The 72,089-nt window shown below is 48.1% G+C and overlaps 1 long non-coding RNA gene across 1 annotated transcript; it reads right to left on the reverse strand.

Annotated features, from left to right (window-relative positions):
• Positions 1–16,680: 16,680 nt before the first annotated feature.
• Positions 16,681–49,697, reverse strand: LOC121827634 (uncharacterized). Its single transcript, XR_006069953.2, has 3 exons — positions 49,608–49,697; positions 41,662–41,714; positions 16,681–16,955 (listed from the first exon to the last, which is right to left on the reverse strand). It is a non-coding gene; the product is annotated as an uncharacterized LOC121827634 (long non-coding RNA).
• Between the last annotated feature and the right edge of the window lie 22,392 nt (positions 49,698–72,089).

Genomic DNA, 72,089 nt, shown 5'->3' on the forward strand with positions numbered 1-72,089 from the left:
GTCCCAGAAGCACTTGCTCTGAGCTCCAGGAGGAAGGTAAGAAGATTTCCTGTTGCCATTATCACTTTCTATGCTTCGCAGATACTCATTACAGAAGGAGGAGTGTGAAACTATTTCTTCTCTACTTCTTAGGTTTCCTTCCTCTTGAGAGGAACTCAAATACAGTAATATTCCTGACTTCTTCATCCATCCACCCAGGGGAAAATGGGTGAGGTTAGGAGCCTTCTTCCTGGGGAAGAACTGCTGTGGAGATGTCACGTTTCTTCTACACAACCCAGTCTTAAATCTCACAGGACCAGCTTCTGCCACCTCACCACATGGAGGTACTAACCTCTATTCCTATGTAGTCCGGGATTCCACTGACAAGTTGGCATTAGAAAATACTCTTGCTAGGTGGTCGTGGCACACGCCTTTAATCCCAGCACTTGGGAGGCAGAAGCAGGTGGATCTCTGTGAGTTCAAGGCCAGCCTGGGCTACAGAGTGAGTTCCGGGTAAGGTGCAAAGCTACACAGAGAAACCCTGTCTTGAAAAACCTTAAGAAAGGGGGAGGAGAAGAGGGGAAGAGGAGTGGAAAGGGGGGAGGGGAAGGGGAAGGGAGAGGAGAGGAGAGGAGAGGAGAGGAGAGGAGAGGAGAGGAGAGGAGAGGAGAGGAGAGGAGAGGAGAGGAGAGGAGAGGAGAGGAGAGGAGAGGAGAGAAAAGCTGGGCATGTTAGTACACAACTGTGACCCCAGCTCTTGAAGGCAGGGGGAAAAGGCGTTTCTAGGCCCTGGAGAGAGCTAGAGAGCAAGCGAGGGAGAAAGAGAGGGAGGGAGAATCAATACACATTCAATTAGAAGATATTGTATAATAGGGGAAACTTACAATACCAACAATAAAGATGAAATATCTAGGAATAATCTTAACTAGAAATGCTCAAGATCCATGTGAAGAAAACTTTAAGGCACTCCTGAGAGACATAAACACATGCTTGAACAAAGGGGAGGGCAAGCACATTTCTGACTGAGAAGACACAACATCATAAATATGTCAGTTCCCTCTAGGTCAATATCATGTGTCACATCATCCCAGTGGAAAGATCAACAGTATTTCTTTAAATGAATAAGTCAATTCTAAGGTTTATATTGCAAAAATATGTATGTAATAATGTTCCAGAAAAGCCTGAAAAGGAAGAGGAGTGAGGAATACTGACCCTGCGTTTGAGGCAATCCTCACAAAGCCACACTTAGTAAAACAACTTGCCCCTGGCACACAGATCAACAGAACACAATGGCAGGAGCAGAACAAGACCAAAAGACATATGGAATTGTGTATTGTGAAGCTGGCTTCGGAAACCGGTAGAGAAAAGATGAATTATTCACTAGTTGATATGGAACCAACTAGGTAGCCTTCTAAACTAAAGCTGAATTTAACTTCACACCTCACCCCAAATGGCTCAAAGATTTCAATCCAAAAGATCAAAGTTCCCAAAAGTGAGGGAGGACAGTTTTATAATTCCAGTGAGAATGACCTTTCTACAAATGATAAAGACAAGACATTTCAAGCGAAAAAAAGATAAATTTGACTGTTAAAAAAAAAACTATAAAGTTTCTTCAATGGTAAGAACACTCAATAAAAATATCAACAGTTTTTTCAACTTCGCCAACTCTTAAGTTCACATGGAAACGTTAACATGTAACAATTACTCCTAAGGAATTGCAGGCCAAATACTGGCCTAGGAAAATACTTTCTTCTCATATCACAGGTGAAAAACAATTTCCTTTAAAACCTGAGCTGTAAAGACCAATTGAATGCATGAACAGTGTACCTAGGCAAGGTGTACTGCTCTTAGTTAGAGAAAAACTCTTCTGAAGTGTAAGAAAGATGCTCATGATCACTGGCAGCAGAGACCTGCAAATAAAGGCTTAGTAAAATCTATTTTATACCCATCAGACTGGACATCGTCATAAAGCTTGATACGATTCTCCGTTGGCAAGGTGTGTGGAAGCCACCAGGCTCTCATTATAAAGGCATCTAACCAAGGTGGCTTGCCCCACTGACCGCAGTTTTGCAACATTGGCAAAATACATCATATATCCTGGGAGCCCTGCCACCAATCCAGGGACTTATCCTGCTAACACAGTTACATCCAGGCAAAGGGATGTTTGTACAAAAGTTGTTTTCTGAAGCATCTTCCATAATAGTGCATAATTAGAGACAAGCAACTTGTAGTCCTATAGGAAGGTTAAGTATGGTGAAGTATGTGTGTCAATGCTATTCTTCGTAACCATTCTTTGTGAAATTCTATAGGATGAGCTGCAAGATACATTAGAGAGTGAAAAAAAAGTGAGCCGCAGAATGTAACGTGTGGTGGACTGCCCTTAGTAACTTGAGAGAAGCGGGAGAAGACCATATATTTACATTCACTTGCAAGTAAGTGCATAACATAGCTCTGGGAAGTGTCACAAGAAACTCATGGCACTGGATCTTCTGGGGGACAGTGGTGGCAGGCAGCTTGAGCTGGCCAAAAGGTTTCCTGCACTCTGTGTCACTAGTAAAACAAAATCTATGTGTTAGTTCTGCCCTAGAGTTAGAATATCCATTTGTTTGTGGGAAAGTGAAAAACTGGCCATTAAGTAATACCTTATAAAGTTCCTTTGGAGGGGGAGTCTACACAGCGTGGGAAACTTTGGATGTATTAACTGTCGTGCATGGCTGTGGTGAATACTGAGTTTCTGTGGATTTGTATTGTCCTCTTTAAAACAGCAAAGGGATGGGAGGGCCCTTGTTGCTGTTGTCTTCTCTGTATGAGTTAGACTTCACTGTGCTAGGGAGTGTGTGTGGCCACACAAAGGCTCACCTTATAGAGACATTTTCTCAACTGAGATCCCCTCTTCTCAGATGACTTTGTCCAACTGACATAAAACTAGCCAGGACACATATCCTAGCAGATCCCCAGAGGTCTGAAGCACCATTATCTTTGTCCCAAGTGACATGATACAGATCAGAAGAGCTGTGGTTCCAGCACTAAGACTTCATTTGCTGCCATAGAGCCCAGAGTCCTAAGCTCTGATACTACTCTCTGCTACAAAGAACTGGGGCCTCTTAGAGAAGGGTGACTCCATGGCGCACAGAGAAACTAGAACATAAGAATAGCTATGGAGCCTCCTGCTCTTTCCAGAAACCAGGGCTGCCTTAGAGATCACTAAAGTATTTTTTTTTTAACAAGGAGCCAGCTTGCAGCACCTTCCAGTGGCAACATGGTGGTCATCTGAACATCACACAGAAAAGAGAAAGGCGGGAGAAGCATGGTTTACTACACTAAGGTAAGTTCACAAAAAGCCGTGGATTCTCCACGGCACCAGAGTTAGTGAAAGGCATACAGCAAGGTGGTTATGATGAAAAGGTAAACGATAAGAAAATCACTTTTATTATTTCTGCACGTTGGAGGATGTTTACATATGGGGATTTTACTTTTCTAGTAAATGTCTTTCTGTGTAAAGCATTGTTATCTGTGTGTTTCTAGCTATGGAAACAAGAGGGAGAAGTCACAGGGAACCATGAAGTCATGAAAGAGGAAAAGATCGTTAGATGGAAGATGAGCCTCCACTGAGCCGGCCAGCCAGCCAGCCAAGCAGGCAGCCTCTGCAGAGCCCCGTGTGCGCCAGCCCAGCGCCAGCGCACCAGCCCGGCCAGGTGTTCCTCTGTGATGAATTAACTGCGCTCTTAGGGAGGAGAAGAGACATGCAGACTCAATCCCTCATCTCCAAGGGAACCTCCAGATGACCCCACTAATTATAAGATAATAAAAGGATCTAGAAGCCCTAAATAATTCTCACAGACTAGATCCATCTGTCACAATGACAGGACAATGGGTTGTGTAACTCCGGCCAAGTGAGACTTGCAATGTTAAAGTTTTGGAAAGAGAAACCAGGTTGCAGTAAAACTGGAGATTGTGTGAAAGGCTCAGATTTATACATTTTACTGATGTAACAAGTGAAGATTAAGCAGGAGAAAAAGCTGCCCAGCCTGTATGCCAGGGGCTTCTTTTTCAGTCTCTTGGAAGATGAACAATGTTCCATGCTCAATCAAAGATGGAATTGGCTGCTACCATGTCCTGGCCTGGCTCAGTAGTACTTTTCAATCTGGAAGATAACTCACGCTGAGTAAATATAAAAATAAAATATCTAAAACATTAAGAGGGTATAACGATGAGTGTAGAAATAGTAAAGGAACAAGCTAACTCACAAAACTGCTGCTTTTAGGATAAATGTAAGTGGAAACATAGTCATAAATTTGGAGGATTGTTGGTTTGGTTTGCTTTGCTTTACTAATGAGACGGGAGTCTCATGTAACCCAGTCTTGCCTGCAACTCACTATATTGCCAAGGATGGTCTTGAACTTCTGATCCCCCTGCCTCCATCTTCTGTGTGCTGAAATGACATGTGCTCTCCCATGTCTAGTTTATGTAGTGCTAAGGGACTGAACCCAGGTTTTCCTGAATGCTAGGCTAGCACTCCAACAACTGGCTACAACCCCAGCCCTCTTAAGTTTGTAAAAATTATGTGTACATGTGTATGCAGGCATGGGTGCACATGTGAGTGCATGCCTGTAGAGGACAGAGGTCAGCCTCAGGTGCCATCCACCTTGTTTGGACTTTTTAGACAAGGTCTCTCACTGGCCTGAAGCTCACAGAATAGGTTCATCTGACTGGCCAGCAAGCCCCAAAGATCCACCTTTCTCTGCCTCCCTATATGCTGTGATTACAAGCGTAAACTACCACACTGGGCTTTTTTAAACAGTGGTTCCAAGGATCGAACTCAGGTCCTGTGTTTTCACAGCAAGCGCCTTACCAGCTGAGCTATGCCCTATCCCATAATAACTTACTAGAAGGTCATCTTACATAGCAACAGCATCGGGGCTTTCTCTGCAAGCCCAGACAACCCTTGCTCACTGTTTCAACTGTCTGCATCTATGTACAAGCAATCCTAAATTCACCAGCTTAGGACAGCAGTTTTAGTCTCTCTGTCCATCTCTCTCTCTCTCTGAGGCCAGGAGTCAGGCAGGCTGCCTAGGGAGGTCTGCTCTGTCAACTGTTCACTTAGACACTGGGCAGTTTTCAGATGGTGGTGGGGCGTGGGGCTTGGGACCGAGAAAGATCCACTCAGATTCCTAAGACTTGACAGAGTCGCTGGAAGGTGGAGTCTGGGACCCTGTGTCTCAGGGCCCCTCCTGGGTCACAGGAACCATCAGACTTCTTACCAGAGCCAGGGAGAAAAGCTCAGAACTGGCATCATGTCACTCTGCCATAGTTTAATGGCCAAAGTAGCCACAAGGCAAACCACATTCAAAGGAACAAGAGGGACTACACACAGATCTTGAAAGTGAGAGCAAATCGTGTTGAATCTTTCTTTCTCCCTGAAGACTGGGAAACAGGTTAAAGACTTTGGCTCAGGACTAGTTAGGAGCTGACAATGATGGCGGTAGTTAACCCTGAGGATTTTATTGAGTGTTTACTAGGTGCCTGGCAATGCTATAAATACTTTGTGTTGTGTTATTGAACCTATGCAGCACCCCTGTGAAGACTCTTTTACCATCCCGGTGTGTAGATTAACAAACAGGCTGACTCATCGGACCATGATCACTCTCCCCAGAACCACACCTCACAGAGAGGGAAGGCTGAAGCTACCCGCAGAGGCAGGTGAGGAAGCGCCTTTTATCCTGAACAAGGGGTCTGGACAATGTCCTGAGAGCTACTGGGGTCTTGGTGGAGCAGGGCCCACATTGTGGGTGGTGAGTAAGATGGAGGAGAGGCAAAGTGGGGAGGCTGATGAGGAGACTCACGCTGATGGAGAGGTGAGCATCAAGGCATGAGAGAAGAGGATGTGGAAGGAAACCTGAAGCAGATGAAGGCAGGAGCTGGAGGGAAGAAGGCGGGACTTGGGAGGTTAGGGACATAGTGGACCCAGGAAGAGCTGCAGAGGCCGAGTCCCCATAGCTATACCCCAAGCCTAATCTAGACACTGTGGAGACACGAGTCACCGAGCTCACTCCCTACTGTAGTCTGCTCTCTGAAGGAAGGACAAGGCCCCTCCCTGGACTCTCACATATTTGGATCTCAGAGAAATTGGGGTGTTGGCGGGCAAGATGGGAACCAGCAGGAAGAGCCCTCCAATGAGCAAGGTTAGAAAGGGCACATGCCCCTGAGCGGTGACTCCAAGGACCTTAAGTTGGCTAGGGAAGCTTGTCCTAGCCCCAGTCCTATACAGTCTAGACACAGAGCTAGATTCTGGGTCACTGACTGTAGGAGAAGACCTGGATTTTGCTCAACTTGGAGGCACATAGATTGAGCATGTGAGAGTGAACAGGTTGAGCATGCATGAGCCAGGTGCAGGCTTCAGACAGAGCCTATTTGCCTGTTACCCTCCAGCCCTGCAGACCCCCTGTGGCCTACATTTGTAAGCCACTCTAATAATCATTTAAGACCCACCCCAAAAACAGTGTGACACAAAACAATTGTTAAAGGCTTCTGCATCAAGTAAAATTCAGTCTGCATCACAGGTCTGGAATTGCTGACTGTGTGAACATGGGTGGACATCTAAACTCCCCAAGCTCCTGTTTGCACAGCAAAGGGCATGGCAGGAATGCTGTGCAATAATACATCACATACCCAGCACAGGGCTTAGGGCATAGTCATTGCTGAGTAATTAATAGCAATAATAATAACAATAACAATAATAATAGTAATACCAGTAAATCCTGCCCTCTTTGCTTCCTCTCTTTCTCAGCTCACATTGACTTCTTCCCTCTCCCCCACCCCACCGTGCAGCTGACCACGGATGACGATGATATTTCCGGATGTTTCTGTCTCTTGGATCTATTCTACATCTCGGCACTCCTTCCCAAAGGAGAGTTAAACAGCTTAGAAACTGGAGCTGGGGTTTCTGCTTCCCCTCCCTCTCCCAGGGCCCAGGTTGTCCTGGTCAGGTACCCATAGGAGCACAATAAAGACTGATTGGGCTAAATGGGCAATTTATGGCTTCTCTTTGAACAGGCCTTAGATGATTACCTTTTATGAGGCTTACACTTTAGACTTAAGATGTAAAACAGAAGCTGGGACTAGGAAGCAAATAATGGGATATTTTATGTGCTGTTCTGGAACAAAAGTCCACAGCTTTATGGCAATGGCTGTAAAAGAGCAGGATTGGTGAAGCTTTGATTGGGAAACCCACATGGAAAGATCTCCGGGTCAGGAGACCAGAGGCCCGAGTTTCCCACCCTGTAGCACCACCTAGCCAGACGTTATATTCTCTATCTCCATATGCAAAACTAGGGCCCACGCTCCACAGCACCCCAGCAACAAGATCTTCTCTATCCCAACTGCCCATGATTCCTGGGTCCTCACATTTAAAATACCTTCTTCTCGGGGTCCAGTGATTCCAAACGTTGATTGTCCAGACACAATCTAGAACACTGAACTTGAAGACAACGTCTGAACTGTCTCCTGATTCTAGAGTAGAGAGAGCATAACCATTGCAGGCTTAGACATAGAGTTGAGAGGCCTGGATTCAAGTTCCCACCTGCTGCTCATCACAGTGTGACTTAGGACAAGTTACCGTATATAATGGAGATAAAGCCCAACACCGTGGGATGAGGTGTCGGAGAGAATGAAAAGAAACATCTTGTAAAGTTGCTGCCTTTGTGTCTGGCACAGAGAAAGCGCTCCGAGCTTGGTGGGTAGTGTTAATGTCCCAACACTCAACGGCCATAACATCTGAAAAATCAAAAATGATCTGCCACACAGGAACCTGAGATTTTTAACCATGACACTTGTCGCCTTAGGTCTGTGAGCCCAGCAATCCAGAAGCAGGGCTGTCAGCATAGCCATGGCCACCAGAGGGCAGGCTCGGGTTGCTGGTTTTCCAACTCTGCAGGGCCAAGGAACTGCTCCGGAGCCAGCACCCCCTCCACCCTCCCTCCCTCCCACCCCCACCCCGACTTTTAGTTTTTTCCTCTTAGGTGAACAGAGAGACCTAGCATAGGAAGAGAGAATTGCAATTACTAAGCTTTTCTGAAAACTCGAAAGTAGCAGCACAAAATGAAAGGGGAGCCTACGAGGTGGATAGGTGTGTTATGAAATGAGCTCCATGTGTGCAGTTTTAACACCTGGCTCCTGGCTGAGGCCTGGAGAAGCCTAGCTTTGGCATCAGCATGTTGAAGCCTTCTCTAGGAGGTGGTTCATTGCCCAGCTGCTGAGTGTCTACCCTCACCTCCATGGGATGCTGAGCTTACAAGGATCACCCTTGTCCGTCGGTGCAGAGGCCAGGATCTAGGTGTGAACTGTCCCGCGACAGTGGTTTGTCCTGGATAAGCTGGGCCTAGCAGAGGCTAACTCCGAAGTGGCCTGAAGAAAACCAGGTAAGAAAAAGCGGGGATCTGTTTCAGACACCTGGCTATTATATCTCTAAGGCCACCCTTCAACAGTCTTCGGGAAGGGATTTTAAAATGACACCAGGGGGGGCCCTGCAGAGAAAGATCTGCTCCATTACAGAGCTGGAGCCTGAGGTAAAGCCAGGTGTACCCAAATCAGACCTAGGTATGGCACCAGGCAGGAAGGAGGTGGGAGACTGCTGCTCCTCAGTGACCTTGGCCAAGGCCTGTTGATGTCTGGCCTTCAGGTACCTCTTCAGGCCCAGGGTCAGTTGAGACGGCAGGAGGGGGCCCTGGCGGTCCTTACTCAGCCCTGGGCTGGGGCACCCAGCGGGCCTCCTGGATGCCTGGGCGGCGCTGTGGCCAATATTGACTTTGGTAAACACCATTTTGCACCGAGCGCCCGGCGAGGGCGGGGGCGCCCTGACCCGGGGGCGGAGGCAGCGGCGCCGCATTTAGACGAGGCCATTAGCAGCGATCGATGGCTGCTCCGCGCGCTCCGGCCGCTGGGCGCTCCCAAATGAAGGTTAAGTTTGCTCTGCGCCCCTGCGAGGCAGGCCATGCGCCCGCATAATGGCCCCAGGCCCAGCGGCCCGCGTGCCCAGGTTAAAGCTCAAGCGGCTTGGTTGGGAGGATGCGGAGAGAATGAAACTTGGCCTGCAGACACAGGCAGGGAGGGCTGGGCGGGTGTGCTCAGACCACAGGGTGAGCGCCTTGATCTGTCTTCCTGTAGGTCACTTGCTGGACTCCTGTGGTTTTTGTCTGGTTGTTTGGTGTATACTGAGCTTTCTGCCTTGACTTTCTGGGTAACCCCTGGAATGCACGGTCTGCATCTGCAGATGGTGTGAGTGTGTCTGGCCCTGCAGCCTGGTCCTGATCATCTGGAGGGGGCTGCCTGGCACTCTGGAACTAGCCAGTCTGGGAAGCAAGAGGCCTGGGTGCTATTCTTCTGACTGACACCCCTCTCTCTACCCAGACTAGGTCTCATTCCTTGGAACCTGGTTAGCTTGCTCTAGACAGGGACGTTGTATTTCACATGTGTACTTGTGGGTGCTTGGTGTGGTGATCGATTGTGTACCCTAACAAACTTGCCTATGGATCAGAGAAGCAGAGCAAGCCATAGCCAGCCTCACCTCGCTCACTCCTTAGCCGATCCTGTTTCCATGAATCTTAGGCTGAAAGCCTCTGAGTCCTTATCCCTGAGGGTCTCAGCTGAACTGCTTTAGTTCCTGTTTCCTCACGCCTTAGATACCTTTCTCTGCCCAGCCATGTCACTTCCTGGAATTAAAGGCCTGTGTGTTTCCCAGTACTGGGATTACAGGTGTGTGCCACCACTACATGGCTCTGTTTCCAGTGTGGCCTTGAACTCACGGAGACCCAGATGGATCTCTGCCTCCTGAGCGATAGGATTAAGGGTGTGTGCCACCATTGCCTGACCTCTATGTCAACTCTAGTGGCTGGCTCTGTCCTCTGATCCTCAGGCAAATTTATTAGGGTACACAATATGTCACCACAGTCCAGGTTGTAGGAGTACATTGGAGGCTGTGTGTGACCGAGGGTATGGCTGTGCCAAGGTGAGCCCTGGCTCTGCAGCAGCAGGTTGAGTAGCTCCAGGCTGGAAAGGACCTCCTAGGCCCTGTTGAATGTTCTCTCTGTAGCCCTAGTGGCTTTGTGCTTCAAAGTGACAGAGTGGGCCAAATCTCCTGGCTGTTTCACCTGTCGGCGCTACCTCAGATTGAGGATGGTTGCCACTTTGCATATCTAATGAATGTCCTCAGAGTGCCCAGGGCAGCAATGCTATGACAATAATTCTTGTACTTACTCTTCTCTCCACTTTGTGCAAATGGAGACTCAGAGAAGGGGAATAATTTGCCAAGGCAATGAAGGTCAACCAGTGGAGGAAGGGGGATTCAAACCATGTTTGGCCCCCTGCACCTTGCTGGGCTCTGGCTGCAAACTTGGGGACAGGTGATTTGAAATGCGAGGTCCTTGACAAGCAGGGGGATAAGGAAAAGTGCTGAATGCCACTGCCAGAGGTTTCTGGTCTCTTTTGCAACCCAGCCCATACCACTGTTAGAGCTGAGCAAAAGGCAAGGCTCAGAGATGGAAAGGGCGTTGCCTCTACTCACACAGCTCAAGTTAGTGCCACTGAGCTTGGCTTCTGTGCTGTGTGCTACCGGAGGAGGCCATGTTCTAGAAGACAGTCAGTCAGAGTGTGTGTGTGTAGAGGGGAGAGACCAGCCAGTCTCCCCACCAGGAGCCCAGTGCCTTGTTGGCTACTTAGAGACAGTCCTAATTCTCTTATGACTCAGACCCCCATCAGTAAGAGAAGTCTGGCAGAGCATTGAACTCTGGGCAAAAGAGGTGATGGGTCGAGTAGAAAGGGTTGTATGCTAACTCCTGGGGACACTAGAGAATATCTGTGGACACGCTGTCACAGCAGGTGGCCTCACAGTATGGATTTCCTCTGCAATGCTTTCCCTGGGAGTGGAGGAGAAAGGATGCCAGAGCGGGAGAGTTCTCTGGCTCAGTGTCTTTGGATAGGCCGCTGGCTAGATGCCCTGGAACTGGATTCTGTTTGGGGCCCACTGCCACATCAAGTGTCTCTAAGACACAGAGTTAAATAACACATCAGGGAACCAGTGGGATAGATGGACATTTCTCTACCTGTCCGCGGAAGCCAAAAGCATGGCGTAGAGAGAGAAGCCACAGGCTAGGAAAGAGTGGAAATAAAATGAGATGGAGCAGCAGAGGACGATGGTGCTGCCGAAGAGAACGCAGGGCAGGGCCCAGGACGAAGGGCTGGTGCTGAGCTCCCAGGTTCAGTACCAAGCCCTCTCGGGCCCATGCCTGCTCAGTGGTGCAGAAGGCCGTCCGCTCCAGGTCTCTGGCCACACCTCCTCCCCTCAGTGCTCCAGGCTTCTTGGAGCATCTCTCTCCCCGTTCTGGGGAAAGGGCAGATGGCAGAAAGGACAAGGCCTTGGAGCTGCCAGGCTGCCTTCTTGCAGGCAGGTGCCCTCTGAATGCCACGTGTCAAATGTCAAAGCTCTGTAGCTGCCAAATGCCACGTGTCACGCGTACTGTGACACTCAAGGGACACCAGGCATCTCAGCCTGTGGCTCGTAAGGAACACTAGATAAACACAAGCTCCCATTCTCCGAGCTTGGGTCCAGCTGGACCAACACGGCCTGCCCTGTCTCTTCACTTTCATCCGGTCAGTGAGCTCTTAGCCACCTCAGCTTCAACCGGAGCCTGACCTTCGGTAAGGCTCAGTGAGATGAGAGCCGGGCACTGTTCAAGGGACTTCTTGCATGAAGACGGGTGGAGCCAAGCCAAGTGAGACCCAGAAGAACCCCACCCCCACCCAAGAGTGCAAGGAGGAGCCGGGGGAGGGAACAGAAAGATAGGACCGACTCCAGGAGGGGCAACAGCTTGAACACATTTTTCCCAGTTGAGGGGGCTAGGGAATGACTTCTCTGCTGAACTTTGACCTCCAAGTCACATATCTTCTTTGAACTGTCAGGCAGCCTCCAGCCTCGTCACTCTCCATCTAAGCTGGGCCAAAAGTGAAACTCCAGCCCTGCCCTGGAGCAGTTCCCATGAGCTCTGTGGCTGGATTTCATCTGTGTGTGTGTGTGTGTGTGTGTGTGTGTGTGTGTGTGTGTGTGTGTGTGTGTACGTGTGTGTACGTGTGTGTGTATGTGTGTGTGTGTACGTGTGTGTGTGTGTGTGTGTGTGTGTGTGTGTGTGTGTGTGTGTGTACGTGCATGCCATATCTCCTAGCCAAGACCCACTGCACATCCCTGGCCCAGGCTCCTTGGCTATCTCTAACAGCCTAAGTTCCCTGGTGGCTTTTCTCAAGCCTGGAAAGGGAGAATCAAGTCACCATTCAGGACTGGGCAGGAATCCTGCTCCCCACCACACACATGGAAACCTGAGGGACTGAGGGAGCTTCCCTCACAGAACTCTGTGGGCCGCAGTTTGCCTGAAGAATGGGACCCTTGGCAGGAGATTCACTGTGAGGATGAAAATGATCTAGAATGAAAGCTCATAGCTTGACGTGTTAGCTTCCTTTTGCTCACTTCAGACAATGGCCAGAGGAAAGGCACGCACTCCTGTCTCCCCTGTACCACCAGCACCTCCTCTCACAGAAACTCAGGCACTGAATGAAGAGGCCAGGCATTCTACCCCCGTTTTACTTGTAAGGAAGCCAGGGCTTATAAAATTAGGGGAGCCTGTCCAAGAGCAAGTGACTTGGCTCCAAAGTGGCAGAGCCAGGATCATAACATAGGTTATGTGACCAAGGCTCAGCATGCCTGGCTGCAATGAGCACAGAGCAAAGACTAAGAATTGGATGGACACTCCAGTGTCCCAGCCTCCTACCCTCTGATCCACCAGCAAGCACAGATCCCCCAACACCTCTGAGCTTGTCTCCTTGCAAGAAGCTGGAAGCCCCATGATTCTGCACCAGCTCCTGGTGTATCTTGTCACTGCATCTGACCACAGCCCATCATCCAGAAGCGCTCGATAAATGTCTGTGGAGTAACTGAGTTCCCAACTCTTTCTAGAACATTCATAAAGCAATAATGGAAAAGCTATGGGAAAGTAAACATGGCAGGTGGAGGTAGAGTAATGTGAAAGATTCACTAGGTTGCCAATCTGACGGTTTTTTCTTTGTTGTTTTCTTAATCCATTATCCTCCCTTCCTTTTCTATGCATGGACACTCACGGTTTGAATGAGAACCATCTTGCATAGGCTTGTGTGTTTGAACACTTGGCCCCCAGCTGGTGGTGCTGTTTGGGAAGGTTATGGAACCTTTAAGAGGTGAGGCCTTGCTGGAGGAAAACATCACTGAGGGAGAGCTTTGAGAGTTTATATCAGGGGTTCTCAACCTGTGGGTAAGGACAACCTTTGGAGGGGGTCACAAATCAAATATCCTGCACATCAGATATTTACATTGTGATTCGTAACAGTAGCAATTATGAATCACAGTTATGATGTAGCAATGACATAATATTATGGTTGGGGGGGGGGTCACCACAACATGAGGAACTATATTAAAGGGTCACAGCATTAGGAAAGTTGAGAACCACTGGTTTATAGCCTTGCCCTACTTCCTACTCTCTTTGTTCCTTCCTGTATGTGGATGAGATGTGAACAGCCTGCTTCCTGCTTCTGTTAGCAAGAAGTAGGAGCTGCTATTATCCCAATTATCACATCTGGAAACAGAGACCAAGATATTAAGTAGCTTCTCCGAAGTTACTTATTGGTGGAGCTGGGCTGGCAATATGGTTAAGTGTGTAAAGAAGCTTGCTGCCAAACTTGAAGATTTGAGTTCAATCCCCAGGACTCACACGGTAGAAAGCAAGAGGTGACTCCCACAAGTTGTTCTCTAATCTCCACACATTTCCTGTAATTACACACACACACACACACACACACACACACACACACACACACACACACACTACATATGATAATTTAAAAGGAAAGTGGTGGGGCCCTGATTTACATGGGTAGTCAAACTTCAGAAGAAAAGGTGAAAACCTTTTTCAACCTCAAATAGCTCACAGATGACAAGCTAAGATGTGTGTGCAGTTGAAGTCAGACGGGAAACAGACGTGAGAAACACCCCAGGGCTCTCTCTAATGCGTCAGTTTGGACTATTTCCATTGTCATTTCCCTATTGCTATTGGTGTTTCCTCTCTGTCCCTTGGGATGTCATGAGCTATTTTTACAGGTCTATACAAGGTCAGGAATGGTGGTGCATACCTTTGATCCCAGTACTTGGGAAGCAGATGCAGGCAAATGTCTGTGAGTTCTAGGCTAGTGTGGTAGTCTGAATGAAAATGGTCCCCATAGGCTCATAGGGAGTGGCATGATTGGGAGGTGCCTTGTTGGAGGAAGTGTGTCACTGGGGGTGGGCTTTGAGGTTTCAAGTGCTCAAGCCAGGCCTAGTGTCACTTTCTCTTCCCATTGCCTGCAGATCAGGATGTAGAACTCTCAGCTGCTTCTCCAGCACCATGTCTGCCTGTAGGCTGCCATGCTTCCCATCATGATGATAATGGGCTAATCTGAACTGTAAGCCAGCCCAGTTAAATGTTTGTCTTTATAAGAGTTGCCATGGCAGCCGGGCAGTGGTGGTGCATGCCTTTAATTCCAGCACTCAGGAGGCAGAGGCAGGTAGATCTCTGTGAGTTCAAGGCCAGCCTGAGCTATAGAGTGAGTTCCAGGACAGGCTCCAAAGCTACACAGAGAAACCCTGTCTCAAAAAAAAAAAAAAAAAAAAGTTATCATGGCACAGGAGACCACTTCCTAAATATAACACCAGTAGCACAGACACTAGACACTGAGAGAAATAATAAATGGGACCTCCTGAAACTGAGAAGCTTCTGTAAGGCAAAGGATACATTAAATAAGACAAAACAACAGCCTACAGAATGGGAAAAGATCTTCACCAACCCCACATTTGATAGAGGACTGATCTCCAAAATACATACAGAACTCAAGAAACTAGACATCAAAATACTGAACAATCCAATTAAATGGGCTACAGAACTAAACAGAATTCTCAACAGAAGAATCTCAAATGGCCAAAAGACAAAGAATTGCTCAACATCCTTAGTCATCAGGAAAATGCAAATCAAAACGACTCTGAGATACCATCTTACACCTGTCAGAATGGCTAAGATCAAAAACACTGATGACAGCTTTTATTTGAGAGGATGTGGAGCAAGGGGAATACTCCTCCACTGTTGGTGATTGTGCAAACTTGTACAGCTACTTTGGAAATCAGTATGGCGGTTTTTCAGAAAATTGGGAATCAATCTACCTCAAGACCCAGTGATACCACTCTTAGGCACCCAAGGAATGCTCAACCATACCACAAGGACACTTGCTCAACTATGTTCATAGCAGCATTGTTCATAATAGCCAGAACCTGGAAACAACCTAGATGCCCCTCAACTGAAGAATAAGTAAAGAAAATGTGACATATATACACAATGGAGTACTACTCAGCAGTAAAAACAATGACATCATAAAACTTGCAAGCAAATGGATGGAATTAGAAAATATCTTGAGTGAAGTAACCCAGACTCAGAAGGACAAACATGGTATGTACTCATTCATAAGTGGATATTAGAAGTAAAACATAGGACAACCAGACTACAGCCCACAGCTCCAGAGAAGCTAGCTAACAAGGAGAACCCTAAGAGGGATGCATGGATCACCCTGGGAAGGGGAAATAGATGAGATCTCCATGAGTAAACTGGGGGTGAGGGGGCAATAAATGGTAGGGGTGGGGGATGAGAACATAAAGGAACAGGATGTTGAGCTGGAACAGGGACAGAGTAGGAGAGCAGTGAAAGAGATACCATGATAGAGGAGGACATCATGGGGATAGAGAGAAACCAGGTGCTAGGGAAGTTCCCTGGAATCCATAAATATGACCTCAGCTTAGACTACTAACAATAGTGTAGAGGGTGCCTGAACTGGCCTACCCTGATAATCAGATTGGTGAATACCTTAACTGTCATCAGAGAACCTTCATCCAGTAACTGATGGAAGCAGATGCAGAGATCCACAGCCAAGCACCAGGCCAAGCTCCAGAAGTCCAATTGAAGAGAGAGAAGAGGGATTCTATGAGCAAGGAGCATCAAGATCATGATGGGGAAATCTACAGAGACAACTGAACCAAGCAAGTAGGAACTCATGAACTTTAGACCAATAGCTGTGGAACCTCCATGGGACTGGACTAGGTCCTCTGCATAAGCAAGACAGTTGTGTAGCTTGATCTGCTTAAGGGGCCCCTGACAGTAGGATCAGGATCCATCCCTGGTATGTGAGCTGGCTTTTTGGAGTCCACTACCTATGGTGGGACACCTTGCACAGCCTTGATGTAGGGGGAGAGGTTTGGACCTGCCTCAACTGAATGTACCAGGCCCTGCTGACACACCATGAGAGGCCTTACCTTGTCAGAGGAAGGAATGGGGCAGGGGAAGGCTGGGGAGGGGTGGGAAGAGAGGAGAGAGGGGGATCTGTGGTTGGTATATAAAATGAATAAAAAAAATTTCTTAATAAAAAAATTTAAAAAAAAGACTTGCCATGGTCATGGTGTCTCGTCACAGCAATAGAAACCCTAACTAAGACAGCTAGCCTGGTCTACACACCAAGTTCTGGGCTAGCCAAAGCTACATGAACTATGGCATCGATAAAGGAGGCAAAAGTTGCTGTTATATGAAATTGAAACATCATCATACCTACCTGCTTCCACTTGATATGAGATGCTGGCGAGAAACCTCTTTTCTGGTCCTTTGGTCCTTTGGGCTGATCCCCATAGTCCTGTATGATCTCTATATTCAGCCTCAGCTCATTTTCACCACTTGCTCCTGACTAAGCAAATAACTAATTCAAGAGCTGGTCTCAGTGCCAAGCTGATAAGCGACCCCAACTGGAGGGCTGTGCAGCCTCCTTCTCAGCAGATCCCCTTCGTGCATCTAGAGCCTTTCCTCTGCATCCAGTCAGTGAGTGTGACTGTAGTTATCCTGGAGGCATAAGGGAGAGGAGGGATTACTAGAGCCTTGGAGGGCAGGCAAGGGAGAGAGGCTGGTCAGTGGGAACAGGGGCTGTTGGACAGGGGGAAGAGCTACCTGCTGGTGGCTACAGCACTGTGGGTGATGGTAGTGGACAACAGTTTCCTGGACATCAAAATAGTCAAAAGGATCTTGGTGTTCCCAGTGAAAAGAAATGATGTATGCCTAAGGTGATGAACATGCCAATTATCTTGAGTTGATCACTGCATATCCAATACATGTATTGAAATGTCATACTAATGTACAATATATACAAATATATACAATTACTGTGTGTCAATTAAAATGCATTAATAACAATTGTCTTGATATTACCATTGATGTAATAAAAAATAAAAGAGATATTCACATACTCGAATATCTTTGAGCTGATTCCCTGATATCAGTTAATTGCTATCACAAACAAATGAATACTTAATTCCTACTATGGGCCATGCATAGGATGTGTGGTGTATTTAATATTCCAACCAAACAGACCGGGGAAAGCATTGTCTCAATACTTTACTGATGAACAAAGTTCTGTTTAGTGAGATGATGTTGGAATCAAATGGCCAGTAGGTGACTGAACCAGGATCAGAGCCCAGGTGTCTGTGCCCAGTAGTCTCTTCTATAACTCATCTTCTGGGCTGATTTGGAGGGGAGGGGTCAAGATAATTCTGAGAGAGTAGACATAGGCCAGACATTTTAGCTTTCTATTGATGCATCATGAATTAACACACACTTAGCTATTTATAGGAAATGTATTGCCTCGTGATTCTGTGACTTAGAAATCCAGGCAAGCACACCTGACTCCTCTACCCAAATCCCCACAAGGCCAAAGTCAAGATGACAGCTGCCTGGGGTCTTTTAGAAGACCCAGGAAAGATTGTTTCCAAGATCAACAAGGTTGTTGGCAAAAGCCCATCTACCCCTCCCACTTCTGATGGAGGTCCCTGGTTCTTGCTGATTGTGAGCTCCTCGAGCCCACACATATCCCTCCTCTCATGGTCCCCTCCATTTCAAGCCAGCAAGAGTGTTTAGTGTCCCTAAGTTTTCCTCCAGCAGTCTCTGACATCTTCCTCTGCTGGCAGCTGGAGGGGGCCTGCTGCTTTCAGGGGCTCCTGTGATTGTGTGGGACCACCCAGATGATCCAACTACTGTCCCCTTCTTAGTTCAAGCATAACATACGATATAACTGTAAGTGGAGAAGCCTCCACACTCAGATCTCTGAGCATAGGCTTGGCGTGGTGGGTATACAGCCGCTGTTACTCCCTTCTCCTTAGGCCCTCACACAACGCTCTTTGGAACACAAGACAGAGAAGTCAATTCCATTTGGAAGCAAAGCCTGCTCTTCCAAGAGAAGATGGCAGTCAGTCCAGGAGAAGGACTGCTCTGTACTCACATCAGCTCTCAGACGTGTTTCACTATAAGCACAAGTTGTAACTACTGGGGCAAGATGTCCTCCCCAGTGAGTGTGTTTCAGGAATCCCTCCCCTCTGCTGTATAGAAGGAAGCTGTGTGGTAGAGAGGATGCTGGGAACCCCTCCAAGCAGGTGGCACTGAGTTGGAAGGAACATCCCCCTAGAAGTCTAGAACCTCCACCTGGGCACCATGGGGACACTGGATGCCCAGATGGAATGGGCATAGACAAAGAGGGTGTGTGGTGGGGGAGAAAAGGAAGAAATAAATGCTGACTAGAGAATTCAGCTGTGTATCTGCAGAGAAGTTCAAATTCACTCTGTGCCTTCTCAGGGGCTCCCGAACTATTCTCAAAAGAAATGGGCATGATGAAATGGACTGTTCTGCTCAGTTTCCAATGACACCGACCTGGTGGAGAGTCCCTGGGTGGGTTAGGATGAGATAGAGTCTGGGAAGTTGAATGCACACATTCGGTTAAAAATCAAAAAGCTTGTTTGGATGACAAGAGCTGGCCTGGTGTGGTATGTGAAGCTTGTGTATGAGGGAGGTGAGTTAGGAGCACACTGATTGGAGCTGGCGTGGCTGGGCATGGCTGAGCTGGCCTGATTTGACGCAGGCTGGCTGGAACACACACAGATGAGTTAGAATGTTTCAAGGGTGGGTTGGTTTGGGACAGTGTTAGATTGAATGGAGAACAGGCCAGGTTGGAGATTCCTTAGCTTCTAATTTCAGAGACAGAATTCATTCTGGGTAGTTCAAGCAGAAATAATGTAGTAACAGTATTGAATGGCTTACAGAAATATTTGGAAAGCTGAAGAAACAGACTCTGGGCTGCATCTTCGGGAGCAGCTCCCGAAGCTGGGCTGCAGAAGTGGACCACCAAGGCAGCCGCTCCTGGTGCAAGCATCAGGAAGCCATCTGCCAAGCCTGGAAGCCGCTGGCCCAGCTCTGCCTCTAGAAACAGGCTCCTCGGCATGTCCACACCAGCCAGATGCACATCTCACTGTGAAAGCCCCAACAGCTTTCACCTCCAGGAAGGGAAATGTGGCAAGGAAATTCTTTGGATAGATACCACAAAATTGTGGAGATGCTCCTAATTGCTAAAGCTGGGTGGCGAGGACACAGGAGCATGCATTTACATCTACAAATGTCTTTTGAATGGATACCTCCCTCCTGTGGCTCCACTCACTTAGTTCACATCTAAATTCCAGCCTGACATGAATATGTGATGTTTGGTGAAACTCACCTCACATTTATAACCCTAATGACAGAGCTGTGTGGGAAACACGGCTTTTGGGCTGTTCGGCGTGTGGGGAATCCAAAGCTCATCAGAAGGAGGAAGGTGTGAGTTGGACTGGGCAGGAGCAGTGGCAGGATGGTTCCAGATATGCATGGTTGGCTGGCTGAGCTAGGTTGGGTGTGGCAGCAGTGGGTTAGAGGTGTTCCATGTGGGAGCCACCGTGAGGCTGACACTTGGACTGTGGTGCCAAGCCCTTTGAGTCAAATAGAGCATCTTATTCAGCTGGAGCTAGGGAAGCAGGACTCAGAGGATGACCATACTGAAGATAGTAATACTCCTCCACCTGACTTTCTCTCTCCTCCCTAGTCCCAAACCCATGAGCCCTTCATTCAAGCCAGACCTGTCCCTAGACCTAGGACAGTTCCAATGTGAGGCTCACTCACCTCTGCCTTCCCCAAAATGAAATCTACGTTAACAAGAGGCTTGGTAAATAAGTTCCTGGCAGGGAAACTTATAGGATGTATTGTCTCAGAGAAAAAAAAAAAAACAAACCCAGTCAGGATATCAGAGCCAGATGCCCCTCTTTCCCCACCTCTGTGGGAGGGATTGTGGATTTGATGGAATTCAGGACCAGTTCCGGAGTCCCACAGGTGCCGTGTGCACTGAGCCAAGGAAAACGGGTGCTGGCAAGCATGCATGTTTATCCACACCCAAAATACTCCCTATACTGCCTGTAAGCTCAGGGCTTTCCAATCAGCCAGGGATCTCCAGCTGATGCATGTGTTTCAGAAGAGTACTGTATTCTGAATGCCTACTCTAACTACAAAAGTTCATTGAATTGTATAAGTAGTTGGGCCTGGATGATGCGAGTATGTCATAGTTTTTACTTGCAACATTTCTTAATAATAAAGTGGTTTGGGGTTTGTTTTTCATTTTTTGTTTTGTTTTGTTTTTTAATATTTTTTTTTAAGAAAAGTAAGGCAGGAGTCCCTATATAACATGTTCAGAGAAACTGGGTGCCTTGCTCATCAACACCAGCAGATCTAGGATTAGCATTTTGTTATTGTTGCTTACATAAACATACATGTCCTTGACTGAATCTAATCTACAAGATACGTAATTTTGCCCATTTTCTTTGTGGTGGTCACCTAAGCATGCCGAACATGACAGTGGGCACTTCAGATATTTACTCAAATAAATTTACTAAATTAATGAACAATAACATCCATACCTCAGAAACCTATAGCCATTCAATGTGGTCACACACAAGGATGTACATAAGCACACTTGCTCACTAGCACAACACATACACACACACACACACACACACACACACACACACACAAAGTCCCAAGATCTCTGCTCCCTGGAGTAGCCTAGACCAGATTGTAGGTTCATGCTTTTCCTTACTGCCTGTCTCAGGATCTAGGGAAGAGGCCTCTGGACTCAAATCTCTGAGCATGGCAGCCACAGGCCAGGTGTGGTGGGCCCACAATTGTCACTGCCCCACCCCACCCCCATCTGCCTTCATATATAAGACATTCTTTGGGAATAGAATGGAAAGGCCAATTCCAGTTGGAAACAGTTTCAAGAGAGGATGACAATTCAAGAGGACTGCCCTTTACTCCGAACATAGCCCGGAGATGGAAGAGTCATTATACCCATCTTGTTCCTAAGGAAACTTAGGCTCCTAAGGAAGTCACTGAATTGCCCAAGGTCACATGACTAGTCAACACAAAGCCTGGATCAGAAAGGATCCAGTCTGGATGATTCCAAGGTCCATGGGCATCAATGACTCACAGTCCCTGGAGGCCAAGGGACATCATCTCTTCTCCATACTTGGACTTTCTAAAGGACAGGGTTACATCCTTTCTTCCCTCCATCCTGCCTCTGTTCTCAGGCGGGGTCAGCACATGGTGGGGGTAGGAGGACATTGCTAGCTGTCTCCAACTGATATTGATGGATGGAGTGACTATTGTAAATGCTATGGTGTTGTATAATCAGTAGGAAAATGTGACTGTGTCCCCAGAGAAGCCAGTGGCATTTTGGAGCAAATCCTATTCTTGGTTTTCTGGGCCTGCTCAGTTGAAATGTCTAACTGACTGGGATGGGCTAAGGAGCTATGGTATACAGGACCTAGGACCTAGGCAGGTCACTCACTGTTCTAGCCTCTATCTAGAGCCTGGACATAGACAGAGGTGTGTGTGTGTGTGTGTGTGTGTGTGTGTGTGTGTGTGTGTGTGTGAGAGAGAGAGAGAGAGAGAGAGAGAGAGAGAGAGAGAAAGAGAGAGAGATACAGAGATACAGAGAGAGAGAGAGAGAGACAGAGAGAGAGAGAGAGAGAGAGAGAGAGAGAGAGAGAGAGAGAGAGAGAGAGAGAGAGAGAGAGAGCTGGGGCTAGGGACTGATCCTGTGTGAGAATGGGGTAGCATGATGGCCAGAGCAGGCAAGAGCTCCCAAGTCACAGAGTGGGCTCTGTGTTAACTGTGAGTCCCTTTCTGTCTTTGTTAGGATTAACACTGCTGTGTGCTGTGGTAAAACACTGATCAAAAGCAACCTGAGGAGGAAAGGGTTTATTTAGCTTACACATCCTGAGGCACAGTCCATTGAGGGAAGCCAAGGCAGGAACTCACACAGGCAGGAACCCAGAGGCAGGAGCTGAAGCAGAGGCCATGGAGGAGTGCTGCTTACTACTGGCTTGCTCACCATGATCTGCTCAGCCTGCCTTCTTATAGAGCCCACTTCTAGCTCAGTGATAGCACGACCCAAAATCGTCTGGGCTCGCCCGTGTCAGTGACTGATTAAGAAAATGTCCTACAGGCTTGCCAAAGCCAATCGTACAGAGGCATTTTCTCCATTAAGGTTCCTTTCTCTCAGCTGACTCTAGTTCATGTCATGTTGACATAAAACCAGCCAGCATGCTCCCCAGCTCCCCATTTCTTCTTCTGTAAGGAGGAAACAACTCATGAACGGGCTGTAGCACGTACCACAGAGTCTGGCCCTGGGCTATGCACACACACACACACACACACACACACACACACACACACACAAATGTGTTACGTGAATATATGAATGAACAAATGAATAAGAGTGTCAGTAGCATTCAGGAGACCCAAATTGGAGCTACTTCTGTCATCTACTGGCTGAGTGACCTTAGGCAAGTCACTTAACCTTGCTGAGCCTCAGTTAATAATAGCAATAATCCCTGCCTCTCAGGTCGGTGTGAGAATCAAAGGAAAGTGTCGGGTAGAACCACTTTGTGGGGGCAGGACACTGTGCAAATGTTAGTTCTAATTATTCTCTACAATTACGACGGCTCCACGGGAAGCGTGTGTGTGTGTGTGTGTGTGTGTGTGTGTGTGTGTGTGTGTGTGTGTGGTTCACAGGGAAGCTGGGTGTGAGGGTGGGTCTGTGACCAGACTGTGTGTGAGTGCACAGTGTGTGTGTGTGTGTGTGTGTGTGTGTGTGTGTGTGTGTGTGTGTGTTTGGAGAATCAGGGCCATTAGAAAAACCATCATCCCTCTAAGTTGTTCTTTCGTTGGCTAAACTCAACCTGCCAGGCTGACATCGGAAACAGGCATTAGTGGTGAGTCTGGGGGGACGGGATTAGCGGATGAACTTTCTATTCCTGGAGACCCTCTTTTCTCAGGAGGTCAAAGCAATTTCCATATATTATCCTGATGGCAGCTTGGGAAGGTCAGGGAAATGGCAAACACATGCCACAAATTCCTCGGATGGAGAAATCAAGGCAGGAAAGGCAGCCGCTGCTGAGACCACCCTGCTCTGCCTCTGTACCCTATGAAGAACTTTTCAACTGCCTGGGCCTAGCTGCATCAAGTCAGGCCAGGCCTTCTCCCGGCTGGTACCAATGCATTCCTTGGAGTGACTATTGGAGACACCCACCCCAGCCCTCAGCCCTAGGCTGTGTGTATCATGAGGAGGGGTGAGGTGGGACCCCAAGTCCCTGACAGGTATGTTTGCAACCCATTGAAGGGCCTACTTTGTCCAATCTCTACCTTTCAAGCTCTGGCAAGGCTGTAGGGACCTGTCACCTCCTCCAAGATGTCTGCCTAACTGCAGATGGAGAAATCATCCTCTGAGTCACTGGAGAGGAAGATGGAGTTTGAGGTCCTGCTCCAATCCTTCTCCACTGCACCTGCTGAAGTTGAGGGCAAGGGCACAGAGCATCCTCTGAAACAGGTCAGAATGAGAGTCAGCACAACTGATCCATGTATTCAAGTGAGCCAAGCTGCCTCAGAGGGAGTCTTGGAAGAGTTAAAGTGGTGATTCCCAAAGTGGGGTACCCTGGCCATCGGAAACAGCAGCAACAGCATGTAGAACACGAGAGAGATGCCAGCTCCCTAGCCTACCTCCCATCTGCCATATCGGACTGCAGGAAGTATTGGCAAGGCTTGCAGGGGATTCTACTGCTCTAAATAAGGGAGCCACAGGATACCCCAGTGCTTCTCAAATTCCTAATGCTGTGACCCTTTAACCGTTCCTCATGTTGTGGTGATGCCCAACCTAAAACTATTCCATTGCTACTTCAGAACTGTAAGTTTGCTACTGTTATGAACTGTAATGTAAATATCTGATATGTGGATATGCAGGATATATAATATGTGACACCCCCCCGGGGGTCGTGACCCACAGGTTGAGAACCACTGCCCGAGCATTACAGTTACAGATCCTTGCGAGCTGCTCAACAGGGTCCTGGGAACCAAGCTCTGTTCTCTACAAGAGCAAATGTTCTTCACCACTGAGCCATCTCACCAGCCCCAACCCCTTTGTGTCTCCTGCCCTCTGACTCCCCACTGGGTCACCACTAAAGGCCCTTGTGCCCTCCAAGTCTGTTGGTCTTACCCCCATAGAGCAAGAACCAGCCACATTCTTTGCTGTTCATGGCCCGTCCAGACTTGACCCTCATTTCCAGAGTATCCTTGCTCTCTGCGTCTGTGAAAACCCAAGTGTGTGTGTGTGTGTGTGTGTGTGTGTGTGTGTGTGTGTCCCAGTGGCTACTGCCTCAGTGCCCATGGGTCCCCATCTTTAAGGATGAGGTCTCACGGGATTTGCTCAAGTCCCTCCTCATCCAGCCCCCTAACTGAAGGTTCATTGAGAAACCAATCAGTTCTGCTCACAGCGCTGTAGCTGTGAAGTACCTGGTCTACAGAGAGCCACGGGAGGAATGTAATCCTCCATCCCTCAGCCCCAAGTCCCCCAGCAGCTGCCCTCCTTCCTGGTAAAAAGCAGTTTGCTTCCAGGAAGGGACCAGGACTTCAGTGGGTTTCAGGAAGTCCTGCTTCATTAAACCAGCTCCTCCCTCCAGCAATCCTCAGGTGTCATCGCCCATTTTGGCAGACTCAGAACTGAGACCCAGAGAGCTTCTATGGTTTGCCTCTGATCTCACCACCAGTACCTGACGGGACTCACCCCAATCTTTGAGGTCTGAATCCTGGGAAACTGCAGCGTTAGAAGGGGGCAGCAAATCAGAATGGGCCAAGGCTCCGCTTCTCACCAATGGCTTGCCCAGCCCAGCCTCTGTTGCCCCGTCTATGTTCATCCCTGCACTATCAGCCTCCCTGGACACCTGTAAAAACCGAAGTGTATGCCCTGACCCAGTGTGCTTCCAGGTATAAGTGTATCTTCCTGCCATTCTTTCCTAGTTAAGCTGTCCTTCACACATGGGGCAAACTGAGGCAGCTATATTTCCATGGCTCATCCAAGACAGACTAGACCTGGAGCGCCCAGCCTTGAGCATGGTGCGCCTCTCGCCACGAACGCAAGAGGGAGCCATGGCCCCGCAGCGAGACGGCCCGGGCCGACCGGCGGGCTGGCCATTCCCCTCTAGTTCCCGGAGCTGTGCCCCAGAAGGCAGTTTTCAGGCTTCGCCAACCTCAGAGAGGTGCCTGGAAACCTGGCGAATCCCGGAGGAATGGCAGAGAGATAGGCAGAATCTGAGCTGGAAATATGAAGTCCAAACAACGCGCTGCTTCTCCCGTTGTGTGATCCCTGGTGACTTTCATCTGTAATGGTGGAACTAAAATCTCCCTCCTGCCTCCCGGCCAACACAGCTGCCAAAGGCTCCCCAGCACACAAACGGAGATCTCAGCGCAGGCTTGCCATCAAACTGTAAAAAGTGAGGAGTTAGCAGGAAGCCCTTTCTGGACCCATCCCACCCCCTTTAACTCTATCCGAAGCCCCTTGCGTACCCATTTTATGGGCATGCAGACTAAAGTTCAGGAAGTTGCTCGTTCAGTGGTTCATACACTATGGTTGTACTGGTCTCCGGACTACGACTGTGCCTTCCAGGTCCCCACGGCCTCATCTTGGGTGGTGCTCAAGAAGCTACCAAAGGACAGGAATGCTCAGCCAAACCCCGTCAGGCTTGCTAAGGGATCAAGCAGGGGTGTTCGGACCTCAAGTCTGCCTCTAGTCTCTGGCCAAACTACAGGCCGCCACTCCAGGATTTCTGGGCCTCCTGGCATTGTCTGTGGTCGGGAGGGCACGGGTACCCGGAGTCCGGTGGGGTCTCCCGCGCCTTCCTCCAGTCCTTACTGCTGCAGCTGGGCCGCTGCGGTGGGATGGCCGGGTCAGGCCGGCCCCAGCCCGCGCCCTAGACTAAGGCTGTTTGCACACATGTAATTAGCGCTAATTACCCAGGGTTTTCAAAGCTCGAGGACTCCCAGCGTGAGAGCCAGGCAGCCCGGAGCCGCTGCCCTGCGGGTCAGTCCTCTCCACCCGGCTACAACCGGCCTTGATCCCGACGCCCAGGACTTCGTGTCGCCTGGTTGTGTGTGCCCCAAGGTCTATGCGACTGCCACGTGCTGGCCGACGAGCGTCTTTGTGTGTCCCCCGCGGTGCGTCCGGAGAGGTCGCTGGGGCAGGTTTGGGAAGCTGTGTGGATGGGCAGGGAGAGGGGGGTGGAGGCTACACGGTGCTCTGCTACAAAGGAAGACAGACAGCAGCAGCACCTGGCTCCCACAGCCACCGGGGAGTCCTGCAAGATCCCTGAGGTTACAGCCGGAGCTGCCAAGTGCAGCCGAGGTGTCGCCCACCCAATCAGAGGGCTGGTCTGTCCAGCAGGAAGCGTCCACCAGTGCTTCTCTCCTACAGGTGTCATAACCCGGGCGCAGAGAGGTTAAGCAAAGGGGCCACTCAACAGCTTGGCGCGGGATTCAGGCTCTGCTCCAATTTAGAGGGTCCACCTGAGGGGGTCCAAGGAGGGGGCCTTGGAGCTCTCTGATCTCGAATCCCTAATTAATCCGAGATCTACCACTTCCCTCCAGTTCTATCCGACCGACCGGAGGCCTGTTCAACCCCTAAGACTGCGACTCCTAAATGAACCCGAGAGCCCAAGGAAAGCCAGCACGATCTCAAAAGCCTTAGTGGAGGTGGGGGTGTTGGCTGCAGTCCCCTCCTTCGGTCGCCTCCGTGGAGTCTTGAGCCCATCCTGCTGCTGCTGCTGCTGCTGCTGCTGCTGCTGCTGCTGCTGCTGCTGCAGGGGCCTTCCAGGGTTGCGGTGTGTTTCTGTCTTAGCGGCTCTGCTGTGGCTGTTTTGCTCTGACCCTGGTGACCTGTTTTCAACCGTCTCACTGGGCCTTTGTCTATAGCTGCACCTCTCTCATCAGATCTCTGCCGTGCAGCAAACACCAACCACTGCCACCACCCCAGCACTCACACACACACACACACACACACACACACACACACACACACCGCCCCTGCAAGGAACACACACCGGCAGAATCCGCCTTTTCAATAAAAAAACGACAACTGGGAAACAGAGTGAATTAAAAAGCATTAACTTAAAAACAATCCATGTGTCTGCAAATGCGTTCCAAATGGCAGCCCTTGGGGGGGGGGGAGGTTGGGAGTGCAGCATGTCAGCCACATTTCTGGAGTCCCAGATATGTAGGGGTGAAGGGGGCTCAGAGCCTCACAGTGTACCCCATACCCTAACCACCTGGGGCAGCAGTGGTCTCAGGAGAAGGGACTTCTCTTTGCTCATCAGCCTGGACCCTCAGCAGGTTGCTTGGACCCTCCTGGAGTCGCATTTTAGCATCTGCTAGATCTTTCGATTTTCCCAAAACTTCTTTACACTGACCTCAGCACTCAAGGGGCATCAGCCCTCCCAGGACCCCGATCCAACACACACACACACACACACACACACTCCCCACATACCACACACACACACCATACCACATTATACACACACACACATACCACACACACACACACACCACATACCACACACACACACACACACAGACACACACACACACACACACCATACCACACCACACACACACACACACACACACACACACACACACACACACACACACGTGTAAGGCCTGGCCTGGCCAGCCTTGCCCTGCTCCACCCACGCCCATGCTGCCCTCCTGCCCCCTAGACCACCCAGCATCCCTAGCTCAGGAGGGAAAGATGGTTAGAGCCAAAGCTTGTCTTGGCCTGGAGAGCCCCTCCCAGGGCGCAGCAGTCAGAAGGGCTGCTGATTGCCCACCTGCAGCTTTTGTCAAGCCTGTTCAAGCTGTTTGGAAGGCTGCTTCTCTAAGGTGGCAAGTCTGCTGGCCTCTGAAGCCCCTAGAGGAGAGAGGACTTCTCCAAAGTCCACCATGTAGATACCCTTACCACTCCCAACAACCTTCTCTCTGTGGGTGGGAGAAAGAGTTCAAATACATCAGTTAGGTAGTTTTGTGTGTGTGTGTGTGTGTGTGTGTGTGTGTGTGTGTGTGTGTGTGTGTGTGTGTGTGTGTGTGTTTTGCTTGGTTTGTGGCTCAGGGGATGAACCCAGGTGCCCCTTCATGTTATGAAGCAGTCTGCCACTGACTACTGCCAGCCCTCGTCAACAAGGACCTGGGAGGGCGGGGGTCCCAGATTTCTACTCTCTCCCTCAATGTCTTCTCAATCAGAAAGGAAGTTCCAAATCTGTAAACCAGTTGGAGAGGAAGGAATTCTGGATTCTTAACCTTGTCCAGCTGATGCTAATGACTTACAACCATGACAGTGACGATAATACTATATGTAACTCAGTGCTTGCTGTATGCTCTGCGCACGGTGCCACAGGATATGGCAGGTCCCTGGATGCCTTGGAGCGGTAGCTTGTACCCCTTGAGCTCCAGCTTCTCTATCTACAGCAGGAGGAGATGGGACCGTCTCAGCTCAGGAGGAAACACGTAGCTGAAGCAAAGTCTGCTGGGCAAGTGTCTGCTGTTATTGCTCCTACAATAAGGAAAGAAGCTAGGAAGGCGTTTTTTTGTTTTTTGTTTTTTTTTTTTCTCTTGAAACAACAGAACAAAAAAGTCATCACTTACAAGAATCACAGTCATTCTCACCAAATTACTGTGTTCTTCCTCTAAGTAATAAAAGGTGAGTCATCTTATTTTTAATGACAAAAGTGTTCTGTGTTCACTACACAGGGGAGCCTTTCAGAATTCACTGGCTCCCGCTCACACACCAGGCCCCAGAGGAGCCCGATAAGGTCAGTATCCAAAGCTCACATTGGTTGTGCTGTGAGAATTCTGATTCCTATACAGTATCTGCATGTGTGTCAGCCATCTGGTGATACCCCTGGTGCATCATTCTTCTGTGCTCTCACCCTGATGTTGATGGGAGCTCTGGTTGAGAATCACTAATGTGGGCTTTGGAGAATTCTTGTTTCGATAGACATATTTATTTAAGCAGCTTCTGCCCCATGTATGTGTGTGTTCCTGGGAGCTTGCGTGCTCCATGCCTAAGTGTAAGAATATGGAGGTGTGCTTGTGCAGGCAGCCATGTGCTTCTTTGGGTGTGTAATACACCTACAGGTGTGTTTCAGTATGTTTATTTGTGGATGTACTATGTGGAACATGGAAGACACCTCCCCCTCGTGTGTGTGTGTGTGTGTGTGTGTGTGTGTGTGTGTGTGTGTGTGTGTGTGTAGGTGGGTACTATATTTCCAGGAACATTTCTGTGACTGTGCCTTTGTGTCATGTTCATATGTATAAGGGGTGCCTGTATGTGGACATGTCACATGGGTTGTACTGCTGGACACACCATTTTCTGCAAGGATTTCTGTGGTGGAAGCCAGGTTCGAGCCACTGAGCCCTGGAGTGATAGTTAAGACCTCTAGGGCTCCACTGTTCATGGATCCCCTCTCTTGCTGAAGGAGAGAAACGGCAGATTTTGATCCTAAACACAGACCTCTGTGCTGAGCATTCTAATCTGGAGAGTTAGAGAGAGGAGAGAGAGAGAGAGAGAGAGAGAGAGAGAGAGAGAGAGAGAGAGAGAGAGAGAGAGAGAGAGAGCAGCACAGCTGCCTGTTAATTAGCTCCTCTGGAAGGAGCGTTGCATGTTGAAATAAGTAGTATGTTTGACTGTTTCTGAGAGACTCTTGACTGTCTAGATGCCTTTCCTTTCCCTGCGACCCTCTCTCAGGGGTCTGGGCCTCTACCTGCTCAGAATGGTAGTGTGGTATTCACAAGCCTGGGCACTAACACATGGACTTTTCAAACAGACCAATTGCTAAGCAAATGCCACTTAAACTGGAGCTTGACAGAGATCAGTGAGACAAAGGACCCATTGGAATAGATGAGGATGGGTCCCAGGCCAGATGGAGATGTGCTAATAAGGTCCCCATAGCACCAAAGACAGGCTGCAGGTCCCCACCCCAGGAAAACTGCCCCCAGAGCCTGGAGCACATCCTCAGCAGAGAGAAAATCCTTGGGTACCTGCAGCAGACATCTTGGGCTACCTGAATCCCCAAGCCAAAGAGTCTCTGAGTTCCTCTGCCAGGGTTCCCTCAACAGCTCTATAAGTTGAGGTAAGCAGGATACTTGCTATGCTGAGCTAAGAGCCTACTACGGTCCAAGTCATTCTCTTCTCATGCTTGTATGTGTTCTGTATGCATGGGAACTCTGTACCGATGACTAATTTTGAGCCTGTGACTTTAACCTTTGCTACAATCTCATGTATACATAGGCCTGCAAGCAGAAACATATGTAAATGTCTATAAACCTCCATGCATCGTTGATCTCTTTTAAAACATGTAATACATCAGTATACGCTAATTAACACCAACACAACACACGGGTTCATAAGCACTGCATAGATGTCACATGCAGATGCTGTTGTGGACTGAATGTGATCCCTAGAAATTTATGCCAGTCTCACACCCCATGTGACAGTACTGAGGGGATGGATTGGCATTAGAAAGTAATTGGATGAAGTCTTGAGATGAAGTCTTGATCCTCTGTGATGGGATTACTGTCCTCATAAAAAGAGGAAAGGGCCAACAAGATGGCTCAGCAGATAAAGGCATTTACCATCAACTCTGATGACCTGTGTACAATCTCCTGAATCCACATGATGGAGGGAGAAAACCAACTCCCAAAGGTTGTTCTCTGAACTCTATATATGTATTGTGACATTTGTGCTCTCCAAAGAAAATAATAAATGTAATGAATATTTTTAGAAAGGAGAGGAAGAAAGACCAGCACCCAGGCTCTCCCTGCCATGTATAGAGATGGGAAGAAAGCCAGACAGAGTCGCTCCCCTGAGATCAAATTTAGAGGCAACGTTGTGAGATACTCCAGACCCCCAGCACTGTGCAAAATAAATAGCTACAATTTATACTCTCCAGGCCATGATACTTTGTTATAGCATCCTGGGAAGACTAGCAGGTATAAGCTATAAATTGTACTGGCCCACATTTGTACATATTTACTCTCGTATAAATAAAAAATCACTGATACTGTTCTAGAGAGATCCTGAAGAGTTAGTCGGGCCACCTTTCACCATGACCACCACGTAGCCAATGCTTACAGTGCTGAGTGGTTCCTACACCCACCTACTGTACTCTCAAGATAGCCACACAAGAAGGCACCTAATAGCTCTATTTTGTCAAAAAGGACAGTAAAACCTGAGTAGGCACTCAGGGTTGCTTGCACAATTGCTGAGTGGTACAACTCAGTACCATGGGATTTGAACTTGGGTTTTCAGACCCCAACATATAGGAGTACGTGATCGTGATCTAGCATTTAGAGCTCAGAGAGAGAAACTTCACCAGGGTCCAAAGAGAATCACTCTGACAAAGCCCACAAAGCCCAAACTGCCTTTGCCCAGGGCCACCTTCAGTTCAGCACCTCCTAAATGTGTTACTGAAAATGGGAACAGCTGGCTGCCAGAGTGGACAGGGTTTTCCCAAAGTGCAGATTCACAAGCATCCTGAAACAGCTCAAGCATTGCCTTTTGAGTTTGATTTAAAATAAATGGCCACGAGAAGAGAAGGAATATAAACTGAGTTTAATATTCTGCCCAGTTTAAGCGACAGACTTAGCTCAATGCCACAATTCGTGGACAATGCAGCTATCCTGTTCTCAGTGCTAAGTGGCTTCTCTGGGGCCGCAGCTGGGCGGGTATTTAGCTCATCTTGAGATTGCAGGATATTGCATTTGCATCAGCCTCTGGCTGCAGCCCTGCTCCCACACGTGGTCTAACAGGTGCCTGGGTGTTCTGGTTCCTCAAATCTTGGATCTCCTAATGCCCACATCCAGCACCCTTGAAGCCTCCACCCTGTCCCCATCCAGAGGGGATATTTGGAAATTTCCATCCTCTCTGAGCCTGGAGCAGGCCCACAGACATGTCACCCTCTGTCCGCCCTGGACTACAGTGTGGCTGGCTCCTGCTGAAGACAGATGAAGGCCCTCCCGACAAGCAAACATAAATATTTTCCTTCCCAGCCTGATTCAGATGGAATCTTTACTGTTAATAAAGTGGCAGCTGGCTATCTAGGAGTGTCTGAATGTGGCCTTTTCTGGCAGGGAGCTTGTCATCTGTCTCTGTCTGTACACTGTCAGGTGACAAGACATCGCAGGCCTCCTCCCCTTTGGAATGTGCCTCAGATGGCAGGAAGTAGGCAGGGAACATTTGAAAAATACCAGCTTCATCTCTGTCTGTGGAGGGCAGGGAGGAGTGGCCCAAGCTTGTTGTCTTTGGCAAGCTGGCCTCTCAGGGCTATGGCCACCAGTGCCAGCGAGGCTACTTATTTAAGCTCCGCATCGGGCAGTGACATTTGATGTCTGGGGACAGGAGAGGAGGAGCTGAAACAGACTCATCTTCCCACTTGGAAAGGTGTTCACACTAGAAAACAACGGGACTCACTGTGAAGCATGCTGTGCTTCGTGAGGCATGGCCTGGAAATGGAGCCGCAAGACCAGGAAAGGGTCTGAAATAACATTTCAGGTTGGAGTCCTCCCTGCCGCCACCTGCAAATAGGTGTTAAGATGGAAAACAGGGCACCTCTCCTGGCCACTCGTCACCAACCAGGGTTGTTTGAAATGAAAACAAAAAATTCTTCCTTAGAAGAACATGTGTTTCCAAGATAGCCTGAATTCTCTTCTTGAGTCCCAAGACCAGAGGAGGCCCTGTGAAGGCCCTATTCACAGCCTGCAGCTTTTGGAGGCTGCTCTGGGGACCAGCAAGCTGCTGCTATGGGGTTAAATACCACCAGCCTCCAGGCTTCAGTGATGGTTCATCCAGAAGCTTGGTGAGTGCTAAGTCTCTAAAAAACAAAGGCTAGAGAGAGGTTCCCTGGCCCTGCTTTCAAATCCTGCTGCATCAGAAAGCCTTGGAGAAGGTTTTCCAACCTCCTGTGCTTCTGTTTTCCCAGAAGACTGGGGACAAGAATCTAGATTCTTTGGGACAGTTATGAGAAAGTAGAAAACACGGGACCATCACAGCACAAGAGTCCGGGTGGCCTGGCGAAGGCTTGCATTGCAGGATCTCTCAGAAGTTTCCCACCGCCCACAGGGTGGGCAGAGCCTTTTGATTTTCTAGTCAGTACCCTCTGGGATTTGATTTCAGCTGAAATCAGGGTGCCTATAAGCATGCCCACTCACAGTTCCTGAATTCATGCCACACTGTAGACATACCCAAATGCTTGTCCATGCTGTACCATACACTCACCACCACCCCGCTGCAACTCCCAACTGGGTGTCCTTCTTTAGGGAAAATGGAACTACCACTTATGGAACATATGCCATTTTTACATTTACAGTGTGAGTATGCTGGCACTCAGAAAGTGTCAACATTTGGAGCATTTCAGATTTTCAAATTAGAGTCATTCAACTGCTGGAGTCTATATAAATAGTCTAAGATCCAAAAACCTCCGAAGTCTAGAGATTGCACAGTTTTAGGCATACATTTTACAGGAGGAAACGTAAGATCAAGAGTAAAGAAGCGGGGACAATAAAGAGTTTCTAGGAGAGGAATAACATGGTCATTTTACCACAAAACAAAGATCACCGTAGACCAAAGAGGAGACCGGGATCAGGCAGGATGATGGAGGAGGCAGGAGTGTTGAGCAGGAAGATGGAGGTCAGGGAGAGAGATAGGTGCTGGAGAGGGAGATGGGGGTTCAGAACAGAGGCTGAGGAGTAAGGAGGGGCTACTGTGCTGTCCACACAGAAAAAGAAAGTGATTGATTCTCTTACATGGGAAAGAAAGACCGGGTTTGAGACATGTGCCTCACTTGTTCACCTAACACATTTTTAGTCTGTACAACAGACTCTGTTCCAGATGTTGGGACACAGTTGTGAACAGAGCAGCAAAAAACAAAAAGCAAACAAAAACCCATCTTCCTGGGGTTTGTGTGTAAGTGGGAGAAGCATATAATAAACAAAAAATGTGTAATACTTTAGATAAGAGCTATATAAAAATTCAAAAGCTAGGCCTGCTAGTGCAGGCCTGAAATACCAGTTACTTGTGCAACTGAAGCAGGAGGATCAAAAGTTCAATGCCTGCCTCAGCTGCAAGGTGAGCTCAAAGCCAGTCTAGACAACTTAATGAGAATATGTCTAGAGATAACAAGTGAGAAGACTGTGGCAGTAGAGGGCTTGCTTGATACATATGAGGCCCAAGGTTCCATCATTAGCACTGTTACACTAAAATAAAAAAGAATTCCAAGATGGTGAAGTAGATATAAAAGAAATGCAAGTACTAAAACTATGGATATGGTGGTGACGTAAGGCCTCACCAATTGGGCAACTTTTTATGTAAGAAAGTGAGCCTACAGGTGTTGTGGAGTATTATTTTAAGATTGTTACATTTGTTTATGCTGTGGAGCATTTGTTGAATGATGCAAAGATGTGTTGCATCGCTTATGTTCTCTTAGGCTGCATCTGTGAAGCTGTGTTCCTTTGCCTGTCTAAAATACCTGATTGGTCTAATAAAGAGCTGAATGGTCAATAGCAAGACAGGAGAAAGGATAGGCAGGGCTGGCAGGCACAGAGAATAAATAAAAGGAGAAAAAGAGAGGAAAAAAGAACAGGGAGAGAGAAAAGAAGGAGAGGAGGACTCCAGGGGCCAGACACCCATCTATACAGAAAACCACAGAGTAAGAAGTAAAGAAAGGTATACAGAAATAGACAAAGGTAAAAGCCCAGAGGCAAAAGATGGGATAATTTAAGTTAAGAAAAGCTGGCAATAAGCAAGTCAAGCTAAGGCTGGGCATTCATAAGAAAGAATAAAGCTCCATGTGATTTATTTAGGAGCTGGGTAGTGGGCCCCCAAAAGAACAAAGAGCCAAAAAAAAATGCCAACAACATGCAGGTGTCTGGTATACCAACCTAGGCAAAGACCTTGCCCCAGAAGACCCTTCCTGAGCCACCAGTTTGCTGTGGAAGGTGTGCTGCTGGGTGGGGCATCTAAAGCTATGAGTATCCCCTCATGCACAGAGCAAACCTGGGAGTCTGCACACCATCACAGGTGCTCATTCCTAAAGCTGAATTCTAGGCTGTGGCAGTGGTTCTAATCTCTAAATTCTGCAGTCCCTAGCCCCCAGTGCAGGAGAAGGGCTGACTTTGGACAACTCTGCCTTCTAGGCTTCTGTCAATAAATTATACATCACATTGAATATGGATTTTTCCTTCATAATTAACCTTTATTAATTCCTTCCTTTATTTCTCCCAACACCCACTTATGTATTAATTCAATTATTCGTTGTCTCCCTTATTTTGTTTGCTTATTCCTTTCTGCCCTCATTTCTCATCCATGTACTGATTCATTAATTTTCTTCCCCGTGACATTTATCTCATAAGTAAATGGGACAGGGCACACAGCTTTCCATGCAAGGCTTGCATCTTAGCTCAGAGGTGTAAGCACTGGACAGACATATATATTACAGCTGTCACATGAGCATCCATCCACCCTGAGGCTAGCCTATAGATCATGCTCCTAACATAGATTCTCACAACCATTTATTCACATGAACTCAGTCATTATTTTTATGGCATTTTCCAAACCTCTACCAGTGCAAAACCCTGGGCCCGACATGTTTTAGGATGGAGGGATGGAGAAGGAGATAATTAAGGTAAGTTATGCCAGCACCCGTCATCCATCTATCTTTCCATCCATCTATCCACTCATTCACCCATCCACCCATCCACCCATCCACCCATCCATCCATCCATCCACCCATCCATCCATCCATCCATCCACCCATCCATCCATCCATCCACCCATCCATCCATCCATCCATCCATCCATCCATCTATCCATTCACCCATCATCCAACCACTCTGATAAACCTCCACTGGTGTTGCTCAGCCCCAACTCCTGAATTGGCAGTTGATTTACCAGAATGACTGGGGGAAAGTATGTTCAGCTGCAGCTGGGCCTCAAAGGCTGAATACAATTTCAGAGCTTGTGAAGAAGAAATGCAATCCAGACAGCTGAATGGCATGGATGGATGTAGAGTGTGGGGTCCACAAGCACCACATCACAGCTGAGTAAGAAAATCACCCTGCCCAGTAGCTAACAACATTGCTTTGAGATAGCTCAAGGCAAATCTCAGTGGGAATGATTGCCAAGCCAAAGAGTTTTCTGTGCCCCAAGGAAGACCTGGCTTGGTCTCTCATTTCCAGTTGTGAGGAGGCTATGGAGCAAGCAGACACCAAAGTGTCAGATTGGTTGTTCCTGACACAGTATCTTTTCCTGTCCCTGTCTCCTTCACCCAGAAGAAAAACACTCCAAAAGGTGGTTAAGATTCCCCACTGGCCACAACCCCTCATGGTTGTGACCAAGTTTTGTGATTGTGACGGCTCTCATGCCAAATGATTCAAAACTATGTAGATGAAATTTTCCTCCCCAACGTGAAGGTGCTGCTAGAATCGGAAGGAAAGTATTTAGAGATTGGGACCTAGCTGTGCTAGCACCCAGTAGAGCATCCGTGGTCCTCCTGGGCAGAAATTGGGGCCCCTGCAGAACTGCAGAGAGACACAAGCCTAGTATGGGCTCCCAGGTGCCTGGACTCACCTGTCACACCATGGAGCTGGTTAATCCCGCATGCCACTGTTCTAGCCACAAGCTGAGACTAGACAAGGACAAAGGCCTTGAGCCTGACTCCGAGTGCCCCTCGCTGAGCTCCTGAGCCTCCTTTTAGCCCTCTGGAGCTGGTAGACCTTGCACCTAAGTCCCAGGTCTCCAGAGGACAGCTGGTCCTTCTGGCTAGGCAGAAAGCACAGCAAGCATCAGACGAGAAGAAAAATAATAGGCACCACTCAGCACTCACTCGCTCATATGTAAACACATCTGCCTAATAAAATACTTTCACAGTCAGAGTCTCATTTCATCTTCAAGAAACTGAGGGGACAGGCTAATGTGCGTGTGAGGGGTAGAGCATAATCCCCACCTAACGTTCAAGCCCTTACAAGTAAATGACAGCTTTACTAAGTGTTCTTAGGGGCCCATTGCATCAGATACCCAAACTGGTAGGGGCCAGCTTTGTTTTCCTGGGAAGATGGTGTTTTGAACACCAATAGCAGTGAGTGGTCCCACAGATGCAATGTGCTATCAGAAGCTCTAGTCCCTCCCATACCCGCTTGGACCTCTGGAGCAGGTAAGGCTGCACTGAGCCAAGGCTGGGCCTCCTGACTGCAGCCCAGGCTGTTTCCACTTTATCTTCCCTAACATTGACCTTGAGCAAGGCACTCCCCATTCTTGCAGCCTCCCCATGGGTGGTGGGAGCATATGGGACAGGTGGCTTTGAAGGCCACTTCCACATCCAAGCTGTTGCTGGAACAGATTTGAGGACAGGATATGAAAGTAAGAGATCAGGAAGTCCCAGGACTCCAGGGGTGGGGTAGGCTAGCTAGGGGCAGGGGCAGAGGGCGCTGAAGGAGCCCTTGACCAACTTCTCAGGCAAGGCCCACTGCCCTCTACTTCCTCCTCCAGCTGAAGGGTCTCCTCCACTTCCAAGTCTTGTTGACTTTTGAATTTACAAGGTGTGTGGGTCACTAAGGCTTGAGATGATCGCACCCTGGGGCCAGACCCACCCTGGGGCCAGACCCGCCCTGGGAAAGCATCCTTTTACACAGGCCCCACAGAAGGGAGTGGGGATGCAATCTGGGGTCTCCTAATGCTGCTTAGGAGTGACAGAGGAGAAATCACCAAAAAGAGGACAGAAGGGAGAAATAAAAGGCTGGCTCCGTCCTGGAAAGGACAGGGAGAAGCCAAGGACAGCACGACAATCACATCCTGAAGCCCTGAGCTTGACCATGGACTGGCTCTGCTGGTGGGTGAAAGCTCAGGTGAGTGAGGAGCTTTATGGTGTTTACTTGGTTTATTGGCTCTGGGGAAGAGGATATGAGGCCCCATGTAGTTTTCTGAAGATAGGACCCTGCAAGAAAAGGCAAGATTTATGACTTCCGGAAACCCTCAAGGTTACCAGGCTGGGCATGGTCAACTCTCCTTGGCTGTGTGGGCTTAAGGGAGGGGGGCCTAGAGGAAAGGAAATCTCAGAGTCCATCCCCCCTAACTCTCTCTCAGTTTTTTTCCCCAGTGACAGCGCCACGGGGTAGATGGCGCTAGGAATCCTCTACCACTTTAACAAAGTGGGGACTGAGGTCGGGAGAGCCCCTGCTTTGAACAATCCATATCAAACCCAGTTCTGGCTCCCACACTGGGGCCCTTTCTCTCTGGGCAGCGGTCACTGGAGTGGCCTATGAGGCCCAGTGTGGGGAAATACCTGAGTCATCCTCACTAGGGTGCTGGCCTGCAGTCACCTGTGTGCCACCCCAGGCAGGCCTGGGACAATAACTACCCATCCTGCCCAGCGAGGTGACCAGGCAGCCTCTAGCACATGACCACAAGGGTGCTTGACCTCCCGGGAAATGCCCACCCCGCCACGCCTGTGGACACTGGCCCTGGCCAAGTGGTTCTAGAAACAAATGTTTCACTGACAACCCTACTTCACAGGCTCAAGAGGCTGGTTCCTGACACGGCCTCCCAGTCTGCAGTGGCCCCTGTTAGCAGGCTAGATTGTGTTTCTGGGCTTAATTAAGGGACAGACCATAAATATTCATGCAGCCAAATGAGTCTGCCTCACAAGTGCAGCTGCTTCCCGCTTGGGGAAAATTAACATTGTTTTCCAGCAGGGAGTAATGAGGCTGCGCACTACAGAGGAGGCTTTTCAACAGCCTCTCTAGGACAGAAAGGGACAGCCCGCACTCAGAGGCCCTGCACCCTGGGGAATTGTCCTGGCCTCTGCAGACCCCTCTGCTTCCCTAGTGAGACTCAGCAGGGCTCCTGAAGGGGGGGGTCGTTTACCAGGGTGCTCGGCAGAGCAGGACTCTCCTAGCTGTCAAGAGAACTGGGTTTGGCGAAGTGTTGATCAAGGGCTAAATCCACCTGCCACCGCTGGTATTGGGAAGCTTCACCGGGACCTGGTCACACTTGTTTGTTTCGGTATTGGCTCAAGAGTTGATTCATTGTGTGGTGGAGTTTTTTAACCTGCAGAGCCTGAAATGTTGACCACTGGACCTTGTACAGAGAGGGTTTGCTGTCTCCTAGAACCATCGAGAGCCACCTCGTGCTGGGCGTCTGTTATTATTACTGAAAGTCTCATTTGGGCTGGCAAGACGACTCACTAGGTAATGGCCCTTTACCACACAGGCCTGATGACTTGAGTTCAAGCCTCAGGACCCAGGTGGAGGAAGAGAACCAGCTTCCAAAGCTGTCCTTCTGACTTCCGCATGCATGGCATGGCATGCATATGCCCAAGCATGCACACAAGCATCATGGTCATCAGTAACATTACGGATCAATAAAGTCCCACCATTTCAATCTCTCTGGAGTTCTAGACACTGAGAGCTGTCTCATCTTGGGGACTTGCAGTCTTCTTCTGCACAGACTCTGAAACCCGAGTCCTGTCCCATGCTGCCCCTTCCTTAGCTGTGACTATCAGCTAGTTACTCACCTTCCTCTCTGCTGACATGTCCTTATAAGTTGGGGTAATGCCATCCACAGGGGAGCTTTCCCTCACAGGAGCATCATAAAGTATGTGATAAATAAATGGGACCACTTTCCATTATTTCAGAATCCTCAAGGTACAGGATCCTAATCCCTATTCAACTTGTCAGATCTTAGAATCTTAGTTTTAACATGAGGAACGCCCTTCCTGAATTTCTAATACTGGGCTAAGTGCTTTCTATACATTGTCTCACTGAAACTCCAAAAGAAGTTGGAGTGGGGTTTACGGGCATTATTTATGAAATACATATTATGACGATATGTAATTTATATCATTATATATAATATATATAATATATCATTATAAGCTATAATATTAAAAAGTGGGGCTTTGAAATATTAGGAGCTTCACCTGCGGTTTGGCCACTAGGGGTGGACTGCAAAGCCAGAACCCAAGCCTGGACCTCAAAGCCTGTCCCTCAGGCAGCCCCACTTCCCACCATGTCCTCGGCCTCTCTGAATACCTGTTGTGACAGGGGACTTGCCATCCCCACCCTACTCACACTCCCCCACACACCCCTAAACATTCATACAGGGGCTCCTACTTCGAATTGACTCTTTCCATCTCTGTAAAGCCCAGCAGGACAACACACAAGTTCTCACGGCCATCTCCCAACTCTCGAGGAGCCAGCAGCAGACTGAGCCTCAAGCATTTGCAGCAAACTAGATCTGGGCAGAAATGTCCTATTTCTGTCAGACTCTCCTCCAGGAAGTCCTCCCTGATGCCCAAAGCTCCCAGGATTTCTGCCAGAACCACCTCTCCTTGAGACAGGCCAGTAATAACCCCAGGACTCTCTCATCCTTGCATTCTTTCTGCTGGTTTTTGACATGCCTTGAGATCTGCTCTCTTGTGGTTCTGTGGCACAATGAAGCTCAGCAAATGCCTTGCCTTGTAATTGTCCTCATGGCCAATCCTACTTGCAAGGCGATGGATCTGGGACCCATAGGGAGGAGCAACAGATGATCAATGAGAGGAAGAGAGGCCTACAGAGGAGCCCTGTGTGCCAGTAACCGGGGAGCACATCAGCCCTTCTCCTCACATGGGAGCAGGTGGCTGTAGCTGCTGCAGACACTGACTAGTTGGAGGTGGCACAGGTAAATAGGAAGCTGTTGATGAAGCAAACGCCATGTGCCAAACAGTTTCACATGCACACTGGGCAGGTATTTGAATTCCTGAGCAGGTTGGATGTCCTAGGGATCAGGCTGGACCAAGGACTCTGGAGGGAAGGCCTCTAGCCTACCCCCCAGCCTCCCTAAGCGGCCGGCTCATATCCTTTCAGGGAGTGGAAAAGGAAACACTGGACCCTTTTACAGGGTTTCTTATGTGTGACGAGCAGCCTCTGAGGATGGCCGAACTGCCACGGATGGAAGAAACCGTTTATTTTTCCTGCGAGCCGCTCTGGAGCCTTTCAAAGGTGTGAAGTTCCAGGGCCTGCAAATGCTTGACTCCACTGGCTGCACAGAGCCAGCCCTGCCTGGGCCTCAGCCCCCTAAAGCTCCAGCCTCGTCATGTGCTCCAGGAACTCCCCCAGGCCCATCTGGCCTCTCCCGTGCTGAAAGGCAACAGAGTGGCAGGCCAGAAACCTGATTCAGTGTTTATTCACCAAACACTGAGAGGGCCCTCCTGAGTCTCCTCCCCACCCAAAGCCTCTGCTACTTGGGGGGTGGGAGTGGGGAAACACTGGCCATCTCCCATGCTCCACATACCTGGTGTACTTGCCCCAGGAGATTAGCCGCAAGGAGAAGCATCCAGGCTGGCCCTGAAGCAAGAGAAAAATCTGATAAAACACAAGAAAGAACTGCCACTGAGTGGCATCAGCCAAGAGAAAAGCCCCAAGTCCTATGGATTCGGGTAAGGACTCTGAGAACCTCTGCCTCCCATGACAAGGTTGAGAGATTCCACAAGCCCCCTGCCCACGAGTTCTGCCTTGGTGGGATCTTGCCAGTCTACAGCAGCAGAAGGGCTTTCAGGCTGAACCAAAGGGCTATGTCTGTGTTCCTAGCTCCAGCCTGTCAGGAGGTCTGCTGCTCCAATGAGACAGGCAGCTGTGCCCCTGAAATGACTGGTTGTTTCTTCCTGCAGCCACCCAGGAAGCTGCACTGGGGTTGTGTTTTCTGTTTCACTTGAGACAGGGTTTACTATGTAACCCAGATTGGCCTCCAAGTTGTGGTAATTCTCCTCTCTCGGTTTACTAAGTGCTGGGATTGCAGCATGAACTTCTACGCTCAGCTACGCGGTTATTAAAAAAAAAAAAAATTCTGAACTGATACTGCTTTCTGCACGATTCTTTCTATTCCATTATTGTAACCATACCGAACTGCTGTGCAGCGCTAATGTGTTGTCTGTGTGAACCAGTACCTTGCTATGGAACAGAAAACGTGGCCATTTATCTATGATGGTCGGCTGTGTGGCGGAAGTGGATGGGTTTGATCTGTCCTGGAGGTGCTTCAGCTGAATCCACTGAAAGGGGGGCCTGTCATCATAAACGGCCTCATATGCCAAGCTCATCTGGAACTCTAGAAAGATCCAGTGGTTTCAGGAATAAACTCCATCTTGATCACCCCAAAAGGACACTTCATGCTTTCACAGACTTTAGGCCAGGCTTCAGGTCAAGGAGTCAGGCCACCACGCAGCACCTGTCAGCCAGCCTTGCAGAGCAGCCCTCACTGCCTGTACATCCTGGCGGCTGGGCTGGGACCCCTCAGGTCTTGCTCATGGTCTGTCAGGGCTGTCATGGCTCCACCACCCTCCTGCACCTCACTGCTGGTATGACAGACCCACTGACTTCCAGTGGGACTGTGACAGAGAGCACCCTCCACCACCCCATTCACCCTGTGCACCCCCTCTTTAGCCTTCTAGGCCTACAGTGAAAGGGGCTTGTTCACAAATGGGACACTGTCCTTGTCCCTGTGTAAAGGCCATTCCCCTTCCCTCAGCCCCACCGCTCCTAACCCCAGAGTCAGCGTCAGTGACCCCTGTGAGCTGAGGTGTATATGGAGCACCGTGTCGCCCAATGCTGCGATCCAGAATCCCGGCTGGCTGGGGACTGCATTTAGGAGCAGAAGACAACCTTAATGTTTTTCCTCCCTCTCCTCCCTTTTTACAGACAGAGAAACTGAGTCAGACAGCATGGCCCCTCAATCCCCCAGCAGCTACATCATGTGCTCATTTCCACGTTCCTTTCCTTATTTCTTTCAGAACTGAGCAGGCGCTTGTCCCTTGTTTCACTACGTTCTACCCACACCGCTGAAAAAATGTGAACAACAGCCATAGCCAACAGTCTAGGAAGTTTGGGGTCGTGGTTTTTCTGTTTAGCATCGGAAATCAAAAGTGAGAGCCATGAAAACAGCAATTTTTGGTTGAGCGGCCTCTGAAATAAGTAGGAGCTCCAGCCTGGCTGATCTGAAATGCAACTCGTGGAAAGGAAACAAAGACAAATGTGCTTTTCCTGTTTCTAATATCTTCACTCCCACACTGAGATTATTTAATGCGACTTCCTCCTTGTGGGTGGGCTTATTAGAGATCAGAGAGGAACTGTGACTTGCCCGGAGGCACACAGCACATAGGCAAGACTGCGCTGTGCACCTGGAACCTTCTGTCTTGGGCTTCTCTGGTGTTTTCAGTTTTGGAAAACTCTCGGCTCCATCGAAATAGTATTCTTAGAAGCCAAGGAGAACTGTGCTTTCATTGGCTGTGAGGATTTCCAATCTCTAAACTAAGGGGCTTGTCAAGAAAAATATTTGAAATTGGCAAATAATAAAAATAAATAAAAAGGGATTGCTTCCCCCCGCCCCCCCCCCCCATTTTATCTGTAGGATACTGACTGATGCCTTGGGATTTCTGGCCCACATTCCTCTCTCCGTACGGAGTCTTGAGGTGCTGTAGATGAACCTGAGGGCCCTCAGACTTCTAGGAAAAAAGCTGGAGGAGAGCCTGTATGCCACTGTCCTTAGGCAGAGGATCCACACTCAAGCTCTTGGGTTTGGCTAGTCCTTTAGCAGTGCTCTGGGACTGACTTACCAGGAAGCCAGTGTTTTCTAAACTATCCGGGTACCTCTGAAGCTGCCTGTGGTTTGCTTTGAGTTTGTCTTTCGGCGATGTAATAGAATCCTGAAAGTTACTTCTCCCTTGATATGTGGCCACCTCCTCCACTGTGCCATCCCCGGCAGGGATTTATGGCTTGGTGAGGAGCCTCCGCGTCTCCTTGACGGAAATTCCACCATCAACTCATCACCAAAGCGTCCTCATCAACCTGGCTTTAATCGCCTCCAAACCTGATAACCATCGGAGGCTGTTCATCCCTGGCAAATTATCTAATCCACATGTTGTTCAATTTGTGTAAACCCCAGCCCACGAGGATCATAAAATAAATAAGCATGAAATGGTTTATAGTTTCCAGTCTCCTTTCACCTAGACAGGCCAAGCTGTTCTCCCAGCCACCTCCGTGGCTCCCGCCTCCTTCCAAGAAAGGATAGATGGTGTGGCTTCTAGGAGGACCTGTTTGTTGCCATCTCTGCCACAGGCCACATACATTCTTCTGCCCCTTCTCTTTTGTGACCCTTCCCACATCCCAGAGGAACCCAAGTTTCATGCTACTAACATGTTATTCACAGACTAGCCCTGCGAGGCACGGACGTGATGAATTAAGACACTGAGTGATTTGCAAAATGAAAGTAAGCTGTCTTTGGGGAAAAGGCTGGTAGGAATTTGTAGTGAGGGGCGGTACAGCAGAGAAGAGAGGCAGAAAAAGATGTCAGTAGGAATTATAAGATTAGAGTGTGTAGTCTAGACGTAAGCAGAGGTCACCAAGGCTATGCTCATGCGTGTGTGTACCTGTGCATGCAAAGGCACAAATACAACTGGACCAGGAGTGGAGCAGACAGGCAAGCAATATCCCCCCATTCCTCCCACCATGAAATTCCTCCAGGCTATGTCTGAAATCCTGTAATTCCCAAATTCTGGGATTTGAACATCTACTTCTCTCACAAACAGACACTGATTATAACGTTCTGTGGTTCTAAGTGCCTAGATCCAACGAGCCTGTAATTAGGGACAGCTCTGAATCTCTAATTCTGCTGTTCCAGGATGCAGACACTCCGGTTCTGAGGTTCCTTCTGTCGATGTTTCTGTATTGATATTCTAACACTCCACTGAGCTTGAGGTTGCTAATTGTTAGAGTCCACAAGCTTATCCATGACCCTGTGCTTCTACATGTTAACCTGTCCATATTTCTTTTCTTTTTTTTTTCTTTTCTCTATTTATTTTAGTTTTTTAGACTTAGGGTCTCACTGTGTAGTTCTAGCTGTCCTGGAACTTGTAGACCAGGCTGGCCTCGAACTCACAGAGATCTGCCTGTCTTTACCTCTGCACCAACACATCTAGCTTCGTCAGTATTCCTAATGTTCTACAAAGTCACAGCTGCAATTCCATAATCCCCAAATTCCTTAATTCTAATATTTTGTGCTACTAAGACTTAAGGCTTTTATGTGAATATATAAGTTAATTTTTTTAAAGAATTCTAACAGGATGATTCCAGAAATTTAGGTTTCTCAAACTCTGCAATGCAAAGGGTATTTTTCCCCACGTTCTACATTTTGAAAACTCCAAGATTCTGAGTTCTGTAATTTAAGGATAGTATGTTATACCCCCCAATATTTCTTATAGTTTAAGATTTTGTTATTTGAAATACAGTCTCACTGTGATCTGCGAAGGACAGGAATTAAGTCATTGTACAGAGTCGGGGGTGCTAAACAGGTCCCTGGGATCAGGCTGTGGGGCATCCCAGGCAGGCTCTTTGCCGTAGCAAAGGAGACCCAAAGAAGGCTGGCAATTCTAGGGGCTGAGAGAGACACAGGCAGTGTGGAAGTGGAGGAGACGTGGAGAAGGTGGTTCCAAGGCCAGGGTCAGGCAAGGAGTCTGCCCCTACACCCTGGGCCCTTCCTCAATAGCCAGCTTTCTAAACATCTGCCTGCACCCGCACGCACCCACATCCCTATTTCTAGCCTTTAAAAGTACCCCTCTCCCTTTCTTGTTCTCCATCAAGGGCTCCCATGACAATCATCTCAAGCAGCTAATGAGTTTCAGATGGGCTTTAGAAACCGGGGACCAAAGGGACGCTCAGGGGGGAAGGTTCTTCAGCTGGGTTTTGTGGGGGTTGGGGAGAGACTAAAGAGAAGAATCCTGTGTAGCAAACAAATTATGGAGCCACACACACACCTTCCCCGAGCCTGGAGAAAGAACCAAGAAAGAAGCTGGGAGTCTCTGTTTGCTCTTTGTAACCCACGCTGGCTGGCCTCCCCTCTCTCCCTCTTGTACATAGACCTACAGACCTGCATTGCCTGGTTTGCTCTTCATTGCTGTTTTGGACTCAGACTGAGTAAAGACCTCGACGTAGTCTACAAAAGCATCAAGGATTTCTTCAGGACAAGATGTCATCATTCACCTGCTGATAATGCAGCTTTGCAATTACATCTTCGACCTTGTGGCCTTTTAAGACGTTCAGAGGTAGAGCCCAGAGGCTGACTGGAGGGGGCCACTCGGCCACGCCGGGGAGTCCGGCTGGCAGCTCTGTCCCTTTGGAGCCTTCCTTCTTCAGTCAGCCAGGGACCAGGGCACGCCGAGACTCACGGGCTTTTCCTCTCCTGTGCACCAGGGGGCACCGGTAGGGAGGCAAGAGGCTGAGGCAGGGATTTCTCAGCCTTCTTTTCCACAGCCCTCAGAGCACCAGGGACCTGGCTGGGATTACACAGTGGGTTCTGTGGTGCTCTGAGTGCCTAGCTGCCCAGCAACTTCCGCTGCTTTCAAGGTCTAATTTAGGAGTATGCGGAAATGAGCAGAACACTGAAAGAGACACACCAATGCATTACAGAGGGAGTCGCGGGCCACAGCCCACCGAAGCTGTTCCGAGCAGGGATGCAGGGGGAAACGCTCCGACAGGATGTGTATGGTTTAGGGTTCAGAGAGTATCTCCGTTTCCTTTCAGATATCAACAACATCCACGTTCTCCCCACTGCCTAAACAGGACAAGTCCCAGGTTAGGCAGTTCCTGGTGGTCTTCACCCACACGTGCAGAGAGGAGAAAAAAAAATCTGTCTGGAAGCAGGCCTCCCCAGCCTCCCAGCAGCTGCCCCCTCCCCTTCCCCTGCCCAGAGCCCCCCTCCCCATTTGCAATTAGGGGTAATCTTTTGTTGCCTGGAAAGTGTAAAAATCACCAGCTTTTCTTTTTGCATGCATAATATCCATTTCCCCTCCAAGTGCGCTATTTGGTTAGGGAATTACATCTATTTACAAGAGTAGATGTTGCACAAAGGTTGTGTTTATGTGGAAAATTATATCGGTGACACGGGCTGATTGGCATGTGGAGGCTGGGAGAGCAGGCCGAAGAGGCCTCCTCATCAGCTTGGAATAACAAAATGATTGTATTTTCAGCAAAGCTAATTGATCACACACCTCACCGGGCTATCTGTTTACTCAAAGGCCATCCAGGCCCTGGGAAGGTGGAAAGGAGAGAGCATCGGGCAGTGGTCATCACCAGGCCAGGCCAGCCAAGGCTCTGGGGGTATGTAATAGAGACAGGCGATGGGATGAGGGGGCAGAGCGGCCCACTGGGTCCTGCAGTTGTGCAGAGATGGGCAGACCCAGTGTTCCCTGGAAAACTAGGCCTAGATCCAACACCAGCAATTTTGTCCTTTCTATGAACCCTTTTAAGTTCACGTGGGCATTGAAGCCGTGGGGAAGGGCAGGGCAGAGCAGGACCCAGAGCCACTGCCGAGAGAAGATACGTTCATTCCCTTCCTCTCTGCCTTTTGGGAAGCCGGCCCCACCGCTTTCCAGCTGATGCTGAGCCGACTGCACTAGCTTGGTGGAGCAGAGGCTTCGGAAGCAGGCCTGGCTCCGCGTGTATGTCCTGACTCTGGTCCCCGCGCTCTTTGCCCTGGGGAGTTATGCATGGCAGAGTCAGGGATCGGCTCTGGTGGGGTGCAGACATTGATAGAGGACATCCAGCTTCCAAAGGTGCCCTGCAGAACAGAACCCTTCCTCCCAGCCACCACAGAGCAGAAGACAGACTATCCTCAGGTCTGTGACCTGCTTCCCTGAGCTGACTGATGACCACATGCTGGGCCTCCCAGAGAGAGGCGAATGACCTCTCCAAACCTGGCTAGCCCTATGGGTCCAACAGCTCAAGCCATCTTAAAAAGCTAGAATTCTATTTTCTCCCTAGAGTTAAAAACGCCAGTTGTGGAGGCAGAAAACAAAACAGTTAAATACAGTTAAACAGACACTTAAGTGAAAATGACCAGTTATTATAAAAAGAACGGTTTGGGGACTAGTATAGGAACTGATTCATTCACCAGCCTTTGGAAATGCGAAGGTCCTTTGGAAACCACTGGTCAAAAACATGGCCCACACCTGCCCACCCCATGATGCTGTCACCTGGTTGTCTTGCAAACTTCCCACGGGACCCCGTCCTGTGACTAGGTATTCTTTTACAGTGACACACGGGCACAGCTCCTGGCTTGCCAGCTTCTAACTCTGGTTTGATATCTTTCCATTGCTGACCAGTGTTAGATCTAGTAATTATTTCCTAAAACAAAGCTTAAAAACACTCCAGAACAAACAATAAGTGCCTGTGATTTCCTAGAGAAATCCTGTGATCCTCAGAGGCCACTGAAAACAAAAATCCTACTTTACAAATAAGGAAAGTGAGACCTAGAATACCATGCTGATTTCCACTGGTGACAGTTTGTACATTATTTGGGGTTCTTAGATCAGGTGGCCCTGAACAAACTTCAGGTGCTTTTGCTCCAACCTCAATCAGGAGGTTTTTCTTCTCTGCCCAGGTCTAAGGGCAATTTGTAACAGCCTCCTGCTTCTGGTACCACTGTGTGTGTGTGTGTGTGTGTGTGTGTGTGTGTGTGTGTGTGTGTGTGTGACAGAGAGAGAGAGAGAGAGAGAGAGAGAGAGAGAGAGAGAGAGAGAGAGATGCAAGCGCTAGCATATCTACCATAGCATCTGTGGCCCTTCAGAAGGACAGCTGTTTATTAAGGCGGCGCTCTCGGAATTGTTTTTTAACTGGAACCATTTTGCAATGAAGGAACATTAATAAAACCTGAATACAAACCAAACTTTTCTGTGTTCATGATTTTTACTCTGCAATCAATGCTTTTTATTAGATTTAAAACTTTCACTGTGCTTTTTATCTCTGGCTGTATAGTGTTCTACAATTAAAAAAAAAAAGATGGGGAGGGGACGGGAACCGATGACTCCAAAGTCTGGCAAAATAATACACTTTCTTGGATGTCTCTGTGTGTTGCCAATTAGCTTTGCTGAGAGCACAGGCCCCATCCATCACCCGCCTCTGGGTGGCTGTAACGGAGACCTAATTTGTTTCATATGCCCTGTGCTCAGGCGTTCATCCTTGCCTCCAACCTGCCGTGGAGCCCCTGTCCAAGGAGGAGATGAATGACAAGAAAACCCAAGACAAGCCAGCGGGACCCCTATCAGAAACGGCTCTGCCGCGGGTGGGAAGAGCTCAGCCCTCCCAGGCCTGCATTTCCTCCCACAGGCTCACCTCACCTCACATCCCACCCCACGCCTCTCTCTCTCCTCCACCCCTTCTCCCCGTTCACGACCCAGAAGACCCAAGACTTACAGGCGGCCAGCAAGGCCCTGAGTGGAGAATGGAAAAACGGCCTCTTCCTCCAGCTTCCCAGGGCTGGCCCTGCCTCGCCCCTCTCTGCTGTTCCCACCCCCTCCCACCTACTCCTTCCACAAGCCCGACTTTTGAACCTCCAGTTCCCTAGGAATTTTATGAATGCTCAGCACAAGCCAAAATAAACTCGTAAAGAAAAGGCTTCTAAAGAAGGCCAGAGCCGCGTACAGCAAGTGCTAAGCGGTAAATACAAAAGTTCTCCAGGTCGCTGGGAGCTGTGCTCTGGGTGGCGGAAGGTTGGGGTCAACCGAGGGAAAAGAGGACAAGGGGACAATGAGTGAAGACTTCCTTTTCCTTCCTTCAAGGGAAGAAAAGCAAGCTCCAAGTCCTAGACTCAGTCTTTTGTTTCTTTTAAAGTCCGTTAGTCCATTCCCTCATGTATTGATGAGCTAGCCCAGAGAAGTGGAGTCCTTTCTTTAGCAAGCTACACAGCAAGCGGGCCTGTCCAGCCTTGGAGCGCCCCCTCCCTGTGGGACTGTGGGACTGCATGGTAAGGAGCCTAATGCAACGCCATCCAACAGAACCTTCCGCGATGGTGGAGTGCTCTGAATCTGAGGTGTGTTTATTCCACGGGGGAGCAAACTGGCTCAGAATGGGTACAAAGTCACAGGCGGCACTGGCGTTCAGCTCTCAGCTCCTCCATCCTCCCCTGCCTAACACTCTCTCCCTTCCCTGAATAGTGCTCTGAGTTTGTGTTCTTTTTTTTTCCCAGTTAAATGTTTTCCTTTATAATAGAAACCCAAACGAAGACAGACAGACATACAAGCAAAACATTCATACAAATAAAATAAAATAAATACAACTTTTTTAAAGTTCATGGTCATCTTTGGCTTCATAGCAAGTTCAAGTCCAGTCTGGGATACATGAAAGCCTGTCTTAAAAAGAAAGTTAACTGTCATGGTAATCCATTACTATTATCTGTGAGATGCTGGTAATAACACACAGCTATTAGTTATTGCCCCTTTTTTATTTTTATTTTTGAGACACTCTATCCCAGGCTGGCCTGAAACTCACTGTGTATCCAAGAGAACTCCAAGCAATCCTGCTGCTTCAGCCTTCAAAATACTGGGATCAAAGGCATGCTGTAGCAGGCTTTCTTTTGGGCCACCAACCAGCTCCCAAATCATGACATGGAGACTTAATATTCGTTATGAATGCTTGGCCTAGCGTAACTCGTTTCTTGCTAGCTCTTATAACTTAACCTGTTTCTCTTCATCTACATTTTGCCTGGCCAGGCTCTCCCCATGCTCGTGACTACTCAGACACTCAGGCAGGGCTGTTTCCTTCTCTTCCCTCCTCCGAGGTCATCTACACAAGAACTTACCCTCCTCAACCCAAGGGAGCCCCGATCTCATCTTTCCACCTCTCTGTCCCGCAATGGAGCCTCATTTCTGAGCCGGGCCCTGTGGGGACCCTGGAGATAAGGAATTGAACTGGCCGCTGCTCATGCCATTAGGCAACACAGGCCTCTCTCCGTGGGAGACTCCCACCTGTCCAAAACCCTTCTCCAGTCTTCCCTGGTCTCCCTCATACCCTTTCAGCTTGTTTGTAACTCTGCCATGGTTGAACCACCCTGATTTCTGTTCGCTGTGTCTATCTGCCCCCGGAGGCAAGTTCCCCATTACAGGATCATGTATCCCCCAAATTCTTAGGTTGAAGTCTATGTTATTTACTTTCCTGTCACTGGGATAAAAATGGCAGCAGTAAAAGCAATCAGTCAGAAACAAATTAAGAGAAGAAAGATTTACTTTGGCTGATGGGTTCAGGAGGTTTCAGCCCACTATGTTGGCAAAGGCATGGTGACAGGAGCATATGGTGAAGCCCGTGATGGTGGTGGTGGTGATGATGATGATGATGATGATGATGATGATGAAGACAGGGAGGATGATGGCAACAATGGTGTTGATGACAGCATGTCAGGATGACATGACTTCCTTCCTCCTCCTGCAGCTTCTCTTGGCTTCCTCATCACATGAGCAGGGACCTACTCTCTGGTTAGCAAATGTTCCCTTTCTCCAAAGCATAAGCCCAGGAGCGCTGAGGGACTCCACTGAGGAGAGAAATAGAAGAAGACACACATATGAGACAGCCTCACCTAGGAGTCCTGGGAAGGACACATTCCGCCCACATTCAGGCTGTGCAGAGAGCAGAGCTGTACTGAAATGTGATTTTATTTGTATGTTAATAAATAAAGTTGCCTGGGGGTAAGAACTAATAGCATGCCATAGCAGAAATCTGGCAGTGGTAGCACATGCCCTTAATCCCGATCACAGGACAGGCAGATCTCTGTGTGTTCAAGGATACAGCCAGCATGGAGACACACTCCTTTAATCGCAATACCAACCATAGAAGACCTGGAGGTCTGTACAGACAGGCAGTGATGAAGAGGTCATGTGGTTGGGTTTACAACCAATGAGAAGGCAGAATAGAAAGTCAATTAAGAGCACAAACACACAGAAAGTAGGTCTCTTGCGGAGAGGTAGGACAGCAGCGGCAGTGAAGGGTAAGGTTTTTAATCTTAGCTCTTAGCTATTGCTCTGACCTCTTGGCTTTTAACTCTGTATTTGGCTCTGTGTTTCTTATTTAACAAGATAGTTACATCTACACAGAGCAGGGTGTGTGGGTCCCTGAAGCGAAATTCACCAAGTGGGACAGTGTGCCTGTGGGAAAGTGACACACCCCGGTACTACATGGGCCAAAAAGGGCGAAGCATTGAGGACATGCGCTCAGTGAGGTGGGAACTCCAATATCCTTATCCTGTTCAGGTAGAAGGGGAGAACCCTGACCTGAACCAGTACCCTGAGGTCACGTAACATCAATGGCCATCACCAGTTACGGCAGATTTCGTCGAGTCTCAAGGCAGGGGAAGGTGCTGGCATCCTTCAGTTTCAATCATGGAGACACGAAGGCTCCAGGCCAGCTTCATCCCCACACTAAGTCACATCTTCCTGGGCAGCATCCTCCCACTCACTCCCACCATTTCACACATTCTAAACCTCCAATGCAAGTGGCCCTACCTTCTCACCTCCCCCAAACTGTCCTCCTCGGTGCCTTGCCTCCAGAAACCTGGACCCTCCCAACTCTTTCTTGTTCTTATTTCTCCTTGTTGTCTGCTTCTTGACCCTTGGCTTTCTGGACATTGACTTCTGCCTCCTCCTCTGTTCCTTCAGGCTCCTCTGTATGTTCCAGTTGCCTGAAATCCCATGCAGCTTATGAACCAGTTCCTCCAGGAGGCCTTCCCAACTTTATTCATCTGCAAAGGAACTCCAGAGGTCCCCAGATTTTCCTTCCAGTTCCCCCAGGTCCCTCTTATCTTCTCATGTAACTCTCTTTACTTATTCTCTGGATGTGTCACCTAAATGCTGCCAGTTGTTCTAAGGCAGAAAACATGAAGTGCACGCAGGTGACCCGAGCACTTCCCACAGTGTGATGCCTGGAAAATGCCAAACGAACGAATGAATGAACGAACAAAAGAATGAATGATGGTGGTTTCTACTGAAGCCAAGCTAACACCTTTCTCCTCAAGTTTCTGAGGATGCATTGGGGAGGGGAGGGGAGGGGAAGAGGGTTGGGATTTTTAAGCTGGCTGTTTTCAGCTGGGTCCTCTGTTCCTGTGGCCCTCCTGTCTCCTCCTGTCTCACTCTTCATACTGCCCGGTCTAGACCGGGATGGAGCTGAGAAGCCACCTTGACTGAGATCAGGGCCACACCACCACAAACTGCACAGCCCCCAGGTGCCCTGTGTAGCCCACCCCAGGCCTCTCTGCTGGAGGTCTTGCAGATCTGTGGCTCTCCCAGAGTCGCTGGCTCTCAGGCCTCCCCTCTCAGCACCTAATCCAGCTGTGCAAACCCCCTTCTGGCCCAGAAGGCCCTCAACCTCGGACATGGGGGTAAGTGGCTACAGATGAAAGTCGGGCTGGCAATTTATGGTGTGTGGAGTCTGCTCCCTCCAGGCGCTCCATCCGTCAAGGCAAGGCGGTGTTTTCCTTGGAAACTACACAGGTGGGACCTCTTTCTAGCAAGGCGCTTGCCCTCCCTCAGGTGCTGCCGGGGTCATCCACAGGGAATTCCTGGGAAGGTTTCGTTCGCCAGGCAGATGAGTTTCCTCAGTCCAGCCTTGGCCTGAGCATGTTCCTGGGGCGTAGCAGGGTGGGCAGCTCTGAGGGCTGAAAGACCTCCACATGGAGTCTTTCCTGCTCCATTTCACTCTCCCATGTTGCTGCCCCCCCCCCACCCTACAAAGTGGCTGATGGGACAGAAAGAATGAGCCACAGCAGACACACCATCGGGCAGAAACTAGAAATGAAGCAGAGGCGTTCAGACACAGACAAGAGTCAGTGGCAGCTGGAAGGATTAGAAAAACACAGGACGGAAACTGTGACCGAAGGGGCAGAGGCCTTGCCCTAGAACAAAAACAGAGAACAGGAAAGACAGTGGCCAGCAGAAGAAATTGTGAACCAAACCTGGCATAAAAGAGATAGCCCAAGGGAGAGAGAGAAGAGGGAGCAGAGGTAGTCCACACAGAAAAGCTATCAAACTCTATGACCCACATCAAAGGTAGGGCCTGGTTCCACACGGATCCACAACAGAAAAATGGGCCAGTAGAGCTCCAGGGCCTGTTACACGGACTCCCCATTGCTCCCTTCCTGAGAACGACAAGTCTAGGGCTTGTGGACAGGAGCTGGAACACAGGTCAACCCCCACCCCCCAAGTTTGGAGGATGTATGAGAGGCTTGGGTCAGTCCTGGGCTAAGGGCTTACAAAGGGGACAGCGAGGGAACGGAAATATCAGGAATCCTGGCTGGTCCAGGGTAAGAAGGCCTTTGTAGTTGTTATAAACTTAGACTTGTGCGTGAATGGCTATCTAGCCTCTAGCACAGTGCCTCTCAACCTTCCTAATGCTGCTGCTCTTTAACACAGTTCCTCATGTTGTGGTGACCCCCCCCCCAAACCATAAAATCATTTCTGTTGCTTCCTCATCCCTGTAATTTTGCTACTGTTATATCTGTGTCTGTAAATACCTGTGTCTACTGATGGTCTTAGGCGACTCCTATAAAAAGGTCACCATCAGGGGTCACGACCCACAGTTGAGAACCACATCTCTAGCAGAACAAGAATTTATTCCCTAGGTGTGTTAGTTATGTTGTTGCTGTGTGCAGTGGTTTGGACCAAGAATGTCCTTCATAGGCTCTGGCAGCTGAAGACTTGGTTTCCCAGATGGCAGTGCTGTTTGGAGACACTATGAACCTTTAGGAACTATGACCTTTCCGGGGGAGTATGGCACTGGAGGCAGACGTTGAAGGTTCACAGCCACTTCCGGTTTACTTTCTCAGCTTCCTGTGCAATGAAATGTGATTAGTCAGCTTTGTGCTCCAGCTGTGCCAAGCCTCCCTCACCAAGATGGACTCCTCCTCTGGAACCCTATGTCCAAACACACTCTTTCTTCCGTGAGTTGCTGTGGGTCATTGTTTGTTCGAACAGCAACAGAAGCCTCAACTACATTGTAACAAAACCCCTGACAAAAGCAACTTCAAAAGGGCGGGGTTTGTTTTGGTTCTTGTCTTGAGGTTACAGTTTATCATGGCCTGGAAAGCAACTCTAGCTGCTACAGAGGAGTCTGAGGAGGCTGGTTACATTGTTTCCGCAGTCAGGAAGCAGAGAGATGAGTGATACAGTGCAACTCACTTTCTCCTTTTTCTCCTTTCTTTCAGCCAGGACCCCAGCCCATCAGAGGATGCTTCCCACAGTTAGACAGGGTCTTCCTTCCTCAGGTGACCCACTTTGGAAACACAAATACTCCCAGAGGTGTGTCTCCTAGGTGACTCCAAATCCTGTCAAGATGGAGATCAACCATCACTTTTATTGAGCCTCTACCAAGAGCCATACAGGCCTCTCTGTTCCTGAGGATACCACAGCAAACAAATGACCCAGGACTGTGCCCAGCCCAACTTGTTTCCAGTAGAAGACAAAGATAAGAAGCAAAACAAGGCATGCATGCATGGCATCTTGGGTACAGGTAAGAACCATGACTGAGTACGGGAAGGCTGAGCATTCTAAGTGGGTTAATAAAGAGCCCCTCCAAAGACATCTGGAAAAATGAGAGGAGCAGGCTGAGAAAACGTCTGCAGAGTCCGGATCCCTATATCCAAGTAAAGAGTCTGGTATGACCATGTGTACCTGTGACCCCAGCACCATGGGAAGAAGGAACAGAAGTATCACTGGGGTTTTCTGGCTGCCAGCCCGATGCCAGGTTCAGTGAGAGATGCTGTCCCAGGGAATAGGTGAAGAGAATAGAACAGGAAACCTGGCTTTTTTCTCTGGCCTTTTGGTCAGGCATATGCATCTGCATGCTCATGTGCATACACACCACACACACACATCCAAAAAGGAACAACTAAAGGGAAATGTATGTCATGCTACTCCACAAGAGTCCTGAAGAAGAAATGGTTTTCTGGAATTCAAAACCGGTAGTGTAAACCAGGAGCATCTCAATGGCCGAGCACTGCCTGGCATCTTAAATCTACATAAGCACTGGCACAGTAAATCAAGCTTAGATTCAGAGGCCCACAGGAACACACCATCACACAGTATTTACATAGCACAGATGCAAATTAATGGCAGATTAGGAGAACCTAAGTTTGATCCCCAGTACTGCAAAGAAAAATTCCCACGAAACATAACAAAACTTGATATGCAATTCACAAGGTGTTTGATCCTATTATTCATGGATGAGTAAAGTTATGATATAATGATTTTACTTCCATCTTACCTGCCAGTATAAGTAAAATTATCATGTCACAATGTTTATGTTACAATTACGTCCATTCACCAGTTACCCAGAAGCTATGAATATGAAAACTAGTGAAACTAATCTGTAAAAATTAACTGGCTATATGGAATTCACAGTAAAAATAAATATATTCTGTGAATTTATATGTAAATACATGAATATAAAATACTTTGATTCATAGTTAAGTGATATAAATATCTATATTTTTATTTATTTTATATCAGTAATATTCATAACAAATGTGTATATATACATGCACACATTTTAAGAGATACTTTTAAACACTGTAGTTGCCAATTTCATTATTATTCTCTTTATACATAATTCAATATAGCTTCTATATTGGCACAATAATTAATTCAGATCAAATTCTGCTGTTACATACAAGCAGAAACTAGTCAACAACAATAACAACAAAATATATCTGCCTGAAATAATTTGAGAGCTGTTGGCAATAAGGCCTTATTTTCAAATCAGGCATATGTTTGAAAAAAACATGATTAATACATTTAATAAATGAATGACTGAAGAAATTATATTGAGGGGAAAAGCCAACTAATAGAATTTCTAGGCCAGAAATTAAAATCTCTGAATTTTGGGACTTGGCAGATTAACGGATCAGATTAATGGCAAATTAGACATAGTTGAAGATAGAATTAGTGAATTAGAAGAAAAGTTAAAAAGAACTAACCAGAGTAATGTACTGAAAAAAAGGGATATAATATACAAGATAGATGTGTGTATGTGTGTGACAAACTTAACATGATTATAAATATAATTCAACGTGGAAAAAAAGATAATAGAATAAAAACAGTATCTAAAGAGATAACAGAAACATTTTAGAATTATCTATCAAATCTCAGAATCAATCAATTTTGCTCAATTTGACAAAGCCCAGACAGGATTAATTCACAGTAAGTAATATTTTAACTTAAGTTAACCACTAAAGGACTAAAAAACAGTAACAAAAAGATCTTTAAGCCAGTCAAATTTTTAAAAGGCCATACTGACCCTAAAGAAGCAATAATCGGGCTGACAGAATACTTCTCCAAGTCAGACCAAATGGAAACCATTTGGACCAATGGAAACCAAATTAGAAATGATGGAAGCCAGAAGACAATAGAATGACATCGAACAGCTATAAGAAAGCTATCTGTTGTAAAAATCTATTTCCAGGAAAAATATTCTTCAAAAAAAGTAAAAACATTTTAGAGAAACTGTAGCATGAATTTTAACAGTTCTTATTAATAAAATCAAACCTGAGGCCAGTTATTGGGATGAATACTGGGAGTACAGAGAGACAGAACAAGCCGCAGCTATCTCACCTCGCCAGTTCCTCAGCTGGTCCTGTTTCCTCAGACTGGAAGCCTCTGAGTCCTCATCCAGAATGAATCTCAGCTGAACTGTGCCGCTCCAAAGCCTGAAAGCTTAACCAGCCAAATGCTTTTAGTTTCTGGTTCTCATGCTTTATATACCTTTCTGCTTTCTACCACCACTCCCTGGGATTAAAAGCTTGCTTTCTGGGATTAAATGGGTGATGAGTCACCATGCCTGTCTGTATCCTTAAACACATGGATTTCTGCCTCTGGAATGCTAGGATTAAAGGCGTGTGCTACCACTGCCTATCCTTTATGTTTAATATTGTGGCTGCTCTGTCTCTGACCCCAGATAAGTTTATTAGCATGCACAATTTTGGGGGAATACAATACCACAAGAAACTTGAAAAGAATTTATTACCAACAAATCTGAACAATAGGAAATACTAAGGGATCTTTTAAAGGAAAAAATTATCTCAGATAAAGGTTTAGGGAGGTCAGAAGAAAAGGAATCCATAGAGTCAGTTTAGCTCTAGTAAAAATTCTCAGTAGCTGCTTTGTGGAAATAGATACTTATTAAAATTTGTACAGAGATGCAAAAAGCCAAGAACATGTAAGTCGTGCCCGAGAAAAGGGGATCTAATCAGAAGAATATTCTGCCAGTCACACAAATTTTTACTGAGTTGCAATAGGCTGCAGCAATTGCTGTTTTGTTATTACCCACAGAATAGGTAAGAATATCAGTGAAACAATTCACAGATTGAATGTTTATATAGGTGCTTAATTAAAAACAAGGGTGATGCAGAGAACACTGAAATAATAATGGGCTTTTTACAAATGATGCCCAATCACTTGTTTTCAGTCAAGAGAGTTAAAACTAATCCTTTCCTCACACCATACACACCAACTGAAACTGAATTGTGATCTGAAGTGAAACAAGAAACAGTACAGGAAACCTAGAGGATAATAGGAAAGTGTCACCACCAACTGGGGGTAGAGAAAAAAGGTTTCCAAAGAGGCCATTGAAGTGAAAACTTCTATTCATTAAAAGACTTCATTGTGAGATCAAAAAGGCAAGCCATAGAGTGGGAAATATTGCAACACATATAACTTAAAAAGAACTTACATCCATAAAATTCAGAGGAGTTCTACTAAATAATACTAGATGGGCTATTCAAAAGCTAAAAAAGAGATTTCAAAAGTCATTTAACTTAAAAGAAAAAAAAAGGAAATCCAAATAGCTAATGAAAATTTGAAAAGGTGTCCAACCTCATTAGTCCCCAGGCAAATACAAATTCAAGCTACAGTGAGAGAATTCGACACCCCCCCCCAATCAAATAGCGAAGCAAACAGCCCCCACAGCAATGAGTGCTAAAGGGAATTTGAAGCTATTAAAACACATATTGCTGGTGGGAGTATTCCTTGACATAACCAATTTGGGGGATATGGTTTGGTATTATCTACTGAACTTGAGAATATGTACACCCTACTGCTTTAGAACATTTGTGCCTAGCATATGCCAGCATAAATGTGTGCACACATAAAGCAATGGCATGTCCAACATACTTGCTGCTTATAATGACAATAATTATAATAGTTTTAAACCAGTAGAAATACAAACATCCAGTGACAATAGAATAGATAACTATATATGAATAATGTGAATGATTAAGTATGCATAGAGAATCATCTGATACAGGGATAAAGTAACAATGTAGATAAACCTCACTAGTAAAAGAAGCATGTCTGAAGCAGATGCCCCATGCGTCTTCCATTCACATAAAGTTTTTAAATGGACAAAATCAACGTATAGTGTTAAAGATCAGAAGAATGGCAAGTCTTGAGGATGAGGAAGAGACAGGAGTATGGTGGTGACTTGAAGTGTTCTGGGGAGCTGGTGCATGGGCTGTGACAGTGAGGTGTGTATTTGAGTCAGTGTACTGGTCCACGATGAGCATGTCCACGTGAACATCTAAACAAAAAGGAGTTTAATTTTCCTCTCTTCCAACCATCTCCGTGTTCCAAAATGTCTTCTCTGGCTCTTAAAACCCAAGCCTGGTTCACTTAACCAATATCCTTCACTTCTGTCATTTGCTGCAAGTGATAGGATATCATGAAAGGTAAATCCTGCGTGTTCTTTCATCTGTGGGTGCCAGGGAAAGTCAATCTGATTGCAGAAGAGTGATGGTGAGAGGCTGGGAGGTGTTGGGGGAGGTGAGAAGGAGGTTGGAGAATGATACCAAGATAAAGCCAGCCAGAAGGTGAAGTTGCTCTGCAACGCCACTGGGTAACTACAGTTCTTTTTTTTTTTTTTTTTTTTGGTTTTTCGAGACAGGGTTTCTCTGTGTAGCTTTGCGCCTTTCCTGGAACTCACTTGGTAGCCCATGCTGGCCTCGAACTCACAGAGATCCGCCTGCCTCTGCCTCCCGAGTGCTGGGATTAAAGGCGTGCGCCACCACCGCCCGGCGTAACTACAGTTCTTAACAACCTGTGATGAGGAGGAGATGGAAATGGCAATTACTATGATATACATGGGCTGAAACACCATTGCACCTCAGAAATATATGCAATTACTATGTGTTATCAAATATTTCAAGTGGTTATTGGAGATGGCAATGCTAACAACTCCAATTTGGTCATTATACATACATATAGAATTATCATCATATAGCTTACAAATATGTACAATTAAAATGGCAATTTTAAAGCCCAAATCTTATACTGCAGCCATCCCCTTTCCCTACACTGCCAAGATCATTCTCCAATCAGAACTCTCTATCCTGACTCTGTGCTAGTGCCATCCTGAGCAGAAGAGACACAGAAATGGGTAGGAGGAGAAAGGAAAGCTAACAAGATGCCCTCTGGTGAATGTGTCAACCAGGCCCTGGCTGCCACCGATAGAAATGGAGTTGGACATTAAGGGAATGTGGGAGACCCATGAGTTTGAAGCCAGCCAGGGCTGTATATGAGAATACGGGTTGGCAGCAGCAGACTCCTGTGCATGTCCCCCTCCTCCTCATCTTAGTCATGAACCTGGACAGGTCCTTCAAGTTCTTTATCCTCAGATTCTTCAACCATAACTGGGGATTCTACCAAGAAGTCTTCTGAGGACTAAAGACGAGCAAGCTAAGTGCATGGCAGGTCGTATATGCTCAGACTCAGTCCCTTCCCTTCCCCTTCTCAGCCACGGAGTCGAGGGACAAGTCTGTGCTGAAGGAAGTGAGGTATCCCCAAGTGATGCTCACTTGAAGGGACCTCCTTTCACTTCCCTTTTCTTGTATCTCCTCCACCAGCACCAGACTGGTGTCCTGAAAGACAAGAGTTCAGCTCTAGGGTCTGCCATCCCCTTGTCTCAAAGCTTCGGTGTTTTTCTACATACAATGGGACTTTAAAATTCTCCCTCAAAAGAGTAAGATTAGAATTCAGTAAGATTATGCATGGACGAGCCCTTGTGTAAAATGCAAAACGCTGTGTAAATGTCAGAGGTGATTATGAGGGAACAAACATGGATTAGCACTTTCTGTCATCAGAGCACCGTGGAAGCATGACCTCATTAAGCCCTTACAGAACTGGGAAGCAGTTCCAACAAACAGCTCCGCTGTCCATGAAACAGATCTGAAGCTTTGAGAAGGCCAAGTCCTGTGTCCAGAGCCTCGGCTAATAGATGCTGAAGTTAGACCCAAAACAGGTCATACTGATCCAGGGCAGCCTGTGCTGGGAACCCTCATAAGCTCTACCACAGTTAAAACAGACCTGACTGAGGGTTCTCGGCCCCCTCCTCCAGGGTGCTGAGTAGTCCCTTAAAGAAGCAGAAGGTCTGAGAGCTGAGACTTTAGGCAGTTACCACAGATGCTGGGAATGGTTGATGGTGTGCCCAGGTACCCCTGCATGCCCCTGTCTCACTGGATGCTCTCAGGTCAAATATGTTACTACCTGATGGGAAGTGAGGAGCCACAGTGACTCATCTGAGCCTGGTGCCTCTGGCCTCTGTCCAGCCCGGAACCAAGAGAGGGCACCAGTCAGTTCTATTGGTTTTAGTGGGTTGAGGCGCCCTGGTTGAGGTGGGTTGGGCTTTGTTGGATTTCTTCCCAGTTTGGTGGGTGTTGAATCTCACCCTTGGTTGTAATAAATAGCACCCCCCTCTAAAACAGCCAAACCAGGAAAGTTTGGTGGGATCATTTTCTTAGGAAGTCCAGGAATGCCTCTCCAGATTTGCTTCTCCAAGGACCAGAAACAGGTGCTTTCTCACACACCCACTGGTGTTTCCACCATCCTGTACTCTCTTGTGTCATCAGTCCCTGGAGGTATATGAAGAGGGAGCACACTTGGAGAGGGATGGCCCAGACAGTTCCACTCTGGTTTTGTCTCCTCTGGGTTAACACCACACTGGGCTACTAGCATTGATACATTGCACCCCAAGCAAGATTCAGTATGTAGGCTGGTTTGGGTCATCTGTCCAACCAGAGCCATCACCACATTTAAGAAATGAAATATTAAAAAGAAAAAAAAAGACCCCCTTGTAGATGTAACCAATCGTCTTATTAAAATAAGAAACACAGAGCCAAGGTAAAAGAGAAAAGCCGAGAGGTCAGAGCTCAGAGATAAAATCTTACCTCCTGCAGTGTTCCTAGCTTCCCCGAGAGAGGGAGGTACTTCCTGTGTCCCTGTTTAAATAATCTTTCTGTTCTGCCTTCTCATTGGTTGTAAACCCAACCACATGACTGCCTCATCACTGCCTGTAAGTACCGCCCTCCAGGTCTTAAAGGCGTATGTCTCCAATACTGGCTGTATCCCTGAACACACAGAAATCTACCTAGCTCTTCTAACCACCACGCTCTTACTATGGCTCTAATAGCTCTGACCCCAGGGCAACTTTATTTATTAACATAAAATTAAAATAACATTTCAGTACAAATAAAATATCACCACACCCCCTGAGCTGAGGGGACAAACACTCTAGCTGGTGACAACACTCATGGCAGGGCAGAAGATCAAATTTCTCTTTAGGAAACTTCCCAGAGGAGGGAAAGAAGTCAGGCTGACTCAGCAAAGGCCAGGCTGACTCAGCAAAGGCCAAGCTGACTCAGCAAAGGCAGGCTGGCTGGTCTGCTCTGTAGTCACCTCTTTCTGAACTGTAAGGGGAGCAAGGTATTGGGGAGGGAATTAGTCTTGCTCTAACTGACCTCAGAAAAGCCCAGAATAGTTCTTGAGTGTAGAGATAACTCCCTCCCTCCCCGGACCTCAGTCACTTCCCCTTTGCCATAGGAATGATAGCTATGCCAGGAGGAAGGTCGGGAGGGTAAAGCCTGCTCCATGCTCAGGTACTGGGGAAGCCCTGTGGGAAGTTGTCTGTATAGGTGTGACTCAGGCCACAGAAGGCAGAACATGTAGGAGAGGCTGCCAGGACAGAAGCTAATTCATTCACTCCACACATTTCCTTATTTCTCAGTATAGCAGGCTCAGTTCTAAGCATTGATAAAAAAGCAAATCTAATTAAGTTCTCAGGCCAATAGCTCCCCCATGCCAAGGGATGTACAACAGACCACTAACAAAACACCTAAGTGAGCAAATGACACACTATTAGACCAACTATGACTAGTGTATGTGTGCTGGGGGGTGGTACTGAGAGGGAGGGGACTAGAATCTTGAACAGAATGCTCAGAATAGCCTTCATTGAGAAGGTAGCATTTGAGCAGCCTCCAGGGGGATGAGAAACAGGTCATCAACAGAGAAGAGGAACACAAAAGAAAACAGTGAGTCTCGCTTGGGGTCCAGGGACAGAATTCCAGAACCTGTGAACAACTTCAGATGAAGTGTGTATACAGGCGTCTGTGTGTGTGTGTGTGTGTGTGTGTGTGTGTGTGTGTGTGTGTGTGTGTTGGTTGATTGGTTTATGTATGTGTAGAAACCCTTTAAATCTCAGTCCTGAAACAGCTATCAGAAAGTACCCCATCCTGTCCCCATCCTCCCATGTTGCTCCAGGGCTCTGAGGTCAGAAGGAGAGCTAATGTCTGGACTGGGATGGGAATGCATGTCCCCCAGTTTCTGGCACAGGACTCAGGCTCCCTTATGAGTAAGAAGCCAAGCACCTGCCTGGGGCCACTTTGTCATCACCCACTATCTGTCTCCAGCTTTGCCTCTGGGGTGGCTGTGTCCTCAGTGGTGGACAATGGGTCACATGCAGAATAAGGAGCAGGACCACACTGGCAGGCACAGTCCCATTTATCAAGAGCCTCTATGCCTTGCTCACTCTAATGGAAGACCACCTTTGGATGCGTCCAGGGGCTTCTCACTCCAGAGTCACAATCCAAGGGGGCAGTACAACACGCTTGCATTTCAACTGTGCCTCCAGTGACACTTTTAGATCCTTCAGTATCTCCCTCCAGAACTCTCACACTGGGACAGTGCCTTGCCTCAAGATGCTCTCAAGCCAGGTCCTTGATTCTCAGCGTCCTAAAAGGCACCATCCTCCTGCCTCAGCACCAAAGGCCTAGAAGAGGCCAAGTGAGAAAAGTTTTAGGCAAGGGGAATTCATTTGTTATGCAAACATCCACTGATTATCTCCTGGAGGTCAGCCTTTTGCCAAGAGTCACACTGATGAATGGGATAGAGGAATGGGATCTATTTCACACCTCTACAGCTCTGTGCTGTCTGGTGAAAGGCATTACCTTGACCAGCAACATCTGTGTTATTAGTGTGCAAGCACATCTATGAAAACATGTGTGTGCACAGCAGTCCTGCTGCAGGCTGCTCGTGGGAGCCCTGCAACCACTGCCACACTAGGACACTGAGGCTAGCCTGCTAGATGAGAAGCGTGCCACTTACTCTCCCCTACTCATCAGCGAGCTGACCACAGACACCCGAGGAGCCCCAGATGACATAACAGTGGGACCTTTGGGTGAGCCCAGACCCAATTGCCCAGTCACCAAATTGTAAGCTAGACAAAGAGCTATTGTTTGAAGGCCAACGAGACAGCTGTGTGGGTAAAGGTGTTATACAAGCCTGGTGGCCCCAGTTCAATTCTCAGAACCCATGTAAAGGTGGAAGGAGAGAATGGACTCCATGTAGTTGTCCCCTGACCTCCACATGCACACTGAGGAATGCATCCTCTTCACATAATAATAGGAATACTGCATACGGACTCATTTCATTCTCCCAGCTTAGGAGACATGTCATCTGTATATATTACCCCATGTCCATGAACCTGTGGATGATCCATTTCCCTTACCTTCCTGCCCAGGCCTCAGTTGGTACAAGAGTCTGCCCTCATGGGCTCCTTTGAGACTCGCTTGGCTGTCAACAATGGTGGCATTCAGGAGATCAAGAAACAGATGTTGGCGCTTTTATTCTCATGGCCCACTTTCCAATTTCACTTTTCAGAGTAACAAAAGAATGGACACCCTTGCACATAAATATTTGTCTTGTCTTTTGGTGTTTTCTAGGGAAATTTTCTGGGCATAGAAGTACTAAATTCAAAGGCATAAGTGGGGTTACATTCTGCTGTATGTTGCAAATTGTCTGAGAGAGAAGGTAGTTCCCTCCCACCGGCACCGTCTAAGAGCCCTTCACTGCCTCCCAGTGTTTCTGTAATCTTAAACCAGTGCCTGCCAGTAAGAAAAATAGGATCGCAGTTTTAATTTCCATTTCTTTCCTTTCTAACAAACCAGTTTAGACACATGTTCTCTTATTTATTGGCCATTTTGTGGCTGTTGCTGGCACTTCTGCCTCTAGCCTCTATTTTGATGAGATCCTAGGGTTTCTGCAGTGGCAGGTCCAGCACTGTGTTTTCAGTCGGGTCAGATCAACAGAGTACTTACTAAAACCCCACTGTGTGGCAAACCTGGAGCTTGGCGTTTGGAATAGTATCAGTGATGGGCAGTCATCACCACAGAGATCTTGAGATCCACAGCAGACAAGGCCTTGCACAAAGAAGACAATTAGAGAGTGAGGCAGACACGCTCTGATCAACGCTAATCGGGCAGCTCAGCTACGTGCTGGGAGAGCGAAGGAGGAAGAAGAAGCTACAGCCAGGGAAAGAGACTTTCAAGAGAAACCCCACGCTTTAATGTGTGACTGTGGTGTGGTGACACATATTTCAGTCCTCCAGCAAGGAACATTGCGCCTCAAAGCTTCCAACCAAAAAAGTAAGCTTGCTGGCCACTGCCATGGCCCAGCCTGGCTAGCATTGCTGGCCATTGCCATCATTGCCCTGAGAATGACAATGACAACAACTGGCATTGATTGGGCTCCAGCTACATGCCAGGCACAGCATGCTAAGTACTTTGTTCTCAGTGTCTCACTTAGGGTCCTGTAGCCCAGGAAGTAGATGCCTTCATTGGTTCTTTCACCGGTGTGAAAACTAACATTGAGTAAGTCACATGGGGCATCATGGAGAGGATCAAATCCTAGCCCCTAACCATCACTTGGCCAACTCCAGGGAGCACATTGCAATGTCTAGGCTTGTGAGGCAACTACAGCTTTTCCACCCATCCACCCTGTCTTTTCATCCTGTATTACATATGGAGGAAAAGCATTCCTTGGGTGGGATTGACAAGAAAGCTGCACTTACTCTTGAGAGAGGAAAATTGAGTCCTAGAAGTTCACAAAGACTGCCCTAGCTTGTGCTAGACTTTTGTGAAGCACTGGGGTTCCTGCTGAGCGGGGAATGGGGAGTGGCTGACAGGATGGGGTGGAGATTCTAACTGGCAGGAAGCATGCAAAGAGCAAGGGCTTCTCAAGCCCAGGGAGGCGAGGCGGCAGGGGAGGGTTGGGAGGTCTTCCAAAGGCAGCTGATATCTGAGTCAGTCCTGGACAATAGAGGGATCAGCCAAGCCAGGAGGGCCAGAGAGTCTGCACAGGAGGCAGCCCTGGCAGGAACCTGGAGAGGGGGAGGTCACTGGGGACAGGAGGCTATGCCCTTCATCACAGCACCAGCCCTGCCCTCTTCTGACCTATCTTCCCTCCAACAAACTGGTACTCCTCAGGCCAGAGATACCATCCAACATGATGGGCCCCATGATATAAAGACAGGGAGCATCCTGGGCAGGCATGGGAGGGAGGTAATGACCAAATGTGTGGGCAACAAGCCGTGAATCCCTTTGAGACAATCACATGCCATAATAATCATTATCCCTTCTACAGTAAAAGCACCTAGCAATAGCTTGCAGGCCTTACTCTAAACCACCTCCCCATTCACCCTCAAAATCTCTCCTGTATTCCTCTTACAGACCAGAAGGGAATGTCGGGAAGGTTGTGTCACTTGCCCAAGATTACTTGAGAAACACTAAAGTAGGGAAATCAGATTGGGCCTACATTCAAAGGCTAGTTAGTTACTGTTAGGCTGTTGCATAGGGTCTCTTGCCTCAGTTTCCCCATTTGTGAATTGGTCATTATAATACCAGTCACAAAGTTCCTTGAAAGGAGCAAATGCTGTAATGAAGGCCCTGCATAGCCAGCACCTGGCATAGGTAGAGAATACTTGGCTCTTGGGTATTTGTAGCCGTTAGTTTGGCCTTAGAGCCTGGAAAGCAATTCCCAGTGAAATGGGTCACATGCTGTCCTTCCTCTCCTCCTAGAGTCTTCTCAGACTCGACCTCCTCCTACCACCTTTGAGAGATACACAAGAAGACCATGAATCAGACCCCATTCCACCCAAGCTTCCCATCGGCAGACTTCTCCCACATCGAGCAATCTTTTCCACTGACCTGGCTGCCAGCAGAGCCCAGCATTGGAGAGCATCTTGGCTCCCATTGGAAGGAAAACAAACTTTGCAGAAAAATAAACACTTGTGAAAAAATCCTGCGGTTTTACATTCAAGACCTAATAGTTTTTCCTTTCCTTTTTTCCCAGATGCTACAAATCTTCTGTTAGAGGATGAGATTATGGAGAATGGCTGAGAAGGGCCTTCTAGATTGTTCTTTGATAGAAACACAAGCCAACATGGTAGCACCCAAGAAGCAGCATCCCATTGCTCGCAGCAGTGAAAATTATAGCAGCAGTCTTCCAGACCCCAGACACATTTCTGCCCAGCTCTCTCAGCCATCCCTCCTTCTCCTTGCTTCCAGAAGGGTAAGTGAGCAGTCCTTCTGGTACCTTCTGTAGCTCAGAGACACAGAGGTGGAGTCAAGCAGGGTCAGACAGTGGTTCTCATGTGAGAGGCCTAGAGTATCTTCTTTCCAAAATACAGTTACCTCCCACTGTGAGCCTGGCTGGACAGAGGCCTTCTTGTTCCATTGACAGGTCTAAAATAGGAAACCAATTCTTAGAGAAACACAAAACCATCACTCTGGAGAACATGGGGTAACTCAACAAGCAGAACCAGCCATCTGATGTGGAAGGCAATTGCCTGGCAGTCTCTGCTGTGCCCAGACCCCAGCAAGGCAGGGAGAGCAGGCCCAGGGACCAGGCAGAGGCTAAACTCTGGGAGCCATTACTCATACTCCAACATTGACTCATCCCTGGCCTTAGGTCTGGGTCACCCATGGTGGGCAGCTGCTGGTCGTGATTTAAAACAACAAGTAACACAAGAACCTGGGACATCATGGATGCCCTTTTCATTTCTGTTCCTTTAGATCCGGAACTCTGAAACTTGGTACCGATAGCCTCCAATATTTTAGAATTAGTATCATGACTAGGTGAAAATATTTTGCGGGCATGTCCTCCATGATGACAACATTCATTAAAATCTCCAAGGTAGGGGCCTGAGGAGATAATAGTTCATTCAGTGTAGTATTTGCCTTGCAAGTATGATGAGCAAAGTACCATCCTTAGGACCCACATTAAAAAAAAAAAAAAGACAGGTGTGGTGACTCATATGTATAATCTCAATGCAAAGATAGGTAGACAGTTGGAGCCCACTGGCCAGCCAGCTTAGCCTAGCTGGCAAACTCCAAGCCTGTCTCACGTGACAAGGTGAATGGTACCTGGGGAACCAAACCTGAGGCTGTCTTCTGACCTCCACACACAGGTGCACAAATATTCATGTGTGCCTGCCTCCACACGCATACATGCATGCGAACACATGTGTGCACAGACACACAGGTGCACAAATCTCCAAGGGGCCAAGGGTTCCCAGAGGCTCAGAAGCTCCAACCTATAATTCACCTGTTTAAGAGTTGAGCTTCATGTCTTACCTGCCTTGGCATCATTATAGCACAGGGAAGGGTTGACGGTTTGGACATTGGGGGAATGAATGAGTTAAGAGGATGAATGCAAACACCGTATTCCTTCTAAACTCCAGAGCTTGGGAAAGGAGCTATACATACAAACAAGAAATAGAACACAAGGCAGGAAATGATAACAATAAAAGAAATGGGAAAATAAAGAGCTGCAAAAGTCCTGAGTGGGTGAATGTTACCCTGGAGGGATGGGGAGATAGACGGACAAAGCCAGGTCCTGGCACCGGCTGGAACTAAGGGCAGGGACAGTCCCAGATGCAGTGGGCAGAGTGCTGGGAAGACATTCAGGAAACATACTCTTTCTAAGACAAACATGAACGCTCTTTTTTTTTTTTTTTTTTTAAAGAAAGCTGTGGTTGGTTTTGCATCCAGGGCTAATGGGTTTTCCTTTCTTTTCCCATGCAAGCTGCCCAGTTTGCTAGAGGGAAGGATATGTTCAAGGCAGGGGTGGGCGAAAGGTTTGGGGACAGAGACTGGGCCCTGAGCAGGAGGGGTGGGGGTGCAGAGGGGACTCAGAGGCCATATACACTAGCCTGAAGCCAGAGCAGTGTTCTCCTGGGGAAGAGAGAGAGGGTGTGGGGTCTGGATGGGCCAAGGGCTGCTGCAGGGCTCCATGCTGAAGCCGAGAGGCCAGGATGGAACGATGGATCAGGCTACAAGGGCCAGGGCTTCCAGCAACTGGTCACTGACTTCACATGAGCTGTGTGAGGGAAAAGTTGTCCTCAGAGAGTCATCTGGTTTCCACAGCCTCAGATATGAGCTGTTTGTGGCAAATGTGAAAGACGAAATTAAACAGTTAGAATAATATATAAAGCAAAATTTAAAACATGAACAAGTAAATACATGGGCTAGGCACACAAAGGGGTAATTTTCTTTCTTGTACCCAGTAATTGTTTTTAAATCTCCAGCTTTGTCCCTAAGGCTCACCCCTCTGCTTCCAGATATGATCCCCAAAGATTCTGCCTTGAACCCCTGCCTCCTATGCTTCTCATGGACCCCTTGCAGCATGAAGCAACTTTCCCAGGTGGTGACAGCCATAGGGATCAGACGGTGGGTACCGGCTGCTGCTGAAGGCCACAGCCAAGGTCATCATCACCACAGACAGTGCATTCTGAAGCTGCCCTCAGCCCCTGCATCTGGCCCTTGGCCTTCTCTCCCAGTTGCACTTTTACCTGGGCCTCGGTGGCTGTGAAAGGTCAAATGTGAGCCAGTCACTCCTGCGGCCACATCTCATCCTCATAAACTCCCCACAGTGAGTCACAAACAAGACTGAGGCACAGGCCTGACCCAGGCAATAGGGAGGCCAAGATTCTGTCTGTGCGGGGCTTCTGCAACCCTACCTCTTGACCTGATCACATGCTGTCACGGTGGTACTTCAGTGGAGTTTGTCAATGTAAAGACATTCAAACAGAAAGTGGAGTTGGCCAGAGAGGTGCTGTTTTAGCCTTGCAATATTCTTATGAATACGCATTTTTTAAATGCTAGAAGAAGGCTAGGGTGTAGCTAAAGCCCTCACCTAGCTTGTGCAAGGCCCAGGCTCCATCCTCAGCATTGCAATAATAACATTGACCCTAAAGCAGGAGCAGAGAGGATTGTTGAATGAGGTGCCTGAAGGGAACATCTTCATGGTCACACCTGTCCCCATAGTGACCTGGACCCCAGTCTCTGCCACCACAGCCAATCTGCAAAATGGGCTTGCAAAGTGAAAATGAGGATGGGTGTGCAGACGCACAGGAGACACAAGTATGTGTCACACAAAAGTGGCAGGGACTGGTGTAGGGGGTGACAAGACCTTCTCAAGAGAGGCACCAAGGACCTCAGGGACCACAGAGAAACCATGATTTCAAACACGAGAGAAACACAGCACCGGAGAAAGAAACCCTGCCTAGAGATGAAGTTTCTGTTTCTAGGCTGTGTTTCTGGCTCAGCTCCTTTCCTAGCTGTGAGAATAAAATGAAGTCTACCTTCCGAACTTTGGGCCGTGTGAGTTGTCTTCATGCTGTGACCATGACTTTGTTCCTTTTCTTCTTCTTTTCCATCAGCCGAACTTCTACTTATTCCTCAAAGCCTCGGGGAAATAGCCCCCCCCCCCCGATGGTCCCCAGGAGCTGCGGATGCATAGAGCTTTCTTTTGGGGGACTTTTGTATTTTTCTGCCTTGTGTTTTATGTGTTTAATTGTTTTTTAGTGTTAACCTGATGTTAACTCCTGAGCCCAGGGATGTGCTGGAGCCTGGGAATATAACCAGAATTCAGAGATTGTTACAGGGGAAATTGTGGCCCTGAAAGATAAGTTGAAATTCCAACCCTAAGTACCTCAAGATGTGGCCTTATTTGCAAAGAGTCACCACAGGGGTAATTAGCTGTGTTGCTGTGGTCAGAGTAAAGTGGCCTCGTCCTAATCCAATATCCCTGGTGTCTTTCCAAGAGACACAGACAGGACACACAGGCATGGAGATGGAGGGAACACTGCCACCATGCAGTGAGGGCTCAGGGCCACCAGGAGCTGAAAAGACCAGGAAGGACTTCCCCCACGGAAGGCTAAGAGGAAGTGTGGCCCTGCCACATGTGGTTCCGGTGCTCCAGAATCCACGGAATCCAGAATTTGGCCTCGCAGCCACATCTGCGTCTGTGTTTACCCTGCCTGGTTGGGAGTACCCTGCTGTGGCAGCCCTGGGAAGCTGATGTAGAAGTGATCTCTCCTTGCAAGGAGCAGCATAGATGGACAGTCACAGAGCTGCAGAAGACATCAACACATCCATAAGAAACGCTAACAAGTCACTCGACTTCAGAGGGGCATTGGGACAGGCAGGTAGAGCAGGCAAGGCAGGCTCTGTGTGTGTGTGTGTGTGTGTGTGTGTGTGTGCGCGCGCGTGCATGTGGGGGACAGTGAGCAACCCCAGGTATCTGACTCAGTGGCTCTTCACCTTACATAGAGTCTCTCACTGAGCCTATAGCTTACCACTGGCTGGCAACCAAGCCCCAGGAATCCTCCGGAGTCTGCTTCCCCCAGCAGGTGGGACAGCAGGTCCTCAGCACTTTGCCCAGCTTTGTTCTTACAATCTTGGACTCTGAACTCATGTCCTCACGCTTGCACATGCTTTACCCACTGAGCCATTTTCCCAGTCTCCCTGAGGCTGGC

This window comes from Peromyscus maniculatus, chromosome 2 (assembly GCF_049852395.1).
Source record: "Peromyscus maniculatus bairdii isolate BWxNUB_F1_BW_parent chromosome 2, HU_Pman_BW_mat_3.1, whole genome shotgun sequence".
Taxonomy (NCBI): domain Eukaryota; kingdom Metazoa; phylum Chordata; class Mammalia; order Rodentia; family Cricetidae; genus Peromyscus; species Peromyscus maniculatus.